The sequence below is a fragment of the Callospermophilus lateralis genome, chromosome 8 (assembly GCF_048772815.1).
Source record: "Callospermophilus lateralis isolate mCalLat2 chromosome 8, mCalLat2.hap1, whole genome shotgun sequence".
NCBI lineage: Eukaryota > Metazoa > Chordata > Mammalia > Rodentia > Sciuridae > Callospermophilus > Callospermophilus lateralis.
Genome location: NC_135312.1, coordinates 88964602 through 89036690, shown reverse-complemented (window position 1 = coordinate 89036690; position 72089 = coordinate 88964602).

Below are 72089 nucleotides of genomic sequence, written 5' to 3'. Positions count from 1 at the left end.
CTCTGTTAAATACACTGTTAAAATAATGAAAAGACAAGCCACAGACTGGAAGTAAATATTTGCAAACCACATCCCTGATAAAAAAAAAAATTGTACCCAGATTATAAAATAAATTCTCTACACACAACTGTGATAACATAAACAGCTCAATAAAACAAATTGGCCCAAAATTGAATAGGTACATCACCAAAGGAGGATATGGAATAACATATAAATGCATGAAGAAACAGTTAATCAGCAAACTGCAAATTAAAACTATGTGATACCATCCATACCTTTAGGGAGAAAACGACACTATATTAAAACGTGCTGATAGGAATGCAGAACAAGCAAAGGTCACTTAACACTGCTGGTGGAACTGAAAATGGTACAGTAACTTTGGAAGACTGTGGAAGTTTCTTACAAAGTTAAACATGTATGTACCAGAAATCTTATTTCTAAGTACTGACTCAAAAGAAAAAAACCTGTATGTATATATTCATGGCAGGTTTTTTTCATAAACATCTATATGTCCTTTAAATGGTAAATTGTTATGCAAAATATGTATATCCATGTACAATATAATAAGGCTTATCAATAAAAAGGAATATATATGCAACCTGGATGAATCTTAAATTCATTTTTACTAAGTTAAAGAAGAAAGATCCTAAAAGGGTTGTATAAATATGGCACAGTAGAAAAGGCAAAAATATAAACACAGAAAACAGATCAGTTGGGAATGGAAAAAGTATCACATATTGACTACAATGGAGCAAAACAATAAAATTTGAGAGGTAATGAAACTACTGTAAAAAAATGGGGTGATGGGATACCTGACTATGTCTTTATCAAAAGCTCACAGACCTGTAAGCCAAAAAGAGTGTTTTACTATATGTAAATTCAAAAATATCAACAGGATGTTGGGGAAACTCAAGAAGAAACACAGACTATAGCAATGAATTAAACTCTATTAAACATGAATTACATATATACATAGCCACACCATAAGACATTAGGAAGAAAGTGGTTACCTAAATAATCTTGGACAAAATTATCCTTTCATTAATATTACTCTAAGACTAAAGAAAGAAGATCTATATAAAAACTAAACCATATTTAATAAATATATCTTTCATCATTATATGATTTAAAACTTACAAAATTACTTGTATATGAGACTTGAACAAATAGGTAAATATATAGTAAATAAGGAAAGCCAGGTTTATCAGTGTCAACAAAACAAGTTACAAGTAATGAAAGGGAGAAGGTTAGCATGAACACTGGTGTGCTGGAGTCAGAGTGGTCAGCATGAAATCATAGATTATAATTTAGATGGCTATAGAAAGGTGATCAATAGATAGATAGATAACAACAATGTGTGTTTTTGCCTGGATTAGTATGCATACATTTTTCATAGCTCTATATAATGAAAGGAATTCAAAACACTCACATCCACACAGAGATGAGTACAACTAGTGTCCAGATCTCTTGGTTTCTAAATGTCATTCTCAAATAAAAGCAACCAGGGATCCTCAAAGAAGTGGTTTATAGCAGGATGGAAAAATACAAGCTGAACCTGAAGCATTTTTTAATACTAAGAAGTAAAGAAGCATGAAAAAAAAATTAAGAATGGGGTATGTTCTGCCATTTATTCCTTATTACTAAAATCAGAACATTTTGAGCAACAAAATAAATATCAACAGGATTGCATTTTAACTCAGGAAATAACCTTGAGTCCACATGATATAAATAAGTGAATAAATGAGATAAAAGGAATAGCACTTCCTTACGAGAGAAGTCAAGTCAATAAATGAAGGAATGAAAAAATAGAAAATCATGCTGGAATTGTGGCTCAGCAGTAGAGCGCTCGCCTAGCACGGGCAGGACCCGGGTTCGATCCTCAGCAACACATAAAAAGAAAAAATAGAAAATCACCATTGGAATAACATGGCAATAATGATGCAGGTAGGATCTACCCAGGGATGCTAAAATTAGCAGTAAAATTTTAAATAAAAGTGGGATATTTGAAAATTTTCAAAGTTTCTTCTTCCACATGGGAAAAGAAATTCATTTACAATGGAAGAAACTGGACTTTATACCATAAACCAGGTGATCAAAGTTAGCATCAAAATCATGGACATAATGTCACTTAACCTTGGACTTGATGACTTGAGTAGGGTACAACCTATTTCTAGCATTCTTCCCCAAGATGCATAGCATTGATATAATCATGAGAAAATATACCAAAAAAAAAAAACACATTAAAGAACATTCTACAAAGAAACCTAAATGTGCCCTTTACATATGTCAAGGTCATGAAAGAAAGGTCATGAAAGAAAGGTCATGAAAGATAAGTAGAGGAAACTACAAAGACAGGACCAAAAAGTGCAACATGAGATCCTGGACTGGATTGTGGCTAATAATATATTATTAGCCATATCTCACTCAAGTGAGATATGGCTAATAATATATGTGAATTCTGTCATACTTCTGTAATTCTTAAAGGGCTTAAAGTCATATCAAAATTAAAAGTTAAAAATGTATTTATGGAGAAGTGGGAACTCATAATAAAATTTAAATTATTATAATCACTTTAAAAACCAGTTATCCTTTTTTTTAAAATGACCCCACTTTTGTTCTAGTATGCAGTAATTCTATTTGTAGGAATATAATACATACAGTTGTAGACACCTATACTCCAAAAGTTAAATGCAAGAATGTGCATTATTTAAAAATAGTGAAAACTACAAACTAGCCCAATATCCATCAGTAGGATAAGGATCCATTTCAGCACATTGTGCAATGACAGGATATATAGGTAGGAGAATGAATTAACCACTACTAGATGGAACAGCATGAATGAATTTCAATAGCGTAATGTTGACCAAAAGAGGTTAATCACAAAATAATATGCACTATTTGATATTATTTAGATGAAGCTCAAAACTAGGCAAACTGGTCTCTGGTGTTAGAGGTCAGAAAAAGGATTACCACAGTGAAACAGGAAGAGACTTAGGACAGAGGGAACATAAATGATGCTGTGGGAGGCTAGTAACCTTCAAGTTTGAACTGGTATTTATGTGAATGTGAAAACCTGTCAGCCCTATGCTTAATATCTGTATATAGTTTGTATGTGTATTATAATTTTTTAATAAAAGTCAAGTTTGTTTAAAACAAAGGATTCTTTGGTTGACAGAGTACATCTTAGGGATACCAGAAGGAATGCAATATGATTAGTCAGAAGACAATTTCACACTATAAAAAATTAAAATATTTTATTAATGACATATTTAAGAAGGAGGAAGATAAAATACTGGACAGTAATAAATAATGTGTCAATGATGAGAGATAATCACAAAGTATTCTGAATTTTGTGATCAGGAGTAGTTAAGATTGATTAATCTTTGTTAAGCATGAATGTTGAAACATCAGGAATGACCACTAAAAGAATAAAAATGAATTTTACACCTCAAAAGAAATAAAATCAGGAAACAAATAAAACCTCAATTGATCAAAAAAGGAAAAGAAAAGAAAACATTCATAGAAAAGAAGAATAACTAAAAAGCACACAGTAAAATGTAGAAATAAGTCCAATGTCAGCAATAAAAAAAGTGAATAAATGAACTGACTTCCTTTCAGAGAATGATCTTTAGCATGAGAAATAAAGCCAGCTTTTCTGCTATTTCAAAGAGACAAATTTAACCAGAAGAATGAGAAATTATACACCATATATGTATAATATGTCAAAATACATTCTACTCTCATGTTTAACTAATAAGAAGAAACACAAAATAGAAATTTAAGATATAAGAAGTTATATAATTGAAAGCAAAAAATGCAAAGATACACTAAGTAAATACCAACCAAAATATAGCTAAAATATTGAAATTACTTTTATGCCAAAGAATTATGCCAAAAATTAATAAAGACTTGAGAAAGGAGGGTCAGAACTTAATGATAAATTTCCAACACAGAAAACCCATGTATTCAAAACTTTCAGAATTTTATAAATTGGATTAAAATCACAAAATCAAAATATGATACAGAGAAAAGTAGATACACCACGGCCATTGTAGAAATTTGAACACAGCTCTTTATATTATTCTTCAGTAATTAGGCCCCAAATAGGTAGTGATAAAGAACTGGTGAGAGTAGAAATTTGAGAGAACATAACTTGGAACCCTGGGACTGACAACTAAGGAATCCCCATTATTAAGCATACATGAACCACTTTAAGAGGGGAATATGGACAGCAGGCAAATACTAGATAATTATCTACTAATTCACACAGATTGTGTATTCTTACCACAGTGAAATTATTATGAAACAAAAACAAATGACGCTTTAAATCATACTTTTTTTGCGGGGGGGTTGGTACTGTCACTTGAACCCAGGGGCACTTTACCTCTCTGAGTTACCTCCCCAGCCTTTTTTGTCTTTTTTTAATTTTGAGGCAGGGCATATATTTTAAAACTATAAAATTCTAAAGATTAATTGATAAAGAATACATTATAGCTAAAATAAGAATTTTGAACTGAACAAATATGAAAATACCTCACATTAAAACTTAGAGACACAGTGCAAGCAGCTTTTTGAGGGAAACTTTGTCTTAATGTTCTTCATGCATGATGCTATAAACTAATGGGGGAAAAACTATTATAAGAAATAAGAACAGCAGAATACATTCATATCAGTTATGAGAAGACATAGGTGATAGGAGGGAAAAAAAGGAGTCTCAAAAAAGGACTGTGCTGCTATTTATAACATATAGAATTGCTAGCTGCTAGAGAGAAGTCAAAGACATAAAGACCTTTCCCTGTCTCCCAAAGATTACACAAATCACAGTGAAAAAGAAAGATTAGCCAGTAAAGACAGAGATTTGTGAGCAAAGGCTAAAGATTCACAGCTCAGCTATGGGGAAGAGGACTTAAAGAGAAATGGCAGCCTACACTTTTAGCTCTTCAGGACTGAGACAATAATCAACACCCGACATGGATAGGTAGAGAAGAAAGGTCAAAGGCCTCAAGGGACATTTGAGTTTCAGTTAATTAAAGGAGGCAAAGGTGGTCCTCTTTGAGGACCCTAAGGGTATGTTTATCATGATACTGAGGTCTCATAGAAAGGGAGTAAAGAAGTGGAAACGTGAATCTGGGAGGAACCACCTGGCAGTGCTAGAATAAGCAGATGTCAGGGGAACAGGTATGCGAGAATTTCTTGTGAATTTTGGTTGAAAAGCAAAAAAAAAAAAAAAAAAAAAAATATGAAGGTTGAGGTATTTTATCTGCCTAATGTCCTAAACCAAACTCTGGAGGAATGTTGTCCTCATGTTCCTGCAAACCAGAGCTCCTGCTAAACTGTAAGCTTGTTGACTCTAGCAAAATACAACCCTTGTAAAGATCCAATTGAGCACTGTTAGGAAGTGATTAAGGAACTTCTGAAGTCTTTCTGGCAAAAAAACAACAAATCACAGGACTCCAATGGCCCCGACAACCAAGTGGGCCTCTTTTACACACATCAAATGATGTAATTTTCAGGAAATTTTCCTGGGGAGAATCTCTGGCAGGAGTAGATTCTGGCCTTACTTGAGGGAGATAGTTTGGATTTTTCCAACACAACCTTTGTATGGTTGGTTTGCAATCGCTGACCTTTCTTAGCCATTTTTTCCCTGTCATATATGAAATTATGAAAATGGTCCAGGAATATTGAGATGATTATCAATAATAGAGATAGTACCTAGCTTAGTAGGCATCTGCCATAAAAGATAGGTCATAAAATGTAACTCATCACTATCAGCCACTGATTGCAAATTATCAGGTTGTCAGCTTATCTAACGTGCTTTCAAAATCATCAGGCTTTTAGGACACAAGTACATGACAACTGCTACCCCAGAATATACCAGATCAGTGACTTTACCTGCTTTACTGTATGTATCCTGTTGACCAGTTCCAGCTTCACTTCAAAGTTCCCTGAGGTTGTCTACATTGATACTGACACTGTCTCCCTGAGGGGCAGTGGGGAGGGACAGTGGGACAGTTGACAGCCCTTTATGCTGCCTTTTAGATGCTTGCTCTAATTCTTTTATGCTGCACTCTATTTCTCACTCTTTTATCCTGCTCTTGATTCATTCATTTATCAAACATTTATTGAGTGCCTGGGTACTAGGTTGGACACTAGGGATACAAAGTTGACAAAGGCACAGTCATGCCCTTAAGAATATCTCAGTCCAGAGGGAGAAACAGATGCGAGCAGATAACCACAGAGCAATTAGATAAGTGCTAATGGAAGGTTTCCATGGTACTTTGGGGAGCAATGAGCACTTCTGGGACAGATAGAGAAGGTTTCACAGAGGTATCTGGGCAACTTTTAAAAAGATGGTAAATGGGGCCACCAATCCTTGAACTGGAGGTAAGGAAAGAGAAAGAAGAGCAAAAAAAAGGAGAGCTCCTGGAGACAGAGGGGCTGGGCAGAGGGTGGATGGATTCCAGCAAAGAAAATATGAACATAGTCTCAGCATTTTAAATGGAGGTTTAGAGGAATAAAAGGAAATAATAATATTCAGAGAAAAATAAAATAATATTTCTCAAAAGATATGTTGCTTGAATTAAAGAAAAAAAATTTCCACCAATGGCTAAGATTGCCCAAGGCAAAAACATATGTGTTCCCTATAATTCCTAATAAAAAAATGAAATCTTAGAGAGTAACTTGTACTTCATAGGGATGCTATGGTGAAAATATATATATATATATATATATATATATATATATATATATATATATATATATATATATATATATTGAGGTCCGTTAGGCATTTTCTACGAAAAAGGTTTAGTTCAGTTTGAGTTCAACATACTTTCTCTTACTCTTTTTCTGCTTTTTTGTGGTGTGGTAAGTAGACTCCGCTGCACTCTCCTCTCTTATAAGAGTGTCATTGTAATGAGGAAACAAATATGATAACTATGGTGACCCACTGTCTTCACTTACATGCCAATGTTTTTATATTCTTTCTACTCTAAGAAAAAAAAATTAAAAAGGCTTTCATCACTTCTTTTGCCTCATCAAAAATAAACAAGAAAATTAAGTCCAACCCAATAAGAGTAACTGGCAAAAAACGCCATGTCCTTATTTTCATCATCACAAGACTATAGTCAGTTGCACAGGAGTTATTGGAGAAAATATCCCTCGGAGAATTATTAGGCAGAAATTTTCACACTCCAGGCTCTGAACTGCAACCATATTATAGAATTAAATAGAGGGAAAATGTTCTAGCAGTTTTAAAGAGCAGGAGGAATATGTTAATTGTGATGAAAACTTATGAAAAAAACTGATTTTTGATGAATTTTTCAGATTCCTTCCTATCTTTAGAGTCTTCCCCCAGTTCTTATAGCTTATAGTTTCTGTAAGTGTGTATCACCTCATTCTTGAGGGAACAGATCTAGAAGGCAGCCTTTCGTCTAATTCCAAAACCACTTCAAGGCTCCCCAGTACATTAATGTTATATTCTAGATGAGGGAAACAAAGAGAAGAAAGACAAGATACATATGGGTGTGACTTTCCCACATGTATTTACAGGTCAGACACCTAACACTTAATTCTTAGCTACTGCTTAGGGTTGTCTTATGTTGGCAGATTTAATTTGGATTTGTAACATCTTGGTTAGAAAACTGATTTTGGCAATTCTACTGAAAATTAGAAATGCATCTATTTTGAAGATAGGGTAAAAACCATTCCCACAATGCATCTTTCTGTCCTGCACAGTTTTACACTGACATTTATATTGAGACAGTAGTGAAAGATTGGTCCTATTTAGATTTTACAGCATTAGAATGAGAAGGTGTCCTAAAGATTATCTAAAGAGCAAACCCCCCATTTTCACATGAAAATTGATACCAAGAGAGGTTGAATTAGTTATTAATCTTAATTTGATATTTAATATCAAGGAAGAATAAGGGGTATAATTTTAATGTTGTGTGTGAGACATAAGAGTTTCAGTGTACTTCAGGAGAGGAGGAGGGGACATTATAATTACTTTGAAATTACTCATGATAACAAAGCAAATATTTTCTTACTATTTTGAAAATAATACTGAACCCTTTTTTTATCTCCATCAGTCCCAACCACGTGGTGCCATTTTGCATGCAGACCACTCAGGCTGAAGAGCATTAAATTTAATTTGTGCAAAAGTTGAAGGTGGAAAAGCGTGAAATTAACTCAATGCATTTTTATGGCATTTTCTCTCTCCAAGCTTCCCTGAGCCATTCCAATCCAGAATGATTTGATTGGCTGTCAGGATCTCCCTATTCCTGGAACTTCCCTCTACTCTGTTAAGTGAGAATTGACATCTTCTGTTTATGTATATCCCATTCTTACTTAGCCCACAGCAATCCAGCTGAAGGAAACACTGATTTATTTGGCTTGGTATTTGCTTTGACTAAGCTTCAGACTGGGCTCAAGGATCATTCTTCTTGGCGATTCATTTCTTTCAAGAGCAGAATGAATGAAACAGCAAAAGATGAGTCAACTCTTCAAGGAACCAATCAGCATGGTCCAAATGGTTTGCAAAGATTTTGAAAGAAAGCAAAAGGCTATAGAGTAAATAGAAACTTTTAAACAATCAGTTGCTAGTACACCACCTATAAACTTGCAAGGTTATTAAAGACAGGCCTCAATTCCTGGAGATTATACTCCAATGTCTCATATTGTATCAATCAAGGAAGCACTTCTTACAATTTTAAAACCTCATAGAAAAAGAGCCTTTGAAGGCAATTATGTTTAGAAAAACAGGCAGATGGAAATGAAACTGTGGGTTGCCTACTGGAGATTTCATTTACTGACCAATTGTTAAGTGTTATAAGAAATGCCTCAGCTGGGCAATACAAGCACAGGCATTATTAAAAATCGACCAAAACATTTCTATCAATTCCATTCATCTTCTGATATAATCATTCAAATAGTATTATTCAAATAACATGGTTGTCAGAGATTTTAGAGTTTTGTCAGGATAGTTTTACAGAGATATATTTGCAATATTGAAAAAGGATGATAACAACCAAAATGAAATATTTGAATACCACTGATAGAGAATTCTACTTTATTACATTATATGTATAATTATTTAAAAGTATTTGTCAATGCATATTTTGTGCACAATTACAGAAATAAATATGGAGTAACTTTTTAAGGTGCTTTTTAAAAATCTTCTTCTGTTTACGCCCATGTGTATTTCCCAGTACTGGCCAGTTTTCCTTAAAGGAAACTTTTCTACCACACTTCCACTTGCTAATACCTAACACTGACCAGATCGTCTGCATCAGCTGATTCTGTCTGCATAGATGGGGACTCTGGTCATACACATTGTATGCAATCCCATGCATTCATATTTGATAAATAGAAGCATGTAAATGTGGTTGACTTCATGCCCAGATTCCATCAATCTTATAAATAAAAAACTTTTTTTCCTGAATGTAAGGTAGAAAGGAATAATTAAATGATGCAAGCTTATGGTAGGGGTTTTCAAGGAAAGTTTAAAGGAACCAAGACCAAACCTATAACGTGGGAAGTTTTGAACTCTTGCTATTATATCCACCATCAGATGATGCAAATTAAGGAGAATGCAGGGAGAGTGTCTGCAAATAGCCTGAATAGTGCTATTTGGACTTTGAGCCTCTAGAACTTTGAGCTAAATAAACTTATTTATTGTCAGTCTAACTAAGATATTTTGTCATAGTAACAAAAAATAAATAAATAAAACAGCCAAGTGCAGTGTTTTTCTAATAATATTTGAAATATAAAAGCACAAAGAAATGGATTTAAAAATGGAGATGAGAATGCCTTTGTGTATTGGGAGAGAAAGGGTATATTTATTTCTCCTTAAGATTTCACCTCTCTCCAGTCAGAATGGCAACTATTATGAATACAAACAACAATAAGTGTTGGCAAGGATGTAGGGGAAAAGGTACACTCATACACTGCTGGTGGGACTGCAAATTGGTACAGCGAATATGAAAAGCAGTATGGAGATTTCTTGGAAAATTGGTAATGGAACCACCATTTGACCCAGCTATCCCTCTCTTGGTCAATACCCAAAGGACTTAAAAACAGCATACTACAGGGACATAGCCACCTCAATGTTTATAGCAGCACAATTCACAATAGCTCAACTGTGGACAACCTAGATACCCTTCAATAGATGAATGAATAAAAAATGTGGCATATATACACAATGAAATATTACTCAGCAATAAAAGAGAGTAAAATCATGGCATTTGCAGGTAAATGGATGGTGTTGGAGAAGATAATGCTTAGTAAAGTTCGCCAATCCCAAAAAGCAAATGCCAAATGTTTTCTCTGATACAAAGAGGCTGATTCATAGTGGGGTAGGGAAAGGGAGAATGGGAGGAATAGACAAAGTTTAGATAGGGCAGAGGGTTTGGAGGGGAAGAGAGGGGGCATGGGGTAATTAATGATGGTGGAATGGGATGATCATTAGTATCCAGAATACATGTATGAAGACATGAACTGGTGTGAATATACTTGTATACAACCAGAGATATGGAAAAGTGTGCTCTATATGTGTAATAAAATTGTAATGCATTTCACTGTCGTATACCAATGTAATTAATTAATTAATTAATTCAGAAAAATCACAAAATGGGATTTCTGTCCTTGTTGCACAAATGAGAATATTGAGGATACAGGAAAATGTTACTTGCTAACAGTTTTACAAATAGAATATTATAGAATTGAGACTGAATGAGTTATAATAAACTCAGAACTTAATTATTGTAAGTTTAGGGAGTATCTTATAGAATGTTGTCACTGCAATGAAGTTTGAAGAAAGAAAGTCTGTTTTGTGAACACCCAGATAAACATTAGAGAAAGAGTATTCTAGGAAAAGGGTGGGTCATTATAATAACAGTTATCATTTAGAGCATGTGTTAGAAGTTAAAATACAAGGTTCTTAAATGTTAAATTAACCCAAATTATCTTATTTGATCTTCTTAACTGCCACAGTCTGGCTGGGCACAATTCAGGAGCCACTTGTCAAAAGAAACTAACTTTATTTTTAGAACCACACACGCCAAACAAAACAGCTCCTCAGGAAAAACCCTCAGAGCCCAACTGCCACCAACGGCTTCCCACAAGCCACATCCCCCACCACCAGCCTCTCCACCTCCCACAATCCTCCTGCTCTTGAGGCCGATTGGCTGGATCGTGTGGGCGGAGTCAAAAAAGTCCCCCAATGAGCAGCTACGTGGCCTGAAAGGGCAGGGAAACAGCCCAATGAGCATCACCGCAGAGGAGCCAATCAGCTAGATGTTGCTGGGGCCGTTGTGAGCCAATCATCAGATGGCAGTCTGAAAGTTTGCTGGGGCCCCTTCGCCTGTGGCTCTCAACACTTAACAATCTAATAAAGTAGGTAACAGTGTAATAGTGCATTCATCTTGGAGAAGATGAAATGGAGCTTGGGCAAGGTTTACCTACTGTAGTTATGACATGTCAGAGCTTGGCTTGAAACCAAGTGGAGTGAATCCTCAGGGTCCATGCACTTCCTGAAGTCTCAGTACTAGAGCTGGGTCAGAATGGGTTGGAAGGACAATGGTGGAAAATGTCCTGAAGAGTTGAATAGAGGTCAGGTCACAAAAATCTAAGCAAACCTCACTAAGGTGTTTATACCATTCTCTTAGGTGATGAGAAACCTTTGAAAGATATTAAATGAAGATAGAAGAGGATTGGATTTGAGTTTCAATGTCATTCTGGTTATAGATAAACTGAAGAGGCTCATTCAAATTAGGAAGGAGACAGACTTGTCCATAGACTGTTTAAAGAATCCAAAACAATAAATAATGCCTTTTAGTTAACTAAGCACAAGTTGACATGGATAAAAAGTGTTCTAAATATACCAAAGGGGGGAAATGACAAGGTATGGAGACTGGTAGATTTAATTGCCAAGAGTAGTATCTAAAATAATACCCAGGTCTCCAATTTGGTTACCACTGAAATCTAAGATCATAGTAGGAATTATATAGTCACAGGGAAGCAAATAAATAACATTGAACAAAGATTCAGTAATTAGCCAAAGTTCAAAATTCATGGAAAAGTTTTGGTAGAGTACACATTAGAAGATGGTGCCATTGGAATAAATTTGGAAAACACAAAGTAAAAGCAATTTGCATTGAAAGCTTATTTCTGTATTTGAAAGCATTCCTTTGTTTTTATATTTAATTTTGTCTATTTGATATACCTTAAATGTAATCTTTTTTATGGTGAGGGTTGTATATTGTTTCCTCTTGAAACCTAGCACATAGAATAGTCACCAGCATCAAGTTAGCCCTCAACAAATATGTGTGGGTTGAATGACTGTCCACTGCAGATGCTAGATCCTGATTTCCAGAATCCTCCTAATTCACACAACATCTTCAGCCAGGTGTTCACATTTGGTATTTTTTTGTTTGTTTCCTGCTCTGTCAGATGAATGGAATGGGGATCATATCTGATATTCTGAGCAAGCAGAAATAGGAAATGTCAAAGTAAAACTCCTTGAACTCTGGCTCTACAGTTTTCCTCTAACATAATGCACACCAAATTAATCTTTGTATCAGATATTCTTCAAATTTCCTGGAAAATTAATAATACAGATAAGAATGATAAGACTAAGGTTTGATTATTTATTCATCAGTGGATTTTCTTTTAATTCATCTAACATAAGATGGTCTCTTCAAGGCCTGTGATGACCACCTAATGCTCCTTTTCTTAGTCTTTAACATCCTAGTTGCTATATTTCACATTGAGGATATGCCAGGTACACACTCGGTTGAGTTTACTTAGGACCTCACCCTTCCCTTCACTCAGGCCCTTCTCTGCAGAACCTTCTAGAAAAAAAAAAAAAAAAAAAAAAAAAAAAACTTTCACTCTGAGCACTCCCTTTCTCTGCTTTTCTTTGTCTCTGGATTTTGTTTACTTCTCTGCCTGATCTCTCACAACCCCACAAGGCTTCATTCTCATCCTTTGGTATTTCCCCATGAAAAAAATCTTACATTTTCACTCTTTCAGATATCTTCATAGTATTGTGATGAAGTATCTCTTTCCATTTATGTTTATCTTTTCTTAAATTCTTGTTTCAACTCATTAACAGCATACAAAACATTTCCACTTAGATACACTATTGTAATTTCAAATTCAACAGTCTTAAAAAAAATATTTTACTGGCTATCTTAACATAACTCCATTATTAGTACCTACATTTTAGTGTTAAGATTATTTTAAAGCATTCTCATTTGGTAATGCTTCATTTAATCACTTGTATCTAAAATCCAGCTTAGACCTAACTTCATACTAAAGAAAACTCAATTCCATTTTTATTATATTTTTCTTCTGATTTAAAAAAAAAAACTTAACTTTCTATTTCAATGAATTTTCCTAACCTATTTTGTCTGGGAACTTTGGTGTATTATTATTATTATTTATTATCCCTTTTTATTTTTAGTTTTTTACACAATGGAATTTCTTTTGACATAATTATAAAAGCATGGAATATATTTCTTTCTAATTCATTATCTAGCAGTTCCCCTTCATCTCCCATCCTCCCACTCTGTTCCCTTCCCTCTAGTCTACTGATCTTTCTTCTTTCTGCTATTTACTTATAGTTCTGATTTTTGTTTTTTTGTGTTTTTGTTGTTGTTGTTGTTTTTAGTGTCTAGTGGATGTACACAATGGTATGATTCACTCTGGTATATTCATATATGCACACAGGAACTGAGGTTATAAAGGTACTAACTAGACCCAGTCAATCCTTAGACCCAACCAACAGGAGTCTGCATCATAGGTCCTGCATGTAGAAGCCCCCCTTGGCCTTTCTCTGATAATGGCTCCCTCCCAGTCCTCCATGCCCAAAACCCAGCAAGAATTCAACACTCCAGGGAAGTTAGTCACCTTGAGCTTTTCATTCTCTAACGTGGGCTATGCTCCTGATCCCTTGAAGTCTGAAATTTCCTTTCCAAACTACCCAGACTCTGCTTTTCTGGGTGGTCCTCTTCTGTGATTCTGTCCTCCTGATAGTGAACCATGAGGCAAATGGGTACACATATAAGTCCAAAGAGTGGCCAAGGAATAGCTGTTTTCAGAGGATGTAGTCATAACCCCAGTGTTTGAGTAGCCTTGCCTTCAGAGTAAAGGGATTCAGTGAGGATTTGGGAAAAAAAGGGCAAGGGCTGTAGAGTTACCACTATCCCATTCTGAACTGAAACTTTCAAGATACTGCAGTAGTTTCTATTGCTGCATAGTGAATGACCACACATTATTAACTTAAAACAGTACCCATTTATTACTATCATATAACTCTGTAGGTCAGAAGTCTAAATGGGCTCAAATAGATTCTCTGCTTGTGATCTCATAAGGCAAAAGTCAAGGTCTGGACTGAGCTAGGATCTTATGAAGGTTCTAAGAAGAATCTATTATCAAGCTCAATCAGGTTGTTGGCAGAATTTAATTCCTCCTGGTTGTGAGGCTGAACACCTCCTTCCATTCTAACTGTCATTGATGAGTCTCTCTAATGTCAACTAAGGCCACCTGCATTCCTTCCCCCACCCCAAGGCCCTCCCTCTTAAATCAGAAATGGTTCATGGTACCCTCAGGCTTCAAATCTATAGGACTTCTCCTTTAGTCATCAGCCCTGTGCCTTTCATGGCTCATCTGATTACTTTGGGCCCACTAATAAAATCCAAAACAATATTCCTATTTTAAGGTCAGCTGTGCTATACAATATAGCCTGATGAGTGATGTCTCATCATATTTATGGATACTTGAGATTAGGGCAGACATTGGGCAGCTGTATTGTTTGGATAGGACTGCCATACCAAAGTTCCATAGACTGGGTACCTTAAACAATAAAAAATTATGTTCTTACAATTCTGGAGGCTGGAAATCTGAGGTCAAGGTGTCAGCAAGATTTGTTTGTTTTGAGGCCTCTCTCCTTGGCTGCCATTTCCCTGCGGCTTCATATGGTCTTCCCGCTATACGTGTCTGTGTCCACGTTTCCTCTTCTTATAAGGATGCCAGTGTATTGAATGAAGGCACACCCCCAATGACCTCATTTTAATTCAATTAACTTCTTAAATCTCTATTCAATCATTTGGAGTTTGAATTTCTGCCAAAGTCCTGTGCATTAAGGCTTGTTCTCCAGGGTAGTACTATTGGAAATATTCATAGAATATTGCCTTTGTCTAAGGAGTGGAACCAGTGGGAAGATTTAAAGTCATTTGAGGTGTGCTCTTTAAGGGGATAATGGGACCCTGGCCTTTCCTTGCTCCCTGGTTTGTGAGGTGAATGGTTTTGTTTTTCCGCACACTCCTACCATGATGTGCTGCCTTTCCTCAGGCCCAAAGCAATGGGGTCAAGTGATCATAGACTAGAAACTCTCAAATTGTGATCCAAAATAAGTCTTTTTCTGTGTAAATTTATTATCTCAGGTATTTTGCTATAGAAACAGAAATCTGAATAGCATGCCCTATCTCCCAATTAATCACATTCTGAGATACTAGATCTTAGAACTTTTATATATGACTTGTAGGAGGCCAATTCAGCCCATAACAGGGTCCACTTTTACAAATCTACCTATGATAAGAATTCTAAATTTAAACCTGGCCTCGTAAGTTACATGTCAATGGAGGAGGATGTAATATATTTAGGAGATTTTTTTCTAGTTTTTATTTCATGTTTTTAGACATAAGGCGTGTAGGTCTACAACTGTATTCCTGTCCCAACCCTGCAAATCAGGTGGATGGGGCTGAACAGAGAAGTGATGAATCTGAAAACAAATGAATACAGACATAGGCTGCCTTCCAACACCAAGCAATGCTATACAGGCATATCTGAATCTATGATATAATATTTAAGATCCTCTAAACATATATCCATGCATGTATAATATGTCAAAATACACTCTATTGCCATGTATATCTAAAAAGAACAAATAAAAAAAACGTTCTTACCTTTTGAACACACACATATATATAATGATTGGGGAATAAAGTCTATATTCCTTAACCTAAGGAATGTATATGGCCAATCAAGCATTCTTTGTTCATCCTAGAAGGATGGAATTTCAGATTCTTCCTGCTTCTCCCCAACTCTCCATCCTACATGATAGAATTTTTGGTTTGAGGATATTCAGCTCTTCATTGCTATACATAGTTTTGACATCTATAAGGTTGACCTTGTCAGGGATTCTTAGGGAATTAGCACCCTGTAGGCAGAGACACCAGCTTTCTTAAGTTTTAGAGCATATCTTAAGAGGACATTATCTAAAAATTTTATGGTAACAGTGTACAGCATGATTTTTGTCCCCTCCCTCACAGAAATGTTATGAAAATTAATGACAGGCAGTCTGATAAGTGCTTTTAGCTCCTTTGGGTAAGACATATAAAAAAGAAAGCACTTTCATAGAATATTGCCTTTGTCTAAGTATGTAAGCATTTATATATTAGATGATCTTAAAGTATATAGACAGGGAAACATTAACTTCTGCAGATGCAGATAGATAAAGTTTATGATTGGCGTGTGCATCTTAACATTAAGAAGCTACTTGAGCTGGGTCCTGTGGGTAAATTCTTGATTTAATAGTCCAGTTTTTCACTGTTTACAACTATCACAGTAAGCTAAATACCAGGATGTCACCTCCAGAGCCGTTAACAATGAGAAAGGGCAGTGTCTCAGAGCCATGCCCCTATCATCCTAGATGACGTGCAGGTAACTATGTTGAGGAAAACTATATCTAATTTGTGATAATGCCATAGAACCAAACTAAATTTTCCATTAGGAGTCACATACATTGCAGAGTATTTTCCTCAAATACTTTTACCATTTTTTTAATAATTGAGTTTCTCACTTTTGAAGCAGAGTTTCTTTTATCAATACCGTTATTAGCATTTGCATTCCTATTTTTAACTCCCATTTGAAGGCATGCCTTGAAAACATTTTGTTGAAAGCACTTATTTGCCATGTTTAGAGTGTTGTAGTTTGGGAAAATTGAAAAATACCTCTACTGCATTAGTAACATAAGAACAAAAATGTATTTTATCACTTTGAGTATGTAAACACAGAGAGAACAGAAAATCAAATAATAGAGCTAAAAGGAGACAAAATCTAATGGACTCAGCAGAGAATTAGAAGCCAAAAATATCTGAGCTCAAACCTTGGCTACAATACAGGGTTCCGTGTCCTTGGATCTCTTCCTTTCTCTTCATGGAAAAGAAGAGAACTAGAAAAACTAAATAAATAAATAAATAAGGTACTTTATTGTGACAGAAATGAGGGACAGTGTTTGGAAGCATCACAAACTTTCAGTATAATTTAAAGCAAGATTTTCAATTTACTTATGACTATTTTTTTCTTCTTCTTTCGATTTCTGTCATAAATAACACTATCTTTGTTCAGGCTGCAGTTAATTCTAGCTGTTCTGTCCTATATCTTTAAACTTGAGTGTTTCCTGAACACAAAGAGGTCATGTGAAAATCTTGAGTCAAACACCCTCAGTCTTCACTACTACTGTTACTATAACAGTAAGGAAGTATATTTATATAAACATAATAATATATAAATATAATATAATATTTTTATTTATTTATTTATTAAAAAAATAGCTAGTTCAGGAACCAGTGTTTGCATGCTTGGTAGTGTCAAGTTGCTGTGAGGACTTGACCAGGTTGAATACATTCTATTATACACTTCACCATCTGTGATATTTGGACAGGAAATAGAACACATGGCACCTCACTAGCAACTTGTATAAACTTGTCATTTTAATTAGTCAGAGACCGTTTGTGTGCAGTCTTACACATCACCTCAAGGAAAAAAAAAATCTCCACACATCAGCTAAACATTCCACAAAACAACTTGAAAGTGGGAATCCCACGTTTCTCCCCTGCATTCTTAGCCTCCAGCAAAGTGTCAGATACAGAGAAAAGGGCCAAAGAAGTGTTCGTTTAATTGACCTGAATGAAATTTTCTGTAAAAGCCCTATGATTTCCCTGAGCACCAATTAAGAAACAATTAATGATCAGGGATTCCACATATCTCCTTGCCTGCTCACTTTCACACCCAGGGCTGCGGCCACTACCTTAGCCACCACTCCATCCCTTCCACCACACATGGACTTGGAAGGACCATCCCCTGATCTCTGCCACAAGGGAACCTTCTCAAGATGCTATGATTTGGCATCTTTGACAGGTTGCACTGTGTGTTGCCTCCTTGGTCTCTTTCTCTTTCCCCTCCTCTCAGGGGTCTGATGGGAAAAGTTCCTCCTCTCTGCCTGCAACAGTGGGCTTCTCAGAACTCCTTCAACCACTGCAATGTCTTCTTTACCCTGCAAGTTATCACTACCAACCTCTCATGGTCCTCAGGCTATATGAATAGATTGCTGCCCATCTCCCAGAGTCCTCCGGTGTGACACTTTTTGCTAGAGGCTTGCTTTGCAGTACGAAAGTGAACAATTTTCAGTGCATGGCTATAGCAACTGCCCTAAAAGTATCCTTTTATTTGGTGGTTTTTTTTTTTCATAATGACACTACCATATCTCTGAAAGATAAAATATGTATGTACTTCCAAATTAAATCCTTTTTAAAATTCATGAGGTTCTTGGGGTTCTATATATAAACTGGAACTATTAGGGAATAGACTTCCTTCCCAGAATATTCCATCGTTGGACCTCTTTTCTTTCCTGCCTCGATCAAATCAGACAAAGGCAAAATGCTACTCTCTCCCAGGGATCTTGGTTTTACCAAATGTTCAAGCAGAAAGCCCCACATCAATCTTCCTTACCCCCCCCCCCAAAAGGGTCAGTACAATATATGTTTTTTTTACCAGGAAGTAAGTCTGTGTAGAGGTTGACCACTATGTTTAGACAATGAAAATATGTCAGGTCTGTAACAGGTCAGGGCTATTCTTGGTGCTATTGTTTGGATGTGGTTTGTACCCTCCAAAATGCATGCTCAGAGTTAATCCCCATTATGACACATTGAGGTGGGACAAAGTGGGACCCTTTAAAAGGTGATTAGGGCTCTGCTTTCATGATTGGATGAATCCATTCACGTGACCACGGGATCAATAGTTGAATGGGTTGAAAGGTTAATTAAGAGTAGGTCAGCTATGGAAGTTGGTTTGATTATGTCTTGGGCCTATTCCTTGTCTGTCTACCTGCAAATTGCTTACCTCATGATGACCTGCAAGCTGTTTATCTCACTTTAGCCAGGAAGCAGAGAGAGTAAAAGGAATTTGTCAGCAAGGAGGTCATCACCAGATGGACAGAAACCAAATATTTGGACTCTGTGACTTTAGGCCATAACCATGAACAAAAAGAAATTTCCCTTTATAACTTACCTACTCTGTAGTATTGTGTCATAGCAACAGAAAATAGACAAAAGCATTTAATATTTTAGCAAGTCTAAGTCAGAATAGGCTAACTGACTGATGTGACCCAGGATAGAAAAATCCAGAGAACCATACCTATGCAAGATTGTAGCTAGGTATTGACCACCAGAGTCATCTGGTGATAGTAAGTTGAGAACAGAGAGAATAAGAAGAGAGAATAAGATTAAACAGTAGTTTTAAGCTTAATGAAAAAAAGGGAAGCAGATGAAAATAGAAAAGTCTCAATATAATGAACTCCAACAATAAATTATCTTTGGAAATGCTTTGACATTTTTCCTTTCTCTTCATTCTCTGTTAAATGAATTCCTCTTTAACACTGAGGCTGGGACCTAACATAGAGGGATGACTAGGTAAGAAAGAAACAAATGGAATGCTTAAGGTATAGGTTTTCCACTGAGTATATATATTAGTCTGCTTTCTATTATTGTAACAAAATGCCTAAGATAGTCAACTTAAAAAGAGGAAAGGTTTATTTGAGTTCACAGTTTTGCAGGTTTCAGTTCATGATCATGCCCCCCTTGCTTTTGGGCCTATGGTGATATGCCATATTAAGACAGGAAACGTGTGGTACAGCAAGCTGCTTACCTCATGTTGGCCAGAAAACAGAGAGAAGAGACCAGCAGCACACAATACCCTCTAAGGGTATACATCCAATGACCCCAAATCCCTTAAAAGTTCCACCACTTTCCAGTAGACCAAGATGAGGCCTAAGCATTTATCAGGTAGGCCGTGGGGGACATTCCAAACTATAGCAGTATGGGACAACTGACTGATAAAGTATTCTAAAAATGAGAATATGGAGCATGTCAAGTGTAAGTCCAGCCTAAGTATATGTTAAGACAGCTAGAGAAGTTAATATATGCAATTCCATAGGGAATAAAACCTATAATGCTCATAAACTGTTAAGAATATATAGATCCAGAACCTAACGAAAGCAGAAATTTGAAACCATTGCTTCAACATTATCTACGAGATTCAAAAAACAAAGTTACATAAGATTTGAGAAAAATTAGCAAAGGACACCAATCACAATATGACAGGCTATTGAAATACTGTGCAAAATTTAGAGCCTCTTCTTAACAATAAGATATCAAAGACTTGAAAAGGTACAGGAATGGCCACAAAATGATAAATAGCATTAATGTTTATCACTGTAAAAAAAAAAGTAGAAAATGTAGGATTTTGTTCATTAGAAAGGAAGAGGTAAGAGGAGATAATTATTAATGTGTCCAAAACTCTAATGTGCATTGAGAAGGGAGAAACAGAAAGTTGGCTCAAAAGCAAAGGAGGACATGAGCAGAAAGGAACAAAAGACTGTGCTAAATGGAATTCAGAAGCAATGTATTTACAGAGAGCAATTATTGTGGTTTGCAGAAAAGCCTACCAATATCAGATGAGCAACATCCAAACCCTGAGTGTAATTTTACAATGAATCAGATGAGTACTTATTTTTTGGTAGGGAGGGAAAAAGAGGGCACTCTGAGAAGCACAGACCATGTGTAGAGAAATCAATGCATTCATCAGGACAACGTGGCTGCTTTTCTTCCTGTAATGCGAGCTGTTCTCTCTCATTAAGTTAGCACACTGATCTGGCAGAGCCATATCCTGGAATCCTGAAAACATCAGCTTCCATCTAAACTTTTCATTTCTTCTATGCTTAGTTTGGCTTAGTCAGCTCGATGGCAAGTTTGCAATATTATAAATATGCATATGGCCAGGTATCTGCCACCCATCTGATCCTGATTTACTTCCTTATCAGAATGAACGTAAGCCAGATAGGATGTACAGTTGGGCGAAATTCCAGGTTTGGAGTTCAGGTTTGGTCTTGATAATTGAAAAGAAAATATTGACTGTCCATCTAACCCTGTTAGTCCCATAGAGCCGTGACCTTCCTCCAACCTCCTAACTAGGTCTTGTCCTCTGTGAAGAGGATAGAAATTTTTAAAGTAGCTCATGCAATCACAACTGTACCATAAGTTAGCCTATTAATGTTATAGAACATCTTGATACTTAAGTGCTGTTTAGTTTAGAGGCAATGCAACATATTCTCTGTAAGGGTGCTTACCCCAATGCTATACCCTCCCTCATAAAAGGCTGTCATGATCTGGAAAATACCTTTCTATACTGTATTCCTGTCACCTCAGTCCCTTTGCAGGGTAGCAATCTCCCAGGAGGGACTCAAGCCTTCTTCCACTCAAATTAATTTAGTCCTCCTGCATCTATAAGACCCAGTTATGATAAATATCTTTCCTCTTATAAAACACTGACCTACTTCTTTCTCTTATAAATATGCTTAGATACCCAAAAAGTATCCTTCTGTAGTTAACCAAGTCCCATTCCTTTATTTAAAAAAAAAAAAATCTATCTGGGAAAAAAAAATAAAATCAAAGGCAAAAACTTATGATCTCTGCCCACTAACTCCTTCAGCTCTGCAATTTGGTTTGTAACTTCACCATTTCACTAAAACTGTTCTGGAAAAGGTCACGAATGACCTCCTAGTAGTCTATCTCAATGGGCGTTTGCAGTATGGAATGTTCTTGTATCACTGTGCTGTTTTCTTCAAATCTTTGCTTTCCTTCAAAAGACATCAACATTCCCCACATTCTTTTCATCTCTCTGTTCCTTCTTATTTTCTGTGGCATCTTCTTGCATTACCCACTGCTTTATGTTCATATTTCTCATTACTCTTCTTTTGTGGTTTTTACTCTACCATTTCCACCTAGCTTCCTTAGCATCTCTCTAAATGTCATTTATCAACTATATTCCAAAACTCCCCAAATCTGAATCTCCAACCCAAACTTTTGTTTATGTTTTAGAACCTCATCTGAAACTGTCTACAATGTATTATTACCTGACTGTCCCTAAATGTCCTGAGCTTATTATGTCCATGACTGTAACACATTGACCTTCAATCCCTTGGCCCCAATGCCAAACCCTTGCTTGTCATTCTCTGCCTCTTTCAATAACAATTATCTTGACTTTTATAAAGATAATTTTACACTTCTCTCTTTGCTCCAACATCCATATCCAATTGGTCAACAGTTTTTTTACATTCTAATTCAATTGTTTGCTAGATTTAGCTTCCAAGTTTCTGTTTCATAGCCTTTGTTCTTACTGCTAGCATATTTCACTGGACCTACTGAGCCAGTACCTTAACAGGTAATTCAGACTCTACTTTAACCCTCCACAAAGCCAAATTTGATCACAATACTGCCCTGGTTAAACCAGATAATTAATTGTATCAACCACTAAGAAAAGTATCTTTGCATGGTTGGCAAGATTCTGAATGACATGAGGTAAGAGATAATATCTTATTTTTGTCCTCCCCTACTAGAATGCTGATAGTAGGGAAAGTCAGATCCTAAGGTTTCAATATTTTTATTGCCTGCCCGCCCCCCAATTCCTATGTTGAAACCTAATTCCCAATGTGAAGGCACTTGGAAGTGGGGCCTTTGATGAGGTCATAAGGGCTCAGCTCTCATGAATGGGATTGGTGCCTTTATAAAAAGAAGCCTGAAAGAGACTCTTGGTCTCTTCTACCGTGGGAGGGTGCAGTAAGAAGATGCAGTCTACGAATCAGAAAGGGAGCCCTCATCAGACAACAAACCTGCTGGCACCTTGATACTGGACTTTCCAGCCTCCAGAATTATGAGAAATAAGTTTCTGTTATGAATAAACCACCCAGTCTATGCTTTCTTCTTATAGTAGCTGGAACAGACTAAAATACCAGGCAATTTTTTTCTACTATGAAAAGTCAAGAAGAAGGTGGTTTGGACAACTTTCTCTAAGCTAGTTAGGAAAATTCCCATGAATTTAAGCCACTAGACAAAAGTTTTTAATCCATACTTGCCCTTCCCCCAGAAAAGTGAAAAGAATTCAAGTTTTTGAGCAAATGCTTACTAACCAACCCCAGAAGGTATTTTAGAGGTGTCTAGATCTGAATTTTCTTAGAGAAGTTTAATAGTAGCAACACATGTGGTATATGTAGCATTTTTTCTTAAGTGTTTCCATCTTTATCTTGGCATATACTTTTAAAATTCTAGCCAGCAGATATGAGAATATACTGAGATTTCATTTAGCAGATGAAGAAACCAAAGATTCAAGATGTTAGGCAATTTTCTCAGAATTATACAATGTGTCAACAACTGATTGGTATCCAGTCTTCTAAATCCATGCTTTATGTTCTAGCAACCTAAATTTGTTATCTTCTTTCTACAGGGTTCTCCTTTCTTGTTTCATTTTTTTCATTTATTGATGCATATGTGCACTGATTATACAAAGGTTTTATAAGGAGCTTTGATAAGGTAGAAAGGTCAATCAGTTTAGATTTAGGAGGCCTGGTCTTGGTTTCCTCTCAGATAGACATAAATAATAAAATCCAGCAGAATATAATGAAAAAGTACCTGGACTTGGAAGACCTAGGCTAAACATCAGCTTTGCTGCTTTTTGGTTGAGTGATCTTGAGCAAGTCACTCACTTCTCTGAATGCCAATTCCCTTTCTAGAAAATGAAAATAACAATACTTACATAATTTACTTCATAAGTGTCTTGTGAAATGAAGCATGTGAAATCACTCTGTAAAGTGTAAATGCTATATGGTGATTTTGGAAACCTTTGTTGAATGTTAACTCTGTAGAAGGTGATGTCCTAAGTATTTTACATAGACTCAGTTGAATGCTCACAATGATTCCATAAGGAAGACACTATTGTTATTCACACCTTACAGATGAGAAACAAGGAATAAAGGAGTTAAGTAACTTTTCCAAAATCACACGTGAGAATTGGAGCTGGGATAGAGCCCAGAGAGTGCAATGCCTGAACTCATTTCTAAGCCACTTAATCATGCTGGCTCCCAAACTAACAGGCTGAGTGTGTTCACCTTCTTAGCGTATATTAATTCACTTAATAATTCTATATATGTATTTATCTCACTCAATCCCAGACACAACCCTCTAAGTTTTTCCAAAGGCAATTAATGAAAATAACTAAGTTCCTTGCTCTTTTAGTCTGTCTGAATAGAGCAGCTGGAGTATGTCCTCTTTGCTCAAAACCCACTAATGCTTCTGAATTCATTCAAAGCAGAATCAAATTTCTTTGCCATGGGCTAGAAGGCTGTGTCAGCTTTCCATTACTGTGGAAAATACCTGAGATAAATCAACTTATGAGAAGGATAGGCTTATTTGGGCTCATGGTTTCAGAGATTTTCGTCCATGATTTGCTGACTCCATTGCTTTGGAGCCTGTGGTGAGGCAGAACATCATGGCGAGAGAGTGTGACAGAGAATGCTGCTCACCTCCCTGTGACTGGGAATCAGAGAGACAGGAAAGGCCAAGATCTCAATATCCCCCTTAAGGATGTGCCCCCAGTGACCTAACTTCCTCCCACTAGGCCCCACCTAGGTTCCACCATTTCTCCATTCTGCCTCAGGCTAATGATCATGCTTTTAGCATCTCATTCATTGGGGAACATTTAAAATCCAAACTATAATAAAGGCCCTATGCAGTCTACCCCTTGCTGCTGGCTCAATCATTCACCTTATTCCTCCCCAAGCCGCACTGGCCTCTTGCTTTTTTTGAAAATGTCAGACATATTTTTTGCCTCAGGGCCTTTACCTCAACCCTTCTCTTTACTTGGAATGCTCTTGCCCAGATAACCTCAGAGCTCATTCTCTCAAAGAATTCTGCTAAGAGAATAACCCATCAGAGGTTTCTTGTTTAACTATTCAAAATAAAATGGGAATTACCATCATTCCCCTCAGCCATTTTCTCCCTCTATACAATGACAGGCTTTTTTTTTTAATAATACTCATCAACTCTGGCATTTATTTATATACCTGATATAGTTTACATATATATGTTTGTTATCTGTTTCCTTCCAACTACACGCACTACCTCATTTCTCTCTTCTTCTTTCTCTTTCTCCTTTCTCTTTCTCTCTCTGACACACACACACACACACACACACACACACACACACATTTCTAACTATCAAAGACAAAATCTTTATTGTGTTTATTGCTACTACCCCCAGTACCTAAAACAGTACCTGACATGAAGCAAAATCCTGAAAACTGGCAAATTCTGTGAAAAAATGATTCTGTGCCCTTGCAGAGTTTAAAAATCAGATAAAAAAGCAAAGAAAACTTATTAAAGATTCTTCAGAAACAACTGACAGTGAAAAATCTTAGGATGTACGTTTGTGATTCCATTTCTTTAGAATTTTTCAGGATTCCCAAATAAAATATTGTCTTATAAAATAATGTCAAGGATATATGAAAAGTCAAGATATGAACATATAAAGATAGTTTTCTCCCACAGAAGTTCCTACCTTTGCTTCCAACCAGATAATTCCTGATTATATCATCAGTGGCAAATTGAGGATTAAAATGCACCCTATTCAAGTCAATTGTGGACCAAGAATTAGAGTTGAGGCATGTGTTCAATTTGGATCTTTTACTTCTCATCTATATCATGCAGAATATAATTGGACCTATCATTGTTCCATCCTTTTTTCCTCTATAAACATTTACCTCCCTCTTCCTTTTATAACAATATGTATCAAGATAGGTGGGGAAGCAGGTGTCTCAGTGCAGTGGCACACACCTGTAATCCCAGCAGCTAGGGAGGCTGAGACAGGAGGATCACAAGTTCAAAACCCCCTCAGCAATGGTGATGTACTAAGCAACTCAGTGAGACCTTGTCTCTAAATAAAATACAAAATAGGGCTAGGGCTGGGGCTTAATTTTTGAGTGCCCCTAAATTCAATCTCTGGTTCCAAAAAAAAAAAAAAAAGAGGAGATGCTAAATGAAGCTCAGGGATAAGCTCTGGAGAGTGATTGCAGAGGCTTCAGAAAGAGCATAAGTAAGCAGGAGATGGAGATGCAAAATCTTCTTTGTACTCGTCCTAGTTAAAAATTTATGAGTAGTCAGTGTATCTGAAGCCCTAAAATGGAATATGGTGGTGATATCACTATTTCATGGGAAAATTGTTTAGAAACAAAGGAACTGGAACATACACCTCTATTGTTTGCTGAATAGGTCAAATATCTCAATTTCTTTCCTTTCTAAGAGGCATTAGGAATCAGCGGACAAAGAAGGGGCTGTTGGAATTAGACAAAATTGACATTAATTTTGAAGCTACTATGTATTAGTTGTGTGATTTTTCAATGTGTCACCTCACCTTCCTGAACCTATCCTTGTTCACCTAAAATTGCATTTGTAAAACCTAGTCCTAAGGAGTTCTATGAGAATGCAATTAAATTATGTAGTAAAACACTCTAATGATTTTGGAATATGAACGCCTGTTTCCTTCTTTATCACTTTCTTCTCTACAGCTAGAAAAAGTACTTGCAGCTAATTCTTGATAAAAGATACAACTATAAAAACATCATTTTATCATTTGGTTTTCGAAATGAAGATTTCAATTGTTTCTCAAGAAATATCTAAGGATTGAGGATCTGGGAACTCTAATAAAAAAGACCTAAGTGTCAAATGGCATTCTAAGGGTTAACAAAAAGTCCTACATTTACCTTCTGTGCATCAAGTAAAGCATTTAAGATCCAGTGGATGGTGCATGTCCTTGCAGCGTCCATCCCTTAAATTTGGTAAGAAAAGAAGAACTGCTCAAATCTTTAACTTGTAGGAGGAGATATAAGATAAAATGCAAGGAAAACTTTGGTATAAAGAGGAGCGGAAAACACGATTTGCCCCTAGGGAAGTCAGCTCTCCTCTGTCTGACTCTCTTTACACACACACACACACACACACACACACACACACACACACACACAATACTGAGAAATTTCAAAGTCACTGGGTTAAAAGAAAACTTTAAAACAGCCAGAGTGCCTACAAAGCAATCCCTATTCTGCCCTGAGTTATGTTGAGAGCAGCTTGGATCTTCACATATCTAATACAGTGCCAGAGCCAAGCCAGTCCCAGGATTATCATAAATCTTGTATGAAAGCTAAGTGAAGCTTTAGCCTGCCACCATTTGAGAGATAGAACTGGAACCCCAAATTTAGCCCTGTGTCCTGTTCATGTCTCAAGGGGGTGGGAGCACTTGGATGAGTTTCTCTGCCCAGTTTGACATTCCCAACATTCAATAGTGAAATCTGCACAAGAAGCTAGCAAAAATAGAAACTACAACTTTAAGAAGAAAGAATAAAATGAATGCAATTATACACCGAAGAAGAAAACCAACAACAGCAACAAACTATGAAGCAGTATGAATTAAATATTTTCTTAAAGTCAAACTATGGCCTTTTAGGAGGGAAATAGAACTAAGTATTGGTAATGTATTTCAGCTTTATGTTGATTTTAGTTCACTTAAAATGTATCTGAAGACATCAAAATGATTTTAGGTTCTATTTTTAAAGAAATTCATTTAAAATTCTCTATTTTGAATATTTATTTCCCCACATTGCTTGCTGTGCTTGGCTTGTGAAAAATCACTTGCTTCCAAGCACCTGAAAGCTTAATGACATCATGGAGTGTCCTAAGAATGAATCCAGCAGTATGACTACTAATGATGCTAATGTGTCCTGAAGATTTCTAAAAAGCCTAGCGTTTTTCCACATACACAGTGCATCTGTGCAATTTTTGTTTTCATTAAGGGTAAAGTTAAGATTAGAGGCTTCATTGAGAAAGAAGGATAATGAACAATAGTTATAACATTTTACTAATATAGAGTATCTTACAGCTCATTCAATTACTTTTTATGCACACAATGCATTTTCTCATCTCTACACACAAAAAATAACCCATTTTCTAACAGATGAAGAAACTGGAACTCAGAACTGAAGGTTCTTTGCCAAGGAATGTAGCTAGAATAAGGTAAAGCTAGGACCAGAAGCCAATTGCTCTAGCTCTCAAGAGTTGTGGTCTATGCCAGTGGCAGTGAGGATGGACCCAGCACCTAAACTAAGTTATTCACATTTTGAAGCTATTAACATCCCAGACCCATGAATCTCTTCTCTGAGTATTATCTGTTCTTATTGTACACCATAAAGATAACATACTTCTCTAACTCATAATTTTATAATTCAGGGACAAAAGTAAAAACATTTCCTGGAAGGAATTTGATGATTGTTTTCACATTATTATGCAAATATCCTTATATTTGTTTTCAGTTTGATTGAAATTTTAGATCTTAAATAACTATGTTAGGCAATATTTTAAAATAATCATTTGGAACATTTCTGCACAAAAAAAAAGGTTGAGTTTTTTTTTTGAAAGTTATCTCTGTGTCCAGGATAAAAGTTTCTATAACTTCTAATACCACTTACTATGCTATTAGGGGCCCCAATTTTTTCTTCATCTCATTCTAAATAAGCAGAAGAACAAAATATTAGAAGTTTAATTGCCCAGTTTATTTCATTTGAAGAAGAGACATTTCTTTGTAAAAATTAATCTAGCATTTTAGAAGTCAAAATTATTTAACTATATACCTAAAGACACTTTTTAAGCATTTATAAATTTATTTCTCATTCGTTAGAAGCCTGCTTACCTATAGAAAGGTAAATGAAAAAAATGAAATCAGATATGATCCAGCTGTAAAAACAAGGAGTCTGGGAAGGATTTAGAAACAGCACAGTCTTCAGGTCCAAGCCTGCTATTCTGTTTTCTTCTTAAATTTTATTTAAGTAGGAAGTAGAAAATATGAAGATATGACATTGCCGTCTGCTGTTTAATTTGACAAGGGGTAGAGAGGGAACTACTGTTGACCTCATTGCTTGCACCAAAGATCCACATAAGGTGATTTGTACAAATGTAAACTTTCCTTCCCCTGACCTCTCCCTTCTAGAGATTAGATGAGGTCGGGGTTAGTAATTCAGAGTTCTGAAGCTGTTACCAAGAGGAAAATTCTATGGGAAATGAAGAAAAGGAAAAAAAAAAACATCTAAAAAATTACAGGAGTATCTATTTCAAAACACTGTATGTGAATATGGTCAGAAACCAAGGTATAGAGGAAAAATCCTTGAGACATCCACTCAAGGACTTTCTAGTAAATATTGTATTGGATGTTTGATAATTGGTGAACTGTCCAGGTTTTCACTATTTATTTGCCTACTATGAATCAAGCACTATGCCAGGTGCTAAACATACAAAAAGAAAAGATGGCTCATTGTCTTCCTTCAAGAAGCTTACAGACCATAATACAGTATTGTGAGATAAGTGCTGTGATAGAGATTTGGCAGAGGAAGGACTCTTAATCCAGCTTCAGGGGAGAGGGAAGATTTATAACTGGATTACTAGCTCCATAAAGCAAAGCCCTTGTCTCCATGGCTTCTACCACCTCGATATCAAGCATTAAACCTAGATCCCTCAGAGATTCCCAGTGATATTAATACCAACAGAGCTGAGTCTTACAGAATGGGCCAGAGTAGCACAGGTGATGTTATTGGGAGGTGGTTTTTTAGGCAGGCTCACGAGTAGAGGCTACAGAGCAAGATGATTTCTAGGAATTGCAAGGAAATGCTTTTAGTGGAAAATCATGGACTGTGACGCTAGAAAGATATGTAGGAATGTATCTTAAAGATATTGTGAACCATGATGAGAAATATAACCATTGTATAGAGAAATATCAAAGTTCTTACTTTCAAAGCTGGTAATTAGAGTGTATGCATAGGTTACTGCTATGATAGTACAGAGGAAAGAACACGATTAAACTGCCTAAGAAGCTCTACAAAAAAAAAAAAAAGTGATCTTTATGCTTTGAATGAGCAAAGAGAAGAGAAATCATATTCTAAGAAAAGCAAAATGTTTCTCAGAAGACACGGAGGCATGAAGCAGCCCAGTGTTTAAATAGACCAATGTACCTGGGCCAGTGGATGATGAACCTAGAAGAATGAAAGTGACCAGACTATGATGGTTTCTGCATGCTAAAGTAAAGTTGAACTTCACCTTGAAAAGAAAGGGGAAACAGGAAAAGACTTACACCAGAAGAATTATTCATGTATATTACCATTTTAGAAAGTAAAAATACCTGTGCATATGGGGAGGCTCAGAAAACCAATGAAAATTGGAGGAAGTATATACTACCTCAGGAGGCAGTTTGTAAAAGTTTTTGTTGATATAATTAGAAATAGGCATTATGAGTATTTAATGGTTGGGGATCGAGGGATGCTTGAAATCTTGCAATACCTGCAGTCCTGGAATAAGGAAATTGTTCTTGTATCCATATTACTTTCTAATGCCCCATTGAACATTCATGTATGTGAAAAAACCTCTTCTTGATTACCTGCATTAGAATCTAACACTGTTTTACATGTTAAGACACAGTTCTTTGCTCTGGCTTAATATACACCAAATGGTACAAAAATGCAGTTATCACATAAACTAAAGTAAAATTTTACTTTGTGTTTCTTTTTGGCAACTTTGTCTAGAGTTCACTATTTAAGGGACAAAAATTACATCAAGAAAACATTGCTTGTCACCAATAGCACATTTGTATTATCTACTGTATTCACAGCACTCCCACACTTGGCATATGCATTTTTCCTTTCCCAATAGTCTTTCCTGTGACCCAGCCCCAGTTTCAGCCATAAGATCACCTAATGGCACCTCAATGGCTCATTGTAAGGAGGGGTCTTAAATAGAGAAGATTGAGAAGTCATGTGAGACAGCATAGTAGTTTAATGTAGGAAGAAAAGTAGATTTGGACAGAGGCTCTCAAAATGCATCAGGATTAGAATTACTCAGAAACTTAAATTACAAGGGAAGAGGCTGAAGTTGTGGCTCAGTGGTAGATTGCTTGCCTAGTATGTGTGAGTTACTGGATTTGATTCTCAACACATTATATAAATAAATAAAATAAAGGTTCATTGACAATTATATACGATTTTAAAAAATATTGCAAGGGAAGATTCTCAAATTCTACCCTCTGACAATCTGGGTCACCTGGTCTGGAGTGAGGCCAGAATTTTTAACAATTTCCCCAGGGGACTCTGCTCCAGATGTTTAAACTTTGGAACACACTTGGAGAACTGTAGCACTGTGTAGGGTCTCCTTGAAACTCCACAATCTATGGTCCTATGAAGATTGTGGCTATAGGAGTGATAGTAGTCCCTCTATTTCCCCATTAGGATCACCAGAACTCTGGCACCACTATACTTCCTTGGACTTCAGCATCAGTGACCAGATGAGTCATGGGTTTGTTAGTGATCACACCACACATGCTCTAAACAACTGACAAACCAACTACATTTTCTCCTAGTTGTTACGTATACAAAGTACCATCTTTGGTATTCATAGGCATCAGTAAGAGAGTAAATGGTCAAAAATGACTCAAAATGTGCAATGTGCGTCATAGCAGGTATATAAGAAATGAAAGTTTGGCCAAACTGCACTGAAATTTACTCCATGACAAGAGCAGTCCATTTTCTCCATGGCTGTCATAGATTTCATGGATCCTGAGAAATCCAGCCATTTTTAGAAATCCCATGAAATTTACCTTTTCACTCGAATCCACATGAAATCAAAATTTTTCCCTACGAGTCCCCATAAAATTGGCACATTTCCTCAGAAGACCCCATGAAATTATAAAGAATATTGCAGATTTTTTGCTCCTAGCCCTTGTTGCACATCTTAAAGAGACAGTTTAGAGACTGTATAATTATTCCATTTTTTTTATATTTACCTAAAATCACTATGCAGAAGTTCATTGAATAGATAATTTCTAGATAAAATGCAACTTGAGCTTACTTGGCATAACCTAAAAATATAAGGGATAATTCTTTCTGATAAAAAGTGGGTAATAATTCAAAAAATTGATAAAAACATGAAGTTGCTCTATTTTTCTTTAGATAAAATGGTCATTATTACTCATTCCCTAATGTTCCTAAAAATAGATATAATCTATAATCTATCCAAACGTTTATGTTATCAATATTTCTGGAGAACCATTTGAAGTTAGAATGTTATCACTAAGACTATTTCTTTGTCACATTAGCAAACTATGTAATAATCAAATCAAAACAAACTTTACCTCAAAGCAAAAAGTAGGATTCTCACATAAGGGTTCCTAATGGTAAATGATAACTTTTATAAATTCTACTTTATAGGATGCTATGAGAATCAAGTGAGATAATGAATCTGCAAATGCTGACTCTAAAGTGCTTTAAAGATACAAAAGAGTAAGGTGGTACCATTTTCAGATTTAGTGAGAAAATTGATCATTAAAATCAGTAAAAAAATATAGTGATCCTTGTTAAAAGCAGCATGTGTATTCCAATTAATACAAAATAAAAACTCAAAAATAAATGTTCTCTTCACACAGAAGAATTGATTATGAAAAAAATTTTAAAAGGCCATCATGACAAAACAGAGCAAAATTGCAAGACATAGATAACTTTAAATTAGGACTATTTATTTGTTATGAAAATGAAAGGAACACACTTATTTCCCATTCTATAGTCACTGTAAAGTCTCACCTCCCTGGTTTTACCTGTATCTTGATTCCTTCAGGATTAAGCAAAACAAGCTCTCAGTTCAAGTCAGTAAAACCACACTTAAAATGCCATTTCCTGAATGTGAGCCAGTATTCCACTCAGCAGAGGAAATTTTGCTGCAGATGTGTTCTCCTGCATGGTAATTGACCTACAGAAAATCTAAGCTGCCTTTGAGCTTGCCTTTGTATTTTCATTTGAATCATGTGAATATTTGCTCTTTTATTAGATGCATCATCCACAATCACATATCCAGAAAGGTTCCCGGGGCTGACCACAAAAATCAGTGTAATAAAGAGAGTTGCTCCAAGCTGCCAGCCAGAAATTTTAGCATCATATATAACCACCCCCAAAAGACAGATGCAGCTACAGAAAGGAAAGAGTAATTTAGCTTGTTCTGGTATTTGGAATTCTGATTCTGATCCAGATGGGAGATATTGTGCTGTCCTGGTAAAAACATCAGTGCAGAAAGAAAAGTACTTCTCCTGGCTCTCTACCAACATTGATTGGATTCCCCTTTAGGTTAATCAATCTGCTGCTGAATTAACTTTTTCTCTGTTGTGATAACCTTTCAGGCTCTCCAACAACACAAGGCAGATAGAACATGGGGTTGCAAATCAGAGGAATGGGGTTCTAATCCTAACTTTGCTTCAAATATCATGCGACCTTTTGCCCTTCAGTTAACCTCTCTGAGGTTCATTTTTCTTATCTGTAAAATGGGGACAATAATCCCTTTTCTGACAACTTTTCAGAGTTTTAATAAAGCTCATAGCATGTTTTCAGTGCTTGCACCTGTCCAGGATTTCCTTGAAAGGAAATTGAGAGAGCAGGGAGACCCATTTGAGTATTAAATGGAGCCAGACCCAAGCAGCGACCCTCAAGTACTTTCCAGGGTCACAATGCTTGGACTGAGCAGAGTACTTTTATCTGCCTTTATGCCTCAAATTTCTATTCTAGAAACAACCAGGATAATTAAATTGAAAGCAATATTTATGATGCCAAAAGTTTTGAACATAGAGTGCCTAAAAAATTATATGAATACACTATAATGAATCTCCACATCATGTACAACCACCAGACTGGGATCCCAATTAGAATAATATATAATGCATGTATGTACAAATATGTCAATGCTGGGAGCCACAGCCAATTAATATGATGCATGGCATTTTTGATTGAAAGGTGACGCCAGCTAGCCATTGAGATGATATGATTATGTTAAAAATTACATTCATATGGATACCGGACTCCTGCTGTTTACCTGGGCCTGCTGCGGGACTCCTGGAGAGTTCCCATTGGTTGGGAAAGTGCAGTAGGAGGGAATTCCGGGGGAAGTGTTTGCGCTGGGGGTCCGGGAAGGAACCGGCGGAACGCCGCGTGGGTGGATCAGGATTCTTCCTGGGCACGAACGTGGTATTTGGCGGTTGTTTCAAAAATAAAGTTTGTTCCTGTTTGAGTGGCTCGTGATCTAGTGCCCAGCCAGACAGAGGCATGTCAAAATATTCTAAACTGTCTTATATATCTAGAAATAACAAATTAAAAAATGCACACAATTTTGGAACAAGTTCAATCCATAACTTGTTTCCTATCGATAATTAGTTTGGTCCTAGCATATGTGAGTTACTGGTTTTGATTCTCAGCATTATGTACCTGTGTGGTAAGTAATATTCCTTTCCTAACTTTGCAGATGAGGAACCCATAATGCCAACGACACATAATTACCACCATAGGGTCTACCAGGTAGAAAGTGATGGAGCAGCCATGGGATTCTCCTGTCCTCAAGTGGTCTTAGTCCTTAAGGTAGAAGTCTCCATGAAACTCTTTTACTTTCATTGGTGTTTGAGAGTGATTTATAAAAACTTCTGTTAGCGAATAGAGCTGTCTATAACAATTCTGTAATTCTCACTCCAGTACTCAAAACTTTTCCCAGATACTGATGAATGTGTTAAAGGAGCATAAATATGGCCCAGTAATGCTGAACTCAACCAAAGTGCCATAGAATTTTTTATTCGGAATTTTAATATCATTCAAAAATAGAAAAAGTTGGTTAATGAGTTATCTTAGTACTCTTTATGGATAATATCATTGATTCACAGCACTCCCACACATGGCATATGCATTTTTCCTTTCCCAATAGTCTTTCCTGTGACCCAGCCCCAGTTTCAGCCATAAGATCACCTAATGGCACCTCAATGGCTCATTGTAAGGAGGGGTCTTAAATAGAGAAGATTGAGAAGTCATGTGAGACAGCATAGTAGTTTAATGTGAGAAGAAAAGTAGATTCGGACAGAGGCTCTCAAAATGTATTAGGATTAGAATTACTCAGAAACTTGAATTACAAGGGAAGAGGCTGGAGTTGTGGCTCAGTGGTAGAATGCTTGCCTAGCATGTGTGAGTTACTGGATTTGATTCTCAGCACATTATATAAATAAATAAAATAAAGGTCCATTGACAACTAGATACGATTTTAAAAAATATTGCAAGGGAAGATTCTCAAATTCTACCCTCTGACAATCTGGGTCACCTGGTCTGGAGTGAGACCAGAATTTTTAACAGTTTCCACAGAGGACTCTGCTCCAGATGTTTAAACTTTGGGAACACACTTGGAGAACTGTAGCACTATGTAGGGTCTCCTTGAAACTCCACGATCTATGGTCCTATGAAGACTGTGGCTATAGGAGTAGTCCCTCTATTAATGAATTTATTTATTGCAGTGCTGAGGATCCAGCCCAGGGACTCATACATGCTAAACGAGCATTCTGCCACTGAGCTATACCCCATCCCAGATTTTTCTTCACTATAAAAATGCACTCATCTGCTTATATACTCATTAATTTTTCAGTTATTTAATTGGCCCCTGCTCTGTACCAGATACTACCCTATGTTCTGAAAAATTCAGATATCATAATAACTCTCTTCCCTTTCAGGTCAAGAAAATGGACCTTTCAGGATAGTGAGGTGAATATCAGTCATGGGGCAATTGATTAGGGTATGTAATTAGAAGAGTATGGTGCTACACTATTTACCTCAAAACTGGATCAAAAAGGATTGGCACAGTAAAGAGTAGCTGGGTTTAAGTCAGCATGCTGGTTCCAGACCTAAGAAGGCTAGAAACATGAGTAGAGATTCTCAGGCAGCCAGAGACTATGGGATGGGGTTTCAATCAGAATCAACAGAAGGGAGGGATGAGAAATAGCCTGGCAAAAGCAGACCTTTGTGTCAGGAAGTAATGTACTGAGGAAGCTCCTGATGCTTCCAAATATGTATTCCAAAGATGTTCAGTCATTTGGACACCTTGCAACAGAGAAGTTTTCTACAGCCAATTGACAATTTTCCAGGGGATCACAATGATTGACAATGACCTCCAGCAGTATCACTTAAAGCAACAGAATTAATGACCTCCATATGTAATCCCTTCTGCTTCCTTCCATGTAAACCCAAATGGTGAGAAAAGAGATTAGTAACAGGTAAGCCCTCTATCCCTATTCCCACACAAACTGATGATGAAAACCTGGGCTGGAGAGAAGAGACCACTACACTGACCGTGAAGTTGCAATTTTAAATTTTACTTGACCAATCTATTTTCTAAAAAACCTGAAAGTAATCAGGCAGGCATGGAATTCACTTGAGATATTAGTAGATGATCATGGTGGTCCTTTGAGAAATAATAAAACTATCTTTGCATCCCCTGTGGAGTTTGGACTATTCACACACTAGCCATAGTGTTATAAATAAGGTATAGGCATAGACAAGGAGGTAGCGAAAGCACTTAGAGGGACAATTAACATAATAGTGGGCTGTCAAAGAAGCTCAGAAATGTTTAGAGATATGATAAAACTATGTCCTGGTTAACGTCGCTAAGCCTCTATTTTCCTTTTATAGCGTTACTTGCCAAAGTCACTGAGTCATGTTTATTTTCGTCTTCACTCTAGATCTTTGACTTTAAAACTATAAGGAACTTGTTTTGCATAATGCATGGTCTAGTCCATTAATTTTTAAAAAAAATTTGCACAAGCAAGTTCCCCTTTGGACAATGGCATTTTCATTCTCTCCAATGATAGATTGACCTTAAAGTATTTTGAGGATGAAAGGGCTTGTTCTTAAATTGTAAAGGTATATATGAGCGTCCAGTCGAAGTGTAGACTTCAAAACCTGTATTATTTGGGTTACATGTATTTCTCAGAACAAAAGACCTAATACACAGATGTTGCTATCTCCTACACATTGGAATGGAACCTTCCACGGAGGCCAGGGATGCTGCCCAGCCTTGCTGCTCACCACCAGGTACGTGACTGGCCAGGTCATACCTCCAGAATAACTCTCTACTGCCTGCTGCAGGGTGTGTTCTAAGGACAGTGCCCAGGAGCAGAAACTAAATAGTTGCTTCTTGCTTCTTTTTCTTTTCTTGGTTTTGTTTGTTTGTTGTTTTATGTGTATGTGTGTGTGTGCGTGTGTGTGCGTGTGCGTGTGTGTGTGTGTGTGTGTCTAATTTTTATTTTAGCCCCTTTTGTCTGCCTATAAGAACAAAATTTAAGTGTCTGGAATTAAAGTAATTTGGGGGAGAGTACCAGGGATTGAACTCAGGAACACTTGACCACTGAGCCACATCCCCAGCCCTATTTTGTATTTTATTTAGAGACAGGGTCTCCCTGAGTTGCTTAGCACCTTGCTTTTACTGAGGGGTGGCTTTGAACTCACCATCCTCCTGTCTTGGCCTCCCAACCTCCTGTGATTACGGGTGTGCTCCACAGCGCCAGGCTTGGAATTAAAGTAATATAAGATAACAAATTCTCAAACCCCAAGCAGCCATTCTATTGAGGAAGCTTTGAACAGGCATTGGTCTGATGGCACTTTTACTTTCATATCATTAAGAGATTTCAGGGGTTGGGTTGTGGCTCAGAGGTAGAGCACTCACCTACTATGCGGAAGGTACCAGGTTCGATCCTCAGCACCACATAAAAATAAAATAAAGATATTGTGTCCACCTATAACTAAAAAATAAATGTTAAAAAAAAGATTTCAGAACGTGGAAAACATGAATGGTTCTTGCTCTCACAGATGCTCAGATGGATTGTGAACACCATAATGAATCATTAGCTATTTGGTTCAACTCCCCAGTTTCTTTGCAGTTTAAACTCAATCATTTTTATCTTGTTGTCAAAACTGACCCTAGCTGTACATTGAATCAAATGAATTTCCACTGTAATTATTTAAACTAAACAGAAAGATTTTGAAATGAGAATGATAGTTGTCTTATTTCACAACCCAAGACTTTTCCTACCTACCAAGCAAATGTGACTGTTTTGAGCATCTCCTGTAAATTACTACTTGTAATCTATGAAACTGCTACAGTTTAGCATGTGGTCATATGGACTAACAATAATTATTTTCCTTCATCACAGATAATTAAAATTTAATTTAATGAGGGTCATTTTGTCATGTGATAAAATTATTAAAATGTAGCAGTATAATTTAAGTGAACTATGCCAGTCAGCAACAGAAATGGAAGGAATCTCTGATACATGTGATATGACATCAGAAACATTACACTATGTGAAAAAGCTCCACACAAAAGACTACACATGATATGATGACATTTATGTGAAATTTCTAGAAAAGGCAAAACTATAGAGACAGAAAACAGATCAATGTTTATCTGAGGCTGCTGATAGCAGGGAGGATTGGCAGAAATGGGTACAAGGGAACTTGTTGAAATGATGAAAACGATCTAAAACTAGATTGTGTTTTTGACTGAACAGCTCTAAATTTAATAAAATTCCATCAAAATGTACACGTAAAATCAGTGAAGTTTATGGCAAATTACATATACATAAAGCTTTAAAAAAATCTAGGCTTGCTCTATTCTCCTTCTGCTAATACTTCATATATTCCTCTGCTTTTTATTCATGATCAGAGTAGAACATTTTTTTTTTTTCATTCTGTGATCTTGCTCTGCTGAAAACTTACCCAAATATAGCATCTCTTTATATCTCCCTCCTTCTGTCTGCCTGGCTTGTTCATTCACTCAGTCATTCAATTATTCAACAAAACTATACTGAGCATCTACCAAGTATCAAGCCCTGCCTGCACTAGGTGCTGAAAATGCAAGATGAATAAGTCATCTCCTCTCTTCTCTTTATCATAAACTGGCTTAATTTTCTGGGTGTACTTACCCCATCTCTCCTACTTCTAACTACCCTATTTAAATCAGCAATTTTGCAATCTGGTTCAGCACTTTGAAGAAAGTCCTACCTTGAAGTGTCAATGTTTTATACTGTAATGACTCGATCTTTAAAACACTTAATCAGCTCAAAATGAAGTAATCAGTTAAAACATTTATTCACTGATTTCTTCCAAGAAAAGAAAAATAACAAGCCATCCCAATGGTTTGGGACAAATGACTTACTTGATTTAGCAACACCAACTTTATTGCCCTGTCATGGAGAACTAAGGCAGTTTGGGATTTGTATAAACACTGCTTTACATTCTGAAGGAAGGACTTCTGGGACTGCTTTTGAAATGTCCCTAAATTCGAAACTGACTTTTGGATTGGGATTCATCTTCCAAACTAAGTGTGATGAAGTTAATATGTTTCCAGAATTTTTTGTGTGTCCATTATTTTTTCTACACACATCTCTTCCCTCTTGCTACAAAAATTTCCATCTGCACTTCTTGTGCAGCAGATATTGAACTAAGTTCTACTAGAAGAACAAGACCTACGTTACAGTTTGCCCTCAAAGTGCTTAAAATGGTAGAGAAAGACACACAAAATGACAAGACAACAAAATCATAGAAACATAAACACAGAAATAGAAGCTATATACACACCATTATAAACAAACAGGTTTTGTTGAGAGCAATATTGATATGATTTTCAGAAATTAAGTAAATATATGATAAAGATATTAAGAGTAAGCCGGTAAGGCATTCAAACTAAGGGAACAACATAAGCAAAAGTCATATTCAGACTCTTTATTACAGTTGACTATGTTTGTAATGCATGATGCAAGGAGGAAGTGACTGAATAAAACAATATTCATTTCCCAAAGAGACAAATAATGAAAGGATGCATACACTAGTCAATAAATTGTTTGTTTATTTATTTGGTTTTTTTTTGTTTGTTTGTTTTGGTACCAGGGATTGAACTCAGGGGCACTCGGCCACTGAACCATATCCCCAGCCCTATTTTTGTATTTTATTTAGAGACAGGGTTTCACTGTATTGCTTAGTGTGTCGCCATTGCTGAGGCTGACTAGGAACTGGAGATACTCCTCTCTCAGCCTCTAGAGCCACTGGGATTACAGGCATGCACCACTGCGCCCGGCAATAAATTTTATTTTATGTTATATGTAATGGTAATCCATTGAAGAGTTTTAAGTAGGCAAGTAATATTAAAAAGACCAGTTGATGCCAGTGTAGGGGATAGATGATGACTAGATTTGAATACTTTTAGGTGGCAAAGGAGACAAAGCCAAGTTTCTTTACTTCCCTGGCTTTCCCAGAACTGCCCATGACTTATTGGGTAAGAAGCCATTCTGATACCTCTACCCCTTGGAAAGTAAGCATCCCACAGATTATTATTGGATAGTACCCAGAAACCCCTGTTATATGCCTGTTATGGCAGTCTTCAGAATCTAGAGTAGCAATTCAAGTCCATTTCTTCTACATGAATTTTGTCTTCATTTTTAAAATTCCATTTATGCTAACCAATCTTCTCTGATTTTATTTGCTGGAGAAACCACTCATTGACCAACCCTCTTCTAAGCACAAACATAATGATTATATCAGTTCCACTGTGAAACTAATTCTCCACTTAAAGCTCAATCAGTTATTCAATACTCTGGATTATTTTTTATACAAAAATGGACATTAATTTCACAAAACTTCAAACATTTTAAAATTTAAGATGGACCTTGAAAATTTTTGTTCACAGAAACTTCATGAATGCTGCTTCCTTTCCATCTATCCCAGCCTTCTGAAGAATGAGGAATAAGTCTACAGATAAACGAATGCACGGTCTGAAAAGTGCCAATCAAGAGCAGAGGTCCCCAGTGCAGCACCTTTCTTTCCATGTGAGTATTAAGTTTTACCTGTTCTGGTTTTAGTGCTTGCCTTTATCATATTATTTATTGGTAAAACTGGAAATCATGTTGACTTGAGAAAAAGTACACATCCCCAAAGAATTCTCTTGCAGTAACTTGTAATAAACCTTTGCCTTCCTATTGTTCCAAGTTACTGGGTTTTTTTTTTCCTTTTTTTTTACCTTTTGCCTTCCCATTGTTCAAAGTTATTGTTGTTGTTGTTTTACTGAAACTGCTCCATTCTTTTCCTCATGTTAAATTCTTCTGTAGTATGCAGTTTGGCTTCTGACAGAGCACACCATCATAAAACTGTCCTTGCCTACACTGATGTTTTCATTTTATATGGTGCACTGCCTTTTAACCCTATCATCAAACCTGGTCAGAAGCATGGATGTCAAGTGGTAGAAGGATTCTTATTTAGGGTTGTTGATCAAAGTAGACATCTTATATAAATCAATCTCATACAAGGAAAGAAAGAAGGAAAGAAAGAAACTGTGAAATTTGGTTTCATCTGTGAAAATTGTCTGTTTGGTTTGAATTTGTATGGAAATGTCTTAAATTCAGGTTCTAGAATGTTTTGCTTCCATCAGCTTTAAAGCATCAGAAGGTCTGGGCCCTGGGAAAGATTTCCATTAATAGAAAGACTTAGTATGTGTTCCTGTGACCAGACACTTCATTTAAAAACAGTTCTAACCTGTGATGTTCGAAATACATCTAGATGAAAGAAGAAGTCAGATCCTCCAAAGAACTCAGGTTTAAAATTGGGAGTGGGATGAATCAAACCAGGCTTCCGAAAAGCACAGAGGAAATATAATGCTAAAATTGTGTTTTGTAAAAGATACTAATTAGTAGTCATTAACAAGGAAAAAAGAAGTGAGAGAGGTGGTAGAATAGAGCTCACTACTAGAAAAAAAATTCTCTTTATTAGCGATAACACTATGAGAATAGACATCTTTCAAGTGCAGGTAAGTTATCATGGGCTTTTTGATAACTAGCAAACAGAAACAGGAAGATGGTATATCGCCTGTTATTTCTATTCTGAGATGGAAATGGGAAAGGTGCGAATACAAGGAGATTTAGACACACAGCAGGTATTCTGAAGTCTTGGGATGAGTTGCCCTTTCGCAAGCACTAAATGGATAGGAGACCCAAGTAAGAGGTCAGTGTCTTTTCTCTAATAAGGAACTGAAAAGAATAACAAGGTGATGCCTGATGCCAAAGCTGCAGGAGCCAGGCTGTGCGTGTCACAGAAATATTAGCGTTTATGAGCAGAGCAGCAAATAGGTTCAATGCAGTGCAAAGAAGGACAATAGATCAACATTTCAGGTTCGACTGAACCAGAAATTAAAAATAGATTAAAAACACACTTGTGCATAGCTATTGATGTTTCTTTTAATCTTGCCTTCCAAAGCTAAGAAATAAACCTTTAACTGCAATTTGTAAAATAGAAATTTTATTCTTGTATTCTGAATCAAAACTATAAGTGAGGTAACATCAAAATATATTTTTCACACGCATACATACATAATTTTAAAGAATTCACATTCTAGTAGGAAAGTATCATTATTCCTTCATTTATCTCAAGTAATCGCACTAGGAAAAGAATTACTCATTCAGTGTGAGGACCACAATCTGTAGCCAATCTCATCTACTTAGTGATCTGGTACCTACATTGCAGGAACTGTGTCTAGAAGGAACTGATCCACCCATGCTGAAAATCCGCCATATTTTTTGAAGTCTTGTGAAGTCACTATAAATGTTTTAAAGTTTTAACATTTTTATACAGAAATTTAAAAAGAGTAGTCATATGAGGAAATTTCAGACAGGCTCTTGAAAATTGCTCTTAGTGTCATTGTCAGATTGGAAGTGACCTCCAGGCATAGAGAGGCTCAAGAGCCTTCATTTGGCCCTTCCAGGTGTTCTATGGGATGCTACCAGGTCTATTCAGAAGGATTACTTTCCCTCTGTCTGCTCCACCTACAACTTCACTGGAGTGATAAGTTTGACTTAGAAACTTCTGAAATACGTATGATTAGGAAATTAATACACCATTCAAGGTCAGTGGTCCTTCACGTCTGCGTAAGCTTTCGGCATGATATACTGGATACAAGAATCATCTCTAAAGCCCCACAATCTACCCTTTCCCTCTGGGGAAGCTCTCTTCCCAGTATGCATTGGGCTTTCTGGAATTCTCTGTTCCTGTCTTTCTGGAATCACAGGCTCTGAAGATTGGGGGAGCCCGTGCTCTAGGAGGCTTACTTTGAACAGCAAACACAAGGATCCTGAAGATAAACTCCTCTTCCTCTCTCCCCTTTGCAGACTGTAAAAAGGAACATGGCTCCATAAGGTTCTCCAGTGACAACTAGAGGACCAAGTGGACAGACATTTGTCTGTTTTCTTTTGAAGCTGTGGCCACTTCGATAACATATCCCATTACACTTGCTCTCCCTTTGTCCTTCCCTGGCCTTCCTTTTCCCTTCATTCTCACTATCCCTGAATGCCCTCCAATAAAACATGAGCATATACAATTTTGTGTCAGATCCTGCTAAGAGAAGGCCAAGAGAGGATAGGACGGCTGATCAATTTCATGACTAATTTAATGGTATACGCTGGCCCAAGAGAACACCCAGTCAGAGGTATGCTACCCACTTAGGTCCCTTTGGAACAAGTTTATCTCTATTTTTTTTTATAGAAATAAAAGGAAAAAAAGAGGCATAAACAATTTTTTTTTTTTTTTTTTTTTTTTTTTTTAGTGTAGCACTTACAGATGAAACAGATGTTACACTAACTTTATCTTCTGGAAGGAACAGAAAGACTTTGACACATCTTGATTTAGAAAAATAGTCATTGCCTATTAATTCCATATGTTCAAGTGAGATGGGGGTGGGGGGAATCATTACATTTCCGTCCCAAAGGCCCCATAGGATATTTTCCCAAAGGTTTTCTTTACGTAAATTCTGGATGGCCTAAATTTCTCCACACATGGTGCCACAGGTTCTCAGACTCAACTTGAAGTCTCTCTCTCATCACCCACTAAAAAGGGAACAATGTATATACTGAATACTCAGATTCAGAATCAGGACCTTCTTTGTGTGACCTTCCAAATCTATTCTTCCTCCCTATTGCAAAATCGAGTGCTCCTGACTTCACTTTCATAGCTTCCTATCTGGAATTCTATGTCAGCCCTATCTCACAGCCAGCTCTTAACTGTGTGTCTTTTCTAAGGATACTGGGAACTCTCTAAATTTCAGATTCTGTTGCTTTTATTTTAATATCCCAAATATGTCCTGAGATATAATAAGGACTCAATAAAAAGAAACATAAGAGGTGAAAAAAGACAGAGGAAAAAAAGAGAAAGAAGGAGATGAGAAGGTACATGACCAGGTTGCTGTGCATTCTTTTATTCTTCCAAGATTTGAGGTTGGAAGCAGATAATCTAAAATTAAATAATGCTACATATTTTTAAAAGTCCTGTAAGAATTCCACTATTTCACTGCCCTTTTAACTCCAATATATTTCAATTCAACCCTTTGGAAATTTCTCTTAAAACATGGATTTAAAAAATAAAAACAAGAATTAAAACATGGAATTCAGTAGTATGTTAAAAATCAATAAAGACTTGTTTTCCAGAAATTTGTTTCAAGGGAAATTGTCCTGAAATACTTTCCATCTGTAACAGATATTGTAGTTACTGAATTTCCAGCTGGGAAAAAGCAGCTATGTGAATTAGGATGAATCATTCTGTAACTAATAATAAGCCTGCTAATCCTAAAGAAGAAACAGAAACTTAAAAATACTGTTTTCAACAGAAAATTTGGTCATAGCACTATCAGATAAAGCCCCTCCTACTCTTGAACTTTAGGGATTATAATCTAGATGTGTGGAAATCCTTCCTAAAAGAAAGATTTGTGCCATATCTGTGCTCTCAAACGCCAGGAGATATAGTCATTTTTCAGAATGAGACTGTGGTACTCTGACATAGTTTAAAAAGAGGAGGCAACTGCTATTTTTGATTGTGTTAACCTGTGCATAATTATGTAATTACCTACTAAAATTTAGTCAGAGTGTTGCATATCTAAATCATTAACTTTAACAATTGACAAGCTGCTTTGATTAGTATTTTCATAGAGTAGGATAACATACTTTTGTCAGCTTTCATATGATTAGCTATGATTGGGAATTTGTTTATGCAAAATGTTTTCATTGCCAGGTTAAAAAAAAATGGGAAAGTGAGGGGGGGTATCCTGTGCCTCCCCTCAGCAGACACCTTCATGGTTCAACTTAGGAAATGTCAATGAGGAGAAAACGCATAAAGATTCGCATTATCAACCATCCTCCCGTGCGCCATGGCATACAATTTTAGTATAAGATTAGAAAAATATCTAGAGAATTCAACTTTGAAAGTTGGGTTCTCTTTTCCCAAATTCGACTAACAAGGATATCAGTGTGGCACTAACTTAGACTGCCATAGTCAACTGACTTGGCCAGGCTGCCCTTAGAACAGCATTGATCAGTACAGCTGATCTTCTATGGAAACAGCCTGACAATATATTTGTTATTTATTTTAGCAGAAACACCGCAGCTGCAGCAATTTTTGAGAGAATTTTTCTGATTTGCTATCATTCCCAGGTACTATTGACTACACACACACATTCCTATTAGGCTGACATCTCTGGATGCAGCTAAACTATTGAAATAGAAAATCCTTTAATTTCTTGGCTACGATGGAGTTCTGTGATGCCAAATTTCAACTCTCCGTGGAAGATGGAAAGTCCTCAGGACATGAAGTGTTTCTTGTCTCCTTAGGCAAATTGGCTGGGCTTGTTTGAAGTAAGCAATTACACAAAGTAGCGTACAGAAATTTTAAAGTAAAATTAAAAACAAAAATACCCCACTGGCTACTATGCATGTATTGCCTTTCTCTTATGAGGGAATATGTTTGAGATGGAGATGGAAGTAATTAAAAGTGATTAACACAGGCAATACATTCTAATTTGGAATGGGAAAAAATATGTGTGTGATTTGCCACTGAGAAGGTGAGAACCACCTCAAAAGAATTTTCAGACCCTTATCTCTCATTATTCTTTTCTTTTCTCTGCATTTTTATGATGTATTCTAGAAAAAAATGCCTAGAAAGGAAGTTTCATGATATGATACTCATTTAATGTCTCCCTATCTAAACAAGAAATAATATTCTAAGTGCAGTGTGTTTTTTAGAGGAGCAAAGAAGGCTATACCATGTGAGCAATTTTTTTTTCTTTATCAGATTAGAAATGTCAAACTCCACAATCATAAAGTATTGATCTCTCAATATCAGACACCCCTGTCTCCAAGTCCCACAAGCATGAACATCTGCTCCATCTTTCACAATAAGACTCTTTCCCACAATCAGACACACTACTGTCTTTGAAAGCTCAAGCTTAATTATACTGTTTTTAAACCTTCATGATTGAGCACACATGCAGCTACGTTAGCTCCTCACTGAAGCTTTAATCTTATCTTTCCATGTCTCTGAATATAATTTAAATGAAAGATTTTTTAAAATATTAAGTCACCATCTAGCCCTATAATTTTTCTTCTTTGTATCAATTCTACCTTTCTTGACCATGATTCTGTAATAGCTCTTAACAATTCAAGAAATATCTGACTTTCTGAAAATTTGGAAAAGAAATCCCTTCACTTCTTCTTTGATGACCCTCCAAGTTATCTACTCCATTATGCTAAAAAAAAGAATATTATATTATTCGATGCTTCCCTGTTTTCTCATTTATGGTCACTCATATTCACTATCAATTATTTTAGTGCCTCCTCATTTATGATCTACATGGATATAAATGTTTATAGAATAATTAGATGGAGAAATGTATTTCCTTGGTCAGAGTATGTCCATCTTATAATGCTAAATACCTTAATAAAAAGGACTCAGATGTCATGGGGGTGTTGTAGGAAAAACGAGTTAAGGAATCCTCCTGCTTGGACATATCACAGCTTAGGAATATGATATTTAATGATATCATTTTACTGCCTAGAGAATTAAACTATTCAACTTCCATCTTTGTAAAAGTATAACATATTTAAATACAATGCCTCAGGTGAAACTCAGGTAAAAGGTGATCTGTAGGGATGGGATCAGGAATGAAATGCAGGGTCTAGAATGGACAGGGATTTTATACGAAACGAAGTGAAACTCAGTAAGGAAGGGAGGAATTGGGTAAACTCTAGGATGATATAAACAAGTGGTATCTTTGCATACATACTTGATAACAATATGCTATATATTTTAACATTTGTTTAAGGTATCAAAATAGCATCAAAAAACAAAAGAAACCCAAACCAATCTCTAATTCAAAGTTTATTTGTTGTGAAAGGCTGTCCTGTACATTGTAAGATGAGCAGTAACACTCATACCTGTTCCCATCAGATGCCAATAGCTCTTCATGCAGTTGTGATAACCAAAAAATTCTCCAGGCACAGCCAAATAGCCCCTGGTAAAATTGCCTCCAGTTGAGAACTACTGTTTAAATATCTTTTTAAATGATCACACTTTAGCCTCATAAACATCCCTAGTACCTACCACCTGCTTATGATTTTCAAGGCAAAGGTAAGTAAGAGTCCCTAAGGTTTCAATACTCCATATCCATGACCCATTAGTAATAATGGAGGTGTTGGTAACCCCATCCTATCATAGATTTATGAAGACCCAGTCACAGCTCTGTTCTCCACAGCTGAATAAGACAGTAAGTAAGCAAGACAGGCCAGCTATCCCTTCCTTACATGCAGGTACATGGTGTTCCTTGTCTACTGGACAATTCCATTTCATTGTTAACATTCTGTCAACAAAGTCTCAAGAATGGTTGAGACTGGACCCTGGAAAGACAGTCGATTTAGACATCCTCTTACAACCTTTCAGTTTTTCTTAAAGAACAATGAAGTAGTCTTATTTCTGGATAAACATATTATTTTCACTTTAGCAAACTCAATGGTCTATGATAAGTTTCTCTGCATTAAAAAATCCCTACCTTTCTCTGCATTAAAAAATCCCTTTCATATTTCTACAGTTCTTTTAACGCTGACCTTTATTTAAAGGGTCTGAACAAAACTCTGTAAGAACAGCATGCACCTATCTAATAAATTTATTTAGAATTTTATAGGCACTAGATTTGTTTACAAATTTCAAAGGTACATTAATATCTATCTTATAGAGACAATGATTTTACATTTTACATAATTTTACATTTCTAAGGACATCCTCGCCTTTCTCTTTCTGATCTCATAAGCTTGTCTAAATTTCTTAGGAAATGAAAGATTCTAAAAATCATAAAAGTTCCTGTTATTTCCTAAACAGCATGCAAAGCTGTTGCATAATCTCAGAAAAAGATAGACAGGACAGACCTTACAAATATATTTAAATCTCTGAAATGTAGACAAGGATATGTAAATTGAAAGTAAATTTATTTTAGTGAACTGGCAAGAAGGGAAAAAATATAGGGCCATATGTTACCATCAGTTTTGCATATTTGGGGAGGGGGAAGCTTCTTAAGCCAGGCGTTTTCAGGCCATAAAATGTCTTCCATAGGTAACCACAAGCTGGCAAAAGTAGTATTACAAGTGTTGAAAGTTAGAAACGAGGACGATGCTTTTATTGGTGGTGGAGCAGAGTTGGGAACTTGGGATAAGAGGAATGGAGACGAATGTGACATAAATTTACTTAAGTGGCAATGTTATCAGTAAGTAGGGAAGCTGTGCTTGAAGCAGAAGCTCTTTGTGTCACCTTCTTTCCTCCTATTGCTCTCCCTGCATTACAGAAGAGCAATTTTGAAAATAACCTACAAGGTAAACATTTGAACCATGGCTCACCTACCTATCCAAGGAACCAACGTCCTTTCTTCTTGTGTGGCTTGTATGAGTAAAACCATTACAGTACCCAGGGAGTCAGCTGGAGTTCTTGCTAAGACACAAATGATAAATTACATGAATTTTAGTGTAAATAATAAGTTGCATAAAAGGCAGTCTTTTTTAGTTCTTACTGTAATCTGCAGGGTTATGAACAATGCCAGGCAATCAGTAAGTACTCGACAACTTTTAAATGAAAGAATAGATATAGTAAACAATAATTGTATAGAAAATGGTGCTAGAAGCTTTATGTATTCCAAATTAATAATTATTCTATGTGTGCATGTGTATGATTATATTTGGGCACTGCATATAAAAGATTGCTCAATAATTACATGATTTTATGTGTGTACTCCATTAGCATTTATACAGAATCTTTCCATGGCTTATAATAAATGAATTCAGAAGACAGAATTCTAGCAATTTTGGAAAACAGAATTCTAGTTTTTAACTGGAGACATCATGGGCACACAACTAACTAGATCTCGAAACTTCTATTTCTTTTTTTTATTTTAAAATTTTTTATTTTAAATTTATTTATTTATTCTAATTTGTTATACATGACAGCAGAATGCATTTCAATTCCTAGTACACATATAGAGCACAGTTTTTCATGTCTCTGGTTGTACACAAAGTAGAGTCACACCATTTGTTTCTTTATACATGTACTTAAGTGTAATGATGTCCATCTCATTCCACCATTTTTCCTATCCTCTTGTCCCCTCTCTTCCCCTCCTTCCCCTTTGTCCTACCTAAAGTTCCTCCATTTCTCCTATGCTCCCCACCATCCCTGTAGATCAGCATTCACTTATCAGAGAAAACATTCACCCTTCGATTTTTTTTTTTTTGGTATTGGCTTACATCACTTAGCATAATATTCTCCAACTCCATCTATTTACCTGAAAATGCCATGATTGTATTCTCTTTTAATTCTGAGTAATATTCCATTGTTTATATATACCACAGCTAATTTATCTATTCATCTACTGAAGGGTATTGAGGTTGGTTCTACAATTTAGCTATTGTAAATTGTAATGCTAAAAGCATTGAAGTGGCTGTGTTACTGTAGTATGCTGTTTATAAGTCCCTTGGGTATAAACCAAGAGTGGGATAGCTGGGTCAAATGGTGGTTCCATTCCAAGTTTTCCAAGGAATCTCCATACTGCTTTCCATATTGGTTGTACCAATTTACAGTCCCACCAGCAATGTGTGAGTGTGCCTTTTTTCCCACATCCTCGCCAACACTTATTGGTATTTGCATTCTTCATAGCTTCCATTCTGACTGGAGTGAGATGAAATTTTAGAGTAGTTTTGATTTGCATTTCTCTAATTGCTAGTGATGATTGAACATTTTTTCATATATTTGTTGATTGAGCAAATATCATCTTCTGATAAATGTGTGTTCAGCTCATTTATTGATTAGGTTATTTGTAGGTTTTTTTTTGGGGGGGGTTAAGCTTTTTGATTTCTTTGCATATCCTAGAGATTATTGCTTTGTCTGATGTGCATTCGGTTAAAATTTGGTTCCATTTCATAGGATCTCTATTCACCTCACTGATTTGTTTCTTTTGCTAAGAAGAAGCTTTTCAATCTGAATCCATCCCACTTATTTATTCTTGATTTTATTTCTTTCACTATAGCAGTCTTATCAAAGAAATAAAGGCCTAATTCAAGATGATGAAAATTTGAGCCTATTTTTCTTCTATTAGGCAAGGTTCTCTAGTTTAATACCTAGGTACTCAATCCTCTGTAAGTTTTGTGCATGGTGAGAGAGAAGGGCTTAATTTCATTTTGCTGCATATGGATTTCATTTTTTTTCCTGCACCATTTGTTGAAGAACTATCTTTTCTTCAATATATGTTTTTAGAATCTGTCTAGTATGAGATAACTGAATTTATGTGAGTTCCTCTCCAAGTCCTCTATTCAGTACCATTGGTCTACAAGTCTATTTTGATGCCAACACCATGCCATTTTTGTTAACTATTGCTCTGTAGTACAGTTTAAGATCTAGTACAATGATGCCACCTACTTTCACTCCTCTTGCTAAAGGTTGCTTTAGCTATTCTGGGTCTCTTATTTTTCCACATAAATTTCATGATTGCTATTTCTATTCTAAGAGGAATGTCATTGGGTTTTTGATTGTAATTGCATTAAATCTGTATAGTGCTTTTGGTAGTAAGGTCATTTTGACAATATTAATTCTGCCTCTCCAAGAACAAAGGAGATCTTTCCATCTTCTAAGGTCTTCTTTAATTTCTTTTTGGTTTTCATTGTAGAGATTTTTCACCTCTTTCGTTGATCCCCAAGTTGTTTTTTTTTTTTGAAGCTATTATAAATGGGGTGGTTTTCCTAGTTCCTCTTTCAGAGGATTTGTCACTGATGTACAGAAATGCTTTTGATTTATGGGTGTTGATTTTATATCCTGCTACTTTGCTGAATTTATTTATTCATTCTAGAAGTTTTCTGGTGGAAATTTTTGATTCTAGGTATGGAATCATGTAGTTGGCAAATAGTGATAGTTGAGTTCTGCTTTTCCTATTTGTATCCTTTTAATTTTCCATCTGTCTAATTGCTCTGGCTAGAGTTTCAAGAACTATGTTAAATACAAGTGGTGAAAGAGGGCATCCCTCTCTTTTTCCAGTTTTTAGAGAAATGCTTTTAATTTTTCTCCTTTTAGAATGATGTTGGCCTTGGGCTCAGCATACATAGCTTTTACAATGTTGAGATATGTTCCTGTTATCCCTAGTTTTTCTAGTGTCTTGAACGTAAAGGGGTACTCTGTTTTGTCAAATGCTTTTTCTGCATCTATTGAAATGACCATATGATTCTTTAAGTTTATTGATGTGATTAATTACATTTATTGATTTCTGTATGTTGAACCAACCTTGCATCCCTGGGAACCCCACTTGATTGTGGTGCACTGTCTTTTTAATACGTTGTATTTGATTTGCCAGAATTTTATTGAGATAATATCATTAACGATATTAGTCTGAAGTTTTCTTTCTTTGATGTGTCTTTGTCTGGTTTTGGAATCAGAGTGATATTGGCCTCATAGAATGAATTTTGACACTTCCTTATTTTTCTATTTCACAAAATAATTTGAGGAGTATTGGCATTAGTTCTTCTTTGAAGTTCTTGTAGAACTCAGCTGTGTATCCATCTGGTCCTGGGCTTTTCTTGGTTGGTAAGCTTCTAATGGAATCTTCTATTTCATTGCTTGAAATTGATCTGTTTAATTTGTGTATATATCATACTGATTCAGTTGGGCAAATCATATGACTCTAGAACTTTGCTAATGCCTTTGATGCTTTATATTTTATTGCAGTACAAATTTTCAAAATAATTTCTAATTATATTCTGTATTTTTATAGTGTCCATCATGATATTTCCTTTTTCATTACAGATGTTAGTAGTTTGAGTTTTCTCTCTCCTTCTCTTCATTAGCATGAATAACTGTTTACCAATTTTATTTATTTTTTTAAAGAATCAACTTTTTGTTTTTCAATTTTTTCTGTTGTTTCTTTTGTTTCAATTTCATTGATTTCAGCTCTGATTTTAATTATTTACTTTATTCTACTAATTTTGGTGTTGGTTTGTTCTTTTTCTAGGGCTTTGAGATGTAATGTTAGGTCATTTATTTGTTGACAATTTCTTCTTTGAAGGAATGAACTCCACGCAATGACTTTTCCTCTTAGTACTGCCTTCATAGTGTGCCAGAGATTTTGATATGTTGTATCAGTGTTCTCATTCACCTATAATAATTTTTTAATCTCCTCTTTGATGTCTTCTGCCACACATTGTTCATTCAATAGCACACTATTTAATCTCTAGGTGTTGAAGTACCTTCTATTTTTTATTTTATCATTGATTTCTAGTTTTATTCCACTATGATCTGATAGAATGCAGGGTGGTATCTCTACTTTTTTGTATTTTCTCAGAGTTGATTCGTGGCATAATACATGGTCTATTAAAGAGGATCCATGTGTTGCTGAAAAGCAAGTACATTCACTCATTGATGGATGAAATATAATATAATATAATTATATATATATATATATATATATATATATATATGTGTGTGTGTGTGTGTGTGTGTGTATATATATATATATATATATATATATATATATATATATATATATGTTAAGTCTGTAATTGATTGTATTATTGAGTTTTCTAGTTCCTTTGTTTAGCTTTTGTTTGGAAGATCTATCCAATGGTGAAAGAGGTGTGTTAAAGTCATCCAGAAATACTGTTTTTTGGTCTATTTGACTCTTGAATTTGAGAAAAGTTTGTTTGATGAATGTAGATGCTCCATTGTTTGGGGAATATATATTTATAGTTGTTATGTCTTATTGATGTATGATTCCCTTAAGCAGTATGAAATGTCCTTCTTTATCCCTTTTGATTAACTTTGGCCTTAAGTCTAGTTTATTTGATATAATGATGGAAACCCCTGCTTCTTTCTGCAGTCCATGTGAGTGGGTATATTTTTTCTCAACCTTTCACTTTCTATCTATGGATGTTTTTTCCTATAATACAAGTCTATTGAAGGCAGAATGTTGTTTGTCCTTTTTTTTTTTTTTAATCCAATATGCCAGTCCACGTCTTTTGGTTGGTGAGTTTAGGCCATTAACATTCAGGGTTATTATTGAGACATGATTTATATTCCTGGTCATTTTTGTTTATTTTTGGTATTTAACTTGACTTGGTCTCTCTTCTGATTAGTTTTTCTTTTAGTGTAATACCTCCATTTAATGATTTTCATTGTTGTTTTTTATTTCCTCCTCATAGAATGTTTTGTCAAGGATGTTCTGTAGTGCAGGCTTTCTAGTTTTATTTTTTTTTTAACTTTTGTTTATCGTGCAAGGTTTTTATTTCATCATCAAATCTAAAACTTAATTTTGCTGGATATAATATTCTTGGTTGGCTTCCATTTTCTTTCAGAGGTTGGTATATGTTCCTCCAGGATCTTCTAGCTTCAGGGTCTAGGTTGGAAAATCTAAAGAGATCCTAATTAGTTTCCCCCACTGTGTAATCTGATTTTCATCATAATGTGTCTTGGTGTAGATCTGTTGTGATTTTGTACATTTGATGTTCTGTAAGCCTCTTATATTTGATTTTCCAATTCATTCTTCATGTTTGGGAAATTTTCTGATATTATTTCATTGAAGAATTTGTGCATTCCTTTGGTTTGAAACTCTGTGCCTTTCTCTATCCTAATACATCTTAGATTTGGTCTTTTGATGCTGTCCCATAATTCTTGGATGCTCTATTCATGGTTTCTTACCATCTTCACTCTGTGATCAACTTTATTTTCAAGGTTGTATATTTTGTCTTCATTATCTGACATTCTGTCTTCCAAATGATCTAATCTGTTGGTTATGCTTTCTATTGAGTTTTTTTTTTAAATTTCATTTACTGTTTCCTTAATTTCATTTCTGACTTTTTTTTCAGAATCTCTCTTTCTTGAAGTAGTCTTTTGCTACCTGTATTTGCCCTCTTATCTCTTTGTTGGAGTGATCAATTTTTGCCTGTATTTGCTCACTTAGGTCATTCTTTAATTCACATATTATTTTAATTATGTACACTCTGAACTCCTTCTCTGACATTTCATCAACTGTGCTGTTCGTGGATTGTAGTATTGTAGTATCTTGGTTTGTTTGGGGGCATTTTCCTCCCTTGTTTTTTTTCATATTATCCATGTTTCTTCCATTCTTGTAGTGCAGATCTGAGGTATTACAGTTTCTACCATATAATCTTATAGTGCCCCTGCAGATTACCTGTACCTCACCTTGCTATTGTGCTTCTAGACCTGGGCAAGTGTCCTATGACAAATGCTACTGCTACTAAAAGTGGTGGTGGCAATAGTGGAGATAACTCAAAATAGCAGTAGGGGGTGTGCCAAGATGGATGAGACTACTCTCAGAGACGGGATTGAAAGGGTGGGCTGTCTATTCTGAGATGTAGCTGCCTCCAGGCTCTATCTATTGTCCCATGGTGGAGGCCACTGCATGGGGAGGGCTATGGTGATGGCTGCAGTATTCCAAGATTGTGGTGGGATAAGCCTGTGTTTGGCATCGGTGTGCCAGTGGGTATGGAAAGTCCTGGATTGGGGCCTGGGTTCCAGTGTGGGTCTGCCTGTCAGCTAGGTGATACTGGGACTAACCTTGGCCTTGGCTCCCACAGGTCAGTGGGCAGTTCTTGGCTTGGGGCTGGGGTCTGGTGTGGGTCTGCTGGTCAGGGGGTATTTTGGGGCTGGAGACTTGGCTTTGGCACCTTTGCAGGTTGACGGGGTGGTCCTAAGCCTAAACTTCGACTTCTTGATCTATGAAATAACAATAACATGGCCCTTAAAGAGTTCCTGGAAACACAAAATGGACTGATGTAAACAAAATTCTTTGGCAAAATGTAAAGTACTGAATAAATATAACGAGCATTAGTAAAAAAGTTATTCTCAGAGAAGCATTGTATAGATAATTAACATATTTACAATTACATGACCTCCTGGACTCCAAGAGATTGGAAGTTTTGAGGTACCAAATTCAGGTCAACAAGGGACCTGGGTTCCACACCTAATATTAATACTCATTTGTCATGAGACTTGCCAGAATTCATGAGCCCTTTTGCACCTTAGTATCATTATCTGTACAACGGGGCCCTTTTAAGTTCCCTGAGGTTTCTTTCTGTTTTCTAACATTTTATGATTCTATGACAGAGGAATATTAATGAGACAACTGGAACAGAATGCAAAAATGAAAGACCAGATTTGGGGAAAGTTTAAGAAAAAAAAGATCAGAGTATAATTAGTTAATTCTTGTGCTGAACTTATAGGTTTTGCCTGCACTGCAGTCATTACTTCAACCAGCAGTTTCTCTCAGTTGTAACCTCACTCCACAATGCAGAACTCCTCATGGAACCCAGCAGATACCCATGTGCAACCTAAAAGTGCAAGAAAGTTAAAATCCCATAGGGAAAATATTCAGTGATAAAGCTCAATGATAAGATCAAGTGACAAAACTCTCCTCTTCCATCCCTTGGGTGGGCAGATGTAAGGCAATTTTATGAGGCTTCTCAGAGGGATATGGTGGGATTAAGCTCAGTTTCTCACAATGGTGACCACCTCAGCAATACATTTCTTATTAGTTTTTCTTCTGCCTTATTTCATGCTTCCTAAGCCACCATTCTTCTTTCTTGGAATCACTTCCCAAAATCAATAACCTGGACATAAACCTTGAACTCTATTTTGCTCATGGATTATGAACTAAGAAATAAGTGGCCCTGGAAAGGAGACCATCAGGATTATATTTTGAATCTGAATTATTCACCAAATACTTGAAAATAAAGATCCCACAATCATAGGAATAAAGGAGGAGCTAATAACCTCTGGCATGCTACACTTCCACAATTATTGAAGTTATCTTTAGGAGTTAGTTGGAATGAAATAAAAGACATAAAAGTTCCAGGGAAGCATTTAGAGGGGCCTGTTCCCTGAATCCTCAGGGAAGACTGTAAGAGAGAGGTTCCATAAAAGGCATAAAGAGAGTGTTAAAGATCTTCTACATATCAATGTCAAAGACCTGATTTAAAAAAAAAAATGGCAGTCCAAGAACTGAGAGGGAAGCATTTTGTGCCACACTTTTAAACCATCAGGCTGCAGTAGGAAAAAAATCTATTGACATCAAAACATTCATGTTTTAGGATTTAATATTTTAGCAAAGAAACCTAAAACCAGTCTTAATATGCTGCCAGGATGACACCTTGAATTTGGGCTACAATATAGAGACACCAGAAGGACATTTGCAGAGGATTGAAGAAGAAGTCAGAAACTCAGAAAGAGGAAAGAACTGGAGGGATTTTTTTTTTTTTTAACATGTGACACCAGAGAATCTACTACCTATGAGTCTACCACCTTAGTAAAATTTAGGATACCAAATGTCTGGGGCGATACCTGTGATGAGAACCAATCAGGGTCGAGTTCCATTTCCCCAGATGTTAAAGACTGAATACCCAAGACACACTGAGGCAAGCATAAAAAGCAAGTTTTATTTAAGGGACAGAACAGAGATAGACTTCTCTGCAGAGAAGGTGTCCCAGGGCTGGGTATCCAGGGCAGTGGGGGTGCCCTGACCCTTTTATACTTTTTGGATTTTCTTTGTTCTCATGCTTGCTCCTCCTCCCATCCTGCATACAAGATTAGTGGCCAAAAGGTGGGCCAAACTTGGAGTGATGGTGGACTAGGGAGTGGCCCAGGAAGCATTCATTCATTAACCACTCCTTGTATGGAGGAATAATCCCTGGAGGCAGATTGCCTAGGCAACAGGTGGAGGAGGAGGAAACTGTCCCAAAGGAATTAACATTTTCTTTCATCCTGAATCAACCCCCATCTTTCTGATCTAATCATTTATCACCTACACTGACTGACTCTTTGTCCTCCAGCCTAACCAGGATATCCCCAAACCCTAAGTTCACCCTTTAAGATAACAGATAAGTTGTGGTATCTGATCTCCCTAATATAAAAATAGAGGCACAGCATGTATAATCCTCTTTAAATTTTACAAACAGTACACACTGTCTGTGGGAATCCTTCTCAAACCCATTTATAGTGATCTAGTTAAGTCACCATTTTGAATTTCAAAGCAAAAAAAAAAAAACAAAACATTACAGTAATTCCAAATTCCAGAGCAAACTTTCCTGACCCATAGGCCATAGGTGACAGCATCTAATGGTCTACAGGTATCTGTGATGGGTTCTGATTCTAAATGTTCTGAATCTAACCTGTTCCAACAGGAGAGTTATGATCCAGACAGCTAGGGTCACTTTGAAAATTAGATTTTGGCTTTCTGTTACCCTTAGTTAAAGCATAACGCCTTAACCATGGGCCACAGGGAAATATGCCAGGAAAGTTGCCTATCCTGAACTGAATATTATCACAATTATTAAGTCACAAATGTGGGTGAATAATGCACTTTTTCATTGTGTAATGGATCATGCATAAACGTGTTCAAAGGGTGCAAGGAAACTATGAGCATGTGACTCAGAATCCATTTCTTCTGCCTCTGTTGCACTGATGCCTTTTCCCTACTAATACTTAAAGCCTCATGGGGTATTGCCCATCCCAAATATCAGAAGAGAAAAAAATGTGAACCTCATTCGCCAATGATCCTGTAGGTTGATGGTAAATGCATATGGGTCACTGAGACAGAGGTGAAAAGAAATCTTCCCAAACTCTTCTACTCTGGCACTGTGTGAGTCACTGGCACAGAGGCCCTTCCCTTAGCCTAAGATTTATCCTAGTGTTGCTTCAGTGACAGCAGCACAAGGAAGAATCCTGACACCACCTTGACTCTGCTACTCCAAATGCCATGTGCTTTATGCTCTGGGGCTTTAGTGACTCCACAGTATGGGACACTTGTGGGAACCACTAGGTACTCACACAAGAGCAGGCCAGCTGGGCAAGATGATCCTCATGTTATCTTAGTGACTCTCTCTCAGGAGGCTGAGGCCAGAGAATAGCAAATTCAAGGTCAGCTTGGGCAACTTAGTGAGAACCCCAGCAATTTAGTGAGAACTTGTCAAAATAAAATAAAATTAAATGGACTGGGGAGGTAGCTCAGTGGTAAAGTGCCCTTGGATTCAATTCCAAGTACTACAAAAAAAAAAAAAAAAAAAAAAAAGCAGGCTGCAAATGAAAGAGAGATAATGTTCCAGTAGCAAGCCTTTTGTTAACTTCTTAAGAAATTTGAAGAAAAAGAAAAGGTAACCCTAGATTAGCAAATTATCAACTCAAGTCATGCTGTGTGGGTCAGAAAGCCTTCCTTGGTGTTCAAAGACACCCGCCAAGTATTAATGTGAGCATAGCTTGGAAGTTCAAGAAAGTACCACCCCCTACTCCTGTGAAATCACTTCCCAGAACAAACTACCTGCATGACCTACATGCAATCCCCTCACTCATGTTCTGTTCTGATGAGAAAACTAGACAAAGCTTAGAAATGAAAGAATAGTAAGAAAGGTAATAATAACAGGGAGCAAAGATCTGGCTCTGTAATATGGTAACTTCACATGTATAGATTCAACACAATATCCCAAATCTTCCAGCCGTACCCTACCTGCTTTTAATTACCACTTGAGTTAATGAAAGTTTATTAGTACACTTGCATTAATGTTCAAAACCAAATTTCTTTACATTTTATTTTGAAATTTATTTTTTATTCTGATTTGTTATATGTGACAGCAGAATGTATTAGAATTCATATTATACATATAGAGCACATTTTTTCATATCTCTGGTTGTACATAAAGTATATTCACACCATTCGTGTCTTCATACATGTACTTAGGGTAATGATGTCTGTTGGGAAAAGTATAAATGGCAGCCATACCCCAGAGGGAAAAAAAAAAAAAACAAACCCAACATGGCGCCTAAGGACCTCTTCTTCCTACCTTCCCCCCCCCCCCCCCCCCCCCCCCCCCCCCCCCCCGTGAACTCTCCCGCCGGCGCCAATTTCAAACCTCGCTGGCGGGGAACCTTAGCTCCAATGAGAACTAATTCCTGAGCTTCAAAGCTGATATCTGAAAGAACTTGCCAATAAACGGGTTGTCTGGCACTTATCTAAGCCCTATTATCTCCCCCTTAGTTCTATATAAGCACACAGCTTTTTGCAATAAAATTGGAATTCTCCCGGCGAAGTGTCTTTGCGTGGGGAATTCTTTCAATGTCCATCTCATTCCACCATCTTTCTTACCTCCATGTTCCCTCCCTTCCCCTGCCACCCCTTTCCTCTCTCTAGAGTTCATCTAATCCTACCATGCTTCCCCTCCCAACTCCACTATTTCCCACTTGAGGGCAGCTTAGATTCACAGCAAATACAGCCCAGGGTAATTGCGACTATGTTTAATAGGTTCCTTGATCCTACTTCTCTGTAATAGTGTAGGAATCCAGTTTTTCTTTTTTATTTTATTTTATTTATTTTTATTGATTTTTTAAAAAATAAATGACAGCAGAATGCATTACAATTTTTCATATCTCTGATTGTATGTAAAGTATATTGACACCAATTTGTGTCTTCATACATGTACTTTGAATAATGATGTCTATCACGTTCCAACATCCTTGCTAACCCCCTGACCCCTTCCTTTCCCTCTCACCCCTCTACCCTATCTAGAATTCGTCTATTATTTTTTCTCTTATTGATCCAATTGGAGAATCAACTTTAATAACTTGATAACAATTGATTAGGTTGACCTAGTTTTTTTCTTGTAATAAAACAATTTTTAAAGAAAGAAGTATTGTTCTCCTTGAACATTCGGCAGAATTCACCTATAGAACTTCCTGAATCTTTTATTTGAAAGAGTAAGGTTTTGATTGAGTTTGAATTCAATAATAATTTTAAAGGTATTCCTATTATTTTTTGTACCACCTGCAAGGCAGACTTTAGTTTTATTTCCTACAAATTTAATTAAAGTCATCTAGATTTTTAAATATCATCGTTTATAGCTCTTCAACTCCTTTATAAGTTTATGTTAAAATTCTATCTTTATATCTTATTTTATTATTTTTTATTTCTATCTTTTTTATCCAGATCAGTTTTTCCAGAGATTGATCAATCTTACTGATTTTACAAAGAATGCATTTTTTTAGTTGATTTCTGTATTTTTTCATTTCATTATGAATTTTATTGTTATTATTACTTTCCTTATATCCTGTAAGTTTTTTATGTTGCCCTTCTACCTGGAGTTGTATCTGATACATAGTTAAGATAAAAAATATTAGCTATGATTGTTAATATAGTTGAATTAAAATTATGATGCAATGAATATATTCAGTTGATTGATAAAGGATAAAATTACTTCCTGGCATTGATGTGGTAGAAGGACCCACTTCCAATTGAATACCTCTCATGGTTTTGCCTTGTCTCTATAAGAGGTGAAAACCCAAACAGAACAAGAATACATTAAATGCTTTAAGACTTGCTTCAATAGGGTGAAATTTCCCTAAAAATTTCTCCATATGGCAGGAAATAAAGTTAAATACACCATGTAAGCCCTGGAAAGAGTAAGGAGGGAATTAACACACGCCTTCTAAGTTTTAGAATTGAATAGTTATAGAATCAGAAACTTGGGCTTTAGAAACATCAATATTCTTGAATTTTTAAAAGTTTTCTGTATTTATTTTATTTTTCTTTATTACTGGAAGGTTTTGCCTATTCTGTTAATCTTTAAAAAAAAAAAAAAAAAAAGTGTCCTCATGTGATCTGAAGTGTAAACAAGGCAGTATCATTTCCCCAAGGGCCAGGAGGCTCATTGAGGTGAAGGTTCCCAAAAGGAAGGCCAACTTTAGGGTAAACAAGGGGCATGTTTGCCCCTTTTAAGCATTCTGTGTAAGGTCACACAGAGATCTCTCCAGAGAGATGTAAAGCCTTGGAGATTTCTGTGACAGTTTGTGTAAAGAAAATCAACCTCTTAAAACAGCATTAAAATCAAATATCTATCTTAATCACTAAAGCCAAATATAGTCAATATTCCATCACCCAGGAATGCAAGACCTTATGGTTTCTCTATATTATCCTAAAATAACATGTTATCTTGAGTAAATATCATCTTCCAAATCTATTCACTAATTTCTGTTTTACCACTGACATTAATATCATTAGTCTGTGTCAGCGATGCAGATAAACAAGGAAGAAAACAATGTTAATTAATCTTGGATTATCCTCCACAGTTATCGCCAGTTCTCCCCGACAGCTGCTTACACTTAGACATTTGTCCTTCTCCCTTGAAGGATGCTCTTGCCTCAGGATCCCTTTACTTCTTCTTACTGAGCCCTTGTCACATTACCTCATTTCCAATTCAGCTTAAACTTCATAATCCATCGTTTAAACCCCTTTATTGTTGATATCTGCAAATCTCTTTCTCCATTTTCCTTCAGGGAGGGTAACAACTAACAGAGCCCTGGTATCAGATGAACCCCATGATTCATCTTTTCAAACAGGACTGCTGAATGCCCCTGGTGGATCACTTGTTCATGCAAGCTGCCGTTAACCGTTAGTACAAACCTGTGGTTTCCAGTCTGCTAAATCCTCAGTTCTACCTTTACAATCAGGGGCTCTCAATCCTGATGCCCATTGCAATCCTGGGGCGTTTTCTTAAAATTCTGATACCTGGGCTTCATCCCAGACCAATAAAATCAGACCCTCTCCTTTCCTGGTGAGATAAAGGCATTAGTAACTTTGAAAGCTCTCCCAGGTAATTGTGATGGTGAGGCAAGTTTTAGAGCAGTGTTCTCGGCATGGTTAGCACATAATAATCACCTGAGGAGTTGTTCACAGTACTTATGCACAGATCCTACCCCCAGAGATGATTATTTTGCCTGAAGTACTAGTAAGATTTTGATAGCTCTCCAGGTAACTCGAATGAGCAGTCAAGGAGGCGCTGGGCCAGATCCTCAAAACCACCCCCAAAAAGGATTAGACTCACTTGTTAGAGCCATTGTTCCTCAAACCTCCAATGTTCTTCCTTCCAACTCACAGATGCCATTTCCTTCCTCAGAGAGAAAATAGAACCCACCAGAAAAGAATTCTTCTTGTATCTTTTTTTCTTCCCACCAAAGTTATAGACAGACCTCTACCTAAAACATTGTTAGTCTTTTTATAGCTTTTGTAACTCTGCTCCTTCCCACTCTCTCAGTAATGTTGCTCCATTAATAACCCCATCCTTTCCCTGTCTGCTTTCATGGCTCCTTAGCCTGCTCCATTCTCTCTCATTTTAAGGGAAAACTTTCCTCCCCTGCACATCTGCTTCCAATTTCTATCCTATGTCTATTACCTGTTCAGAACCAAGCATCTTGAAACTATTGTGCTGGCTGTTCTCATTTAAGTGCCATTCCTTTTTATGTGGTCATCTATTTATTCCCAAGAACTCCAAAGATACAGGGACCTTGTTATCACCAAGTCCAGCTGTGCACTTCTCAATGTTCATCTTCATTAAACTCAGCAATATTTTATCCTGCTAACATCACCCAAACTTGAACTCCTTCTCTTTCATTGGTGTTTATGATTTCATATTCTTCAAATTTTCCCTTAGTTCCATGGTTTCTCTGCAACTCTTCCAGTTGCAGACTATTGAATAAGATAGAATAGCGAATAGGTCCCAATTAAGGCTTTCTTTTTTTCTCCTTTTTTAATGCAAAGGCCAATCTGTGAGGTTACCCTGCGGAAACATTCCAAACATTTTAGCCAACTCCTTTGTCCCAAGGTGATGGGAATAGGGAGGCAGGATAGACCTAAGTAAAGGCTACAGAACAAAGAGCTGACTAATAGCCTTAATATTTTTCCAATACCTATTTAGTATAGATTTTGACCAATAGGCTTGGCACTTTCCCAAAACCTACTTAGCATGGTATTTCATCAGTGCTCCTACCCAGAAACTACATAAGCCCCTGGATGAGTACATTTAAGAGGTAACTTGCTATGAGCTCCCCTCTTGCCTTGCAAGAGTTCTCTCTCTTTTCTTCTCATTTAAAAGAAATCCTACTCCTTTCACTCTTGCCTTTCATTGTCCTTGGATTTCATTGTTTGGAATTGTGAGACTAGAACCTCGAAAGAAATTGGCAGTGAGCTGCCAGGGTCTTCCACTGAGAGCCACAACAAGCTGCTCAGTGGAGAGGAAATCTGGCTCTGCTGTCTGCACACCCCCCACCCCCCACAGATGCCCGTAGATGTGATTAGCTGTGGGCTCTCTCCATTGCAAAGGCCTAAAACTTATGCAGACCCCACCAGCCAGCAGAATTAGAAAATTTAGTTTCATCTCACTATGATTCTTCTGTTCTTTTTTAAAAAATCAGCATATATGAATCGTATGGTTTAATGGATTTCACCATATTTACATGCATGCACATATTGTGCCTTGATCATGTCCACCTTCCCTATGCCCTTTTTTGCTCTCCCTACTCTCTCCACTTCCCTTGGTCCCCTTCTCCTGACTCTTAAAGTCTCTACTTTCAGGTCTTTTAATGTTTTTTTTTTTTTTTTCACAAAAAAATAGAAAACATGAAATACTTCTCTTTCTTCTTCTGGCTTATTTTGCTTAACATGATATCCTCCAGTTCCATCCACTTTTCTGCAAATGATGTGACATTATTCTTCTTTATGGCTAAATAGCACTCCATTGTGTATATATGCCATATTTTCCTAATCCATTCATCTGTTCACAGGTACCTAGACTGACTCCATATTTTAGCTATTGTGAATAGCACTACAATAAACATGGGTATGCAGCTGTCTCTTTTCTATGCTACCTTCGCATACTCTAGTGGAATAGTAAGATCATTTGGTTGCTCTATATTTGGTGTTTCAAGGAACCTCCATACTGTTCTCTGTAGTGTCTTTACCAATTTAGGTTCCCATCAAAATTTTCTACACATCTTTGACAGCATTTTTTAAAATAATTGCCATTCTGACTGGGATGAGATGGACTTAGTGTAGTTTTGATTAGCATTTTCTTGATGGCTAAACATAATGAGGGTTTTTTTTCATATATTTATAGGTTATTTATTTATTTATTTATTTATTTTGAGAAGTGACTATTCAGATAATTTGTTCTTTGGTTGTTAAGATGTTTTTGGCTCTTTATACATTCTGGATATTAATCCCCTGTTAGATGAATATCTGGCAAAGATTTTCTCCCAGTCTGTAGGCTGTCTCTTTATTCAGCCAATTGTTTCCTTTGCTGCACAGATTTTTTTTTATTTGGTATAATCTCATGTGTCAATTTTTGCTTTTGTTTCTTAAGTTATTGAGCCCTATTCAGAAATTATTGCCTGTGCCAATATCTTGGAGTGTTTGCACTGTGTTTTCTTCTAATAGTTTCATGTTTTACATTTAGATCTTTGATCCATTTCAACTGATAAATTCAGCAAAGCATCGGGATATAAAATCCACATATAAAATCAGTAGCTTTCTATATGTGAATAATGAACTCAAGGAGAAAACAATCAGGAAAGCAATCCCATTCATAATAACCTCAAAAACATTCTAGGGGGCTGGGGATGTGGCTCAGTGGTAGAGCACTTGCCTAGCATGTGTGAGGCCCTGGGTTCGATCCCCAGCACCACATAAAAACAAACAAATAAAATAAAGGTATTGTGTCCAGCTACAACTAAAAATATATTTTAAAAAATTCTAGGAATAAACCTAAGGAGATGAATAATCACTAAAATGATAATTATGAAACACTTAAAGAAGACATTAAAAGGTGGAGGGACCTCCTATGTTTTTGTATTTGGAGAATTAATGTTGTTAAAATGGCTATAATACCTAAAGTATTCTACAAATTCAATGCAATCCTCATCAAATTACCAATGATAGTCTTCACAGATTAGAAAAAATTCATAGAATTCATATGGAAGCACAAAAGATGCCAAATAGACAAATCATAGACAAAAATGAGCAATGCTGTAGGCTCCACAATACCTCAGTTCTTTTAAATGATGGTCTGGCTCAGGATTCTGTCATTGGAACTTCTACTTCTCCTGTCACATGCTGCTTCCCATGTCTACAATTTCGTATTATGTGCTAATCACTCCTTTGTGTGTGTGATACCCATAAATACAGATAATTAAGATCATAATTCATTTTATTTTCCATTTCAAAGATGTTATTGTACACACAATAGAATAAAATAGTCCTTCTGCAGTTTGCCCCCAAGTAACATTGCAGTTCTGGGGTGAAAGGTTTGGGACAGGGAGCTAAGTGGCATATGTATCAAGGACCTCAGAGGCTGCTGACAAAATGTCCCTCAGCCTAGCTTACATTAGATGTACACAGTTTTATCTGCTATTTCAATATTGTACTCATGACACAAGAAATCTAATGATATCACACTTATGGGGTACAAATCTCTCCTAGAGCCAGAGAATCAGTTTTTTTCCTTCTCTCTCTCTAAGTGTACATCACTTGTTCATCTACCACCTTCGGTTGAATTTCTCACCTGACTTCTTTTCCTCATATTCCTCTAGGAAAACTTTCCTGATTCCCTTAGTGTTTCTGAAAACTAAATCACATATTAAACTAACAAAATACAATTGGTAAAATGTCCCCCCAAAATACACTTTTTCACAAAATTGAATAAAATCATGTGTGGTTTGGATGTGAGATGCCCCCGCCACTTCACCTCACACTCGTGCACAAAAGCTCCTGTTAATGCAAGAATATGTAGAGGTGAAATGATGATATTATAAGAGCTGCAACCTAATCAGTCCATCCTAGCTTGAATGGTCTACTTGAACCTACTAACTGTGGTAACTTTAGGCAGGGAGGCATGCCTAAAGGGGTGCCCTGGAAGGTTTATCTTTCCTGCAACTCTTTCCTCTCTATCCTGCTATCTTTTTCTTGATCCTGCTGTGAACTAAGCAGTTTTTCTCTACTGGGCCCTTCCCCCACAATGTGCTGCCTCACCTTAGGCCTAGAGCAATGGAGTTGGCCATCTATGGACTGAGACCTCCAGAACCATGAACCTCCAAAAAACTTTGTCTCCTCTTAGTTGTTTTTGTCAGCTATTTTGTTCACAGCAACACAAAGCTAAAACATCATATACCAAATTAGTTGAGAATTTATGTAAAGAATCTAAAAAACACAATTAGCACTTAGTGATAGTTATTCATCCTTCATTATTTAAAAATAATTTCTGACACCATGTTAACAATAAATGATTGAAACAAATTTAAAAATAAAATAAAATGTGAATGCTAAGTCATTTAATTTTTGTCATAAGGATTTCATACCTAATGACAGTTCACATGGACAAAAGAAAACTCCAAATAGAAGACTCATTCAACTTCTATAGGTGTTCTGTGATGGAAGGAACATTAAAGATTTGAGTGATTTTACGTGTGTATATTATAAAGACTAGAAATTTTCACCCTGTCATGTTCATGAGTAAGAAACCAGCCTTGTGTATTTCAAAGGTTCCTTTCCAATTCTAAATGTATTTGATGCTACAAAAATAATTTCTAATCTTATGGATTGTAAGGGAATCCATAAAACTTAAGACAGAGAGCATTACTAGGAATTCTGAATCTCTGCCATGTGCCCCGAGAGATTACATTCCCCTCCCTTTCACACAGAGGTAACCATGATTGTTAATGTTTTCATGAGTGAACGCATGCATTTCTAAGCAATATATTGTTTATTTTTATGTGTTTTAAACTTTGAAATTATATCATGTCCTGTGAATTTTCTGAACTGTTTTTTTTACTCATGCTTATGAGATTCATACATTTGGATGTGTACTAATGATGGGATTTTAACATCTATATTCATGAGTGAGGTAGCTCTGTATTTTTCTATATTATTCTTTGCTTGGTTTAATTACTAAAACTTATGCATATATATGAGTGTGTGTGTATGTGTAGTATATATATATATATAAATGTATATATCAGCTTATATATTTGTATATTATAAAATATGTAATTTCCATATTATATAACATAATTTGCATAATATATAATTTGTAAAGTATATGCTGTAGATAATATATTCATAATTATAGATATATGCTTATAAAATAAGGTAGAAATTATCTTGCCATTTTATATTTTTTAGAAGAATCTTTATTTACTTTGAATGATTACATTCCTAAGTGTTTGGTAGAATTCACCAAAAAATCTGCTGCACTTGGTGGGTTTTCTTGCGGGGAAGATTTTAAAGTACAGGTTTAATTTCTACACTAATTAAGGTTACTTAGTATTCTTATTCTTCTTGAGTCAAGTTTTGTATGTCATGTTTTCCTAGTAATCTTATCCATTCTATGTAGTTTCTTTATTTATTAAAATTTACATTGCTTATCTTATTTTTTAATAATTCTTCCAACTATAAAATGAGATGTCCATGTCTTTGATTGGTCCCTCCAGTCTTTATTTCCTTGAAATTTTCTTTATGCAGTTTCATTATATAAAAAGTACCAATGCCCTTTATCGAGGGAGGGAAAACTTCCACTAAAAAACTCTTCAATCTACCAGACCAATGATGCTTACTGCTCTCATTCCTCTTGTTAGTGGGACTGGGAAGGAAGGTGGTAGAATGTGGAGATTCTGTCTAGCACTCAGTGAGTACAGCAGGATGTGGCTTTCTTCAACTGTATGCTGATGGATAACTGATTTTGTCTCATCCCAAACCCCACTCTCTCCAGCTACCCACAATCTACATTCGGCAAGTGTCTGTATTTTTCTAAAGCTGCCCTTTCTCCTCTCTCCTAAAAGCTATTTATTGAAAATGTATAAGGGCAGGCCCTAATTTCACCTTCACCATGATGTTCATCATGCTTGTAAGAATTAGTTGGGGGCTGGGACTCTGGCTCAGTGGCAGAGCACTTGCCTCGCAAGTATGAGGCCCTGGGTTTGATCCTCAGCACCACATAAAAATAAATAAATAAAATAAAGGTATTGTGTCCATCTACAACTAAAAAATATTTTTTAAAAATAATTAGTCAGTATTTCATATGAATCATCCTTTTAGCAATTGGTTTGTCTCTTATGTCACTGTTGCCAATTAATCTATGCTAAATGAATGAAAATTTTCTTCCAATGGATTCTGAGATCCCTGAGGCAGGAATTATTCCATATTCATTTTTAATTGCTCAGAAGAATAAAACAATGTGATCTACATGGTAAATATTCAATATATTCAATGAATTCAATTGAAAACCAGAAGGAGGTGAACAGAGAAGAACCATAACACTCTGAGAAAGTTACCAAATCGTTAAAAATTTCTCATTTTGCTTCACTTGCATTGTGAGATGGAAAATGCTCAAGATCTATTGAGGGGAAAGATAAGGTTGCCGGAACATCCTGATGGCATTTGGAAGGTTCTGCCTGCTTTCCTGAGGGCACTGCCATAACCTTAGGGTGGGTTATCTTCTCTCCCAGCAGACAGAGCAGGAAACGGGCATATTCTGTTACCACTTGAGTTTCTCCCTTTGGACTAAGAGTGTGAATTCCATTAACATTTATTGATTTTTTTTCTTTTTCATTGAGCACTTGACCTAAACTAGATTCTAGTAGAGCCAAAAGTAGTAAAGGCTGGAGAAATTAAATGTTGTCTGAATTAATTAGATCCTCTTCCTTATTTGCATTCTACCTTGTCATCTTTTTTACAAAAATACTCTAAAATTACATCTTTGCTTACAAATCTTTAAATGTTAATTAGTTTCTCACCATTGATCTTTAGTGTTAGCACTTATTTTATATAGTATGTGGTAATTTCATATATATATATATATATATATATATATATATATGATATATATTTTATGAGAGGGAGAAGATTATAGAAAGAGGAATATTCAGGACAAATGGATAAAATAAAGGCAGAAAGAGATAAAAGAAACAAAGGAAAAAATTAAGAGAGATTGAAGCAAAATTATACCTGGTAAATGGCATTAAAAGTTTAATAGGAATCTATTTTCATAAAAACCAATGAACACCCTGGGAAGGAACCATAGAGAAAAAAAAAGAAAAAAAGAAATATCCAGACATGAGGATATTGATTCAATAAGAAAAAATATCAGTAGATGTGGAAAAACAAAAATGATTTCTGTTATCTGCTTTGTTTCCTAGTCCAGATCCCAAAGATCATAGAGTTATATGAAGAACTAAGAGACTGTTAAATAAAAATTGATTTCTTAATTAAGAAGAGTATGTAATATTGAAAATACATATAGAGATTTTTTGGATGCTGCAGATGATATAATGTAAATAGACTTTCAACTTCCACCTTTCCATAGGTCGTTGGGTAGCTTTAGCATCATGAAAATCCTATAAACAGTAACAGTGAATAGAGAAAGATGGGAAGCACCTATCAGGACTTTACATGGTACCAGGTGACAGACAGTAGTGCCAAGAGACTGAAAAGGATTCTAGTAAATTCTGGTGAAAGACATTATTACCCACTGAAGCCCTTGGAAACTGTCCTCTAGGGATTAATTGAGTAGGCAGGAAAAACTGAGCACCAGACATAGTGGCATAGTGCCTGAAGTGATTGGACTTAATCCCCAGTACCGTTGATTCAGCCCATTGGGATTTACAGAAATACTTGAGGGGCACTTAGTATGAAGTCCTGTGGGAACAAATGGAAACTTCCATATGAATTGCTGACATCCCTTCTGTTCCCCAAAGCAGATGGAGCCAGAAGAAATTCCATTTTTTACCTACCACTACCCATCCAAAAGAAAGATTGCTAGAGATCAAATCATGGAGCTCTCTTTCTGTCACTTGATAAGTAAGACTATTAGAAATATTAGTGTATCCAATAAAAACTGCTAGAATAAACATGCTAAGCCACTGAACACTGAATCTATATTTTAGATTTATTACATTCTTTAACAATGCAATTTTATGCTGCAAGACACATTTTTAAATAGTAAAATTTAATATTTTTTCAAAAATATTCATCATTTTTATTTTAATCTTCATAGTAGCTATAGTTATGTTCTCTTGATGCTTAATATTTTATGATTTTTTTTTCTTGATTTGTTTGCCTATGATTTCTATATTTTACTAATTTTCAACAAATCATTTTTAATTTGGGTCCTTTGGCTTCATGTAACATTAATTGATGCCATGATCTTAATCATTTCCTTCTTTCTATTTCTTTAGGTTGATTTTGCTCAGATGTATGCTGCTCAGATCTTTAAGATGATGTGCTGTTAGGGCACATGTGACTGATAGTCTCCAGTAGTTGTACCTCTGACCCACTGTGACATTCACCAGTGCCACTCTCAGGCTGCTCTTGGCAGGGACTTAGACAGCAGTGGTCACAGAACAGGGCCTTGTTGGCTAGTTGTGAGATTCTATTAAGACAGCCTTGACTTGGGGACTCCCATATGCTTGGCTACAGCGTTCGCAGAACTACAGAAAAGTCTGAAGTTCTTCCTTCCCAAACATCCATTGTCCCCTCTTTTCACAGGTGCTAACTGCATCTTAATTTGAAGGCTCCTGTGTCCTACTCCTACTCCCTCCCTCTTTATTTTCCAAAGGTATTTCTCCCATGTATCTCTTTTATAACAAATTCTGTAGATGTCTGCTTCTCAGAGCACTCCAGTTGATAAACTGACACAAGTATTTTTGTTATATGCTAGTGCTAATTGTTTCTTTATTTCTGTTATGATCTCTTCTTGACTCCTAGACTAATTATAAGTAAAGTTTCCATTTTTCCAAGCATTTGCGAGATCTTTTATACTCTAATTTGATTTCATTGTCTTGTATACACAGAATGTGTCCTTTTAAGATTGCATATTTTTTGTGTTGCTTTGGAGAGAATGAGTATTCTACAATTGTTGAGTGCAAAGTTTTTGTTGATTGTGTTTTTCAGATTAAATACTACATAATATTAGAGACATTTAAATCTCCTACTATAACAGTGGATTTGAATTTCTTCATATACTTCTTTCATTTTGCTTTACGTTTGAGGCTTTCATCAGATATACATAGGTTTAGAATTATTATCTGTTTCTAGTAACGTAAAATGTTATCATTATCATCATTTAATATTATCTTCCTCTTTGATATTTATTTTTACCTAAAAGTCTGAATTGTTATTTCTATAACAGCCTTTTTAAGGTTAGAATTTTCTTGCTATATCATTTGCCCATCCTATACATTACAATATTTATTTACCTTTATGACTTAGGTGAATCTTTGGCAAACAACTATTATTGCAATTACATGGAAATATTAGTACTTAATTGTTGAGTTTAATAGTTTAGCTCATTTATTTTTATTTTGGTTACTAATATATTTTGTGTTTTTCTACTTTATTATTTTGTGTTCTATCTACCATACTTTCTTATCCTTCCTTTTCTCTTTATTTTTTTTTAATTTGTATTCATTTCATTGATTTATAAAGATCTATTAAAATTAGTAATAATATGTTTTTGGTGATTACTTTTGGAAATCTACCTTATATTCTTGACTTAAAAAAACTGTTTTTGTCTTTTCTGCCAAATAATACAAAGACCTACTAAGCAATATTTTACTCACTATTACTTCTTACTATTACTTCAAATCTTCTAGAATCATTTTCTTTTTTATTATAAACATCCTTTAGAAGATCTTTTAATGAGGATAAATTTTTATTAATAACCTTTTTCTGTTTCTCCTGGAAAATATCTTATTTTTTCACATTCTCTGAATAAATTCTCTAGGCTTAAATTTATTGAGCAGAATAAATAAAATCCTTGAAAATTTCTCTTATTTCACAAATGCATTT